We start from the raw sequence: 60,948 nt of genomic DNA on the forward strand, positions 1-60,948 counted from the left end.
ACAGGTGCAGCTATGGAAACGATGCAAATTCACAAACACAAACAAGGTACAAATAGACGATTGTGGTGCAAAGGAAAAAAAACGCACTGCAAGACATAGAAACGTATTTGAATCACCAAATGCACTGCAAACAGAGAAGCGATGCAAAACAGGCAGAGTTGAGTAGTTTTAAAGTGATTCTCCGGGAGGGTTGAAGGTTTTTTCGGCTTGATTTGTATCTGATTCCACTGCCGTTGAGATATATATATATATATCTATATATATACATACACACATACACATACACACACACATATATATATATATATAGAGAGAGAGACAGAGAGAGAGACAGAGAGAGAGAGAGAGAGAGAGATGTGTGTATTTTGTTTTGACAAGATTGCCACAACAGAGTGCGGATACAATTGCAACCCCACTCAATTCCATCAAGGCTTCAACTCAGCGACCAATCACCAAGACTTGCTCAGAAGGACTTTAATCAGACTCCAGCAATGGCAACGCCCGCTAATTAGGCCCTTCACTCCACAGCACTCATGTTACAGTGCTATGGCAGTTTGCAAAGGTAGATACATATCATTAAACTGCCCTCATTATTGTTGAAGGGCTCAGCGTGACACAGTAGCTTGGGGCCAAGGCCGAAATGCCTGCGCACGCTTTGGCCGACTCAGCACCTGCCACCAGGACAGAAAAGCATTTACCTCTGCACATGCTGTCCCTCCAAGGAGAAGAATGAGACTCTCTTTTCCATTTGGAGCACGGTGACTGGAAAAGGGAACTGCCGTGTGATGCCATTTATCCAATTTAATAGCAATGCTTTCTGTGAGCAGACAAAAGGACCAAAGGTTAAACACACTGACAAAAAGAAATACCAAGACAACATGACGCAGTTTGTAAGTGCGGAAAAACAATTTGGTACAAATAATCAGACACACACACACACACACACACACACAGGGTTTGTTTACATTTTGACGCTTTTATGGTTCATAATGGCAATAAAAAGCAGCAGACCTGAAGGGGAAACAGTTCATGCTTAATTATGCATCAGTCACTAACTACTAACAACTAATAAGAACGCCTGCTCCCACACTCCTGGTACACCTTCAGTGGCGGCTGGGGACTCGGTTGTAATGAGTGCATCAGTTGGACAACAGGGACGGTAGCCTGTAAAGAGCCCAGCGTCCATCTGCACTGCTGCTTGGGGGGAAAATAAAAAGGTAATTTTGTGCGCCGACTCGTCAATTGCTAACTCAGTTTGTGTTGCTGGTTTGTCCTTGATGTGTTTCCTCTTTGGCAGTAGAGAACAATAAACAAAGGAGGGGTGTCAGTCAGTACACACCTGTTTTTGAAAAAATAAAAAAAGGTTTCGGTGTTGTGCAAATCTCACTTCACCAGTGTTTTCTAACAACTGCGTATCTCCAATCTGCTTCTCTGCTTTGGTTCCGCTGAAATTCTCGTTTTCTTGGCTTCACCTTCCAGAGCACGTTGTGCCGCATCAAACTATTTTTGGTAGCCGCAGCCCACAAAATATATACACACATATATAGAGATAAATAAATCTACCTTTTCCAGTGGCAACACATGCTGCAAGCACAATTTGGTTTACCAAAATACAATCTCATGTTTGCACTTGTGATAGAAGGGCATCAAAGCGTGAAGTCATTATAAGTCCGTCTCCACAGACTCCAGCATATATTCTCGCCGAGCTGTCTCATCCAGGAAGACTTCAAATTAGCATCTCTGCCCACAAGGCAACGCTAGGGAAAAAAAAAAAAAGAAAAAAAAAACACGCACACACACACATACACACACAAAAACGCTGGACTGTCTGTAACGTGGGAGCCAGGAGCTGACTGACAAAGCCCAGAGGACCAGAGCAGCCCTCACTGCCTTTGGTTTGAGATTTTTAAAGCGAGTGGGAGAGGAAGACAAGAGTAGGAGGACAGCTTCATCTCCTTGAAGAAAGAGCGAAAAACAAGGTGCTCTCCCAAACAGTGCTGGAGGTCGGCTGGAACAATTAAACGAGAGCAGAGTTTGGTTGATTGCCTAACGTGAGAACAAGTGCGCCTTAATATCCCAGCAGCCAGCCAAACCCACGCGCAAACGTCTGTGCAACCAGAAAAAAACAAAACACAACAAAAAACAAACCGTACAGACAGACAGTGGGCGAGAAACGGTAAAATTAGCACAGAAGCTAATCACAGCCGGCGAACATGCAGCAGGCCCCTTCGACTACTAGGCAAGAGGAGCTTTCTAATTATGAATACGCTCGTAAACATCATCAGTTATGCACATGAATTATTCACATTATTAAAGAGTCTGAGCAGAAATATGAAGGATTTGGCTGTGGATCGAACGCAGCCGAGTACGACAGGAAGGGATTTCCACAGGCTCCTCTGCTCACAGTGATTTTCAATCCACACCAATTAAGCTAAATACGCATTCCTCATTCTATTATTAGGCCCTTTGTTTTCAGTCACTCTGCTCTCCAAGTCAAAGGGAAATTTTGGTAGGATTTTCTGTCAATTTATTTCTACTTGCATCTTTCTTTGTAGCTACTGGCAACATAGTTGCGTCACTCAATGAAACTCATCAAACCGATGCAGGCATGTCCTCAGCAGCCTCCAGTGTACCTTTGACTGAACCAACACTTAGCGAAGGAAGACAGTGATCACCTTGTGCGTGATGCATATGTTCCATGTAGGAAACTCAAAGGCATATGCCGCATCCTTCAGTGGGACTGTCACCCTTAACCTCTGTGCCATGTTCTTGTGGCCTTTGGAGCAAAATAATGTGAGTGTTAAAACTGGAAGCAACTAATCAAATCACTGTTTGTGTGCATATAATCACTGCGTGTGAGATTTCCGTTAATTAATGGAGGGTGGGAATAAAAAAATCTGCAAACACAATGTCATCCTTTCACTTAGGATAACAGGATGTTTTAAGAAGTTCACAATAACAGTAAAATGAGACAACTGATGTCTGCACACGGTGACCAGCCCTTTTCTGCACTGAGGATCATTACAATATCACACTTGACCAAGTCCTATCTAACTGAGAGGCCTGTAAAATATATTCAAGAGTGCTTGAAGCAGCCGTGAAGACGATACGGTTTAGAAGACGCGATCTGGGACGTTCAAGAACCTGCGCGGCTACACAGGAGAAATGTCCGCCATTGTGTTTTCTCATTAACTGAGTTAACGGGGTGTGGGTGTCATGCGAGGTGGCGGAGGAGGAGGAGGTGGTTGTAATTAGGTTTTGCAGGAAGTGCCGTTGTTAGCGCTGCGCTGTAGCCTTTACTGACAATAGCATGCCATGTATGTTTTTGCACACACAGTGAAACAGCTGTATCCTCCGGGGGGCGCCATGAGAAGACCTGTATAATTAACATCTTTGACCAGTTGCCATGAAGCCAATTAAAATGGCATTCATCCCCTGCGTCTGGCCTTGCTCATATACAAAAGACACGCACACGCACGTACATGCACATGCACGTACATGCACACGCACACACACGCACAGCCAATTCTCCTGATAGCAAACAGGTCGCGACAGCGCAGAGCGCTACACTTTTAATGCAGGTCAGCCACAGTTCTTACATTAGTGTATACACAGTATGTGCAGTGTGCATCTGGACTGTTGTCACTTGGGCAGATGCCACTTGTGACCAATTAGAATTTACATGTAAAAACTTTCCAGAAAGGTGCCTTTGTGCCCACAAAGTGAAACAGCAGTCTCGTCAGCATGCAGCTCTGCCCAGGCCGAGTCGCACCTGGTCAATGTGGCACTTTGTCACTTTATTATTGGTCACTTTATCGGCAACTTTTGACACTTTGTTCTGCAATGGCGCAATTTCTTTAATACCACCAACAGTATTCTCTTGCCTTGTACTGCTGTGACTCCAATTTTCCCATTGGAGATCAATAAAGTATAATCTTCTCTGAACTTCTCTTCAGTCCTGCGCTCAGCCTCAGTGTTTCCCCACTTCCAATAAATGTTACCGTCTGCATTGTTTGGCACTGTTTCCTTAAGTGAACCTGGCTTCAGCAAATTCAAGCATCCTTCAATCTTAGTTCTAATATCCTTTGCGTAATAAGATGCTTCCTTTAAAAAGCTGCAAAATGTATTTGAATTTGTAATTGTGTTTGCCGCTGGCCTGATATCTTAGAAAGCCTGCGCCGCCTCCTCGGCCAAGAAACCTTCCACTTTCATCTTGCATCTTCTATTTTGGGATGCGCTCTGTGTTGTCCAGCGCGGCCGTTTCCTTCCAGAGGCTTGTTACTTAGAGCTGGTGGGATCTGGGCACATGTGTCCCTATTTGTTTCCCGTGTACAATCTGAGAGGTTAATACGCGCTGACATCACATAAGTGTCCTCCCGTCCAACTGAAAACATGCCAGGCGTGCTGCTAGAAAGGCAACCGCGCCCGAGCATGCATGCACGCACACACACACCTAAGTCAATGTAGCTTCTTACAACTCACACATCTTTGTCCCACCGATTCATTACCGTCTTGGTCCATGTGAGCAAGCACCTCCCACCAGGATGTGTTTTTATCTGGAAAAGTGCCACAAGCTGCGAGTTCCCCACGTCCCTTTATTGCAGTCGTCGCTGGCGCACTTTAGCAACCTCAGCCTATCACGTGAAGGACTGCGGGTAGAAAATAATTTCGCAGAGGGAGAGTGTGCGTCTCATTTTTACACATCAAAGTGAGTCTGTACGTAATCAGGCGAGTGCGTTCAGACCAGGCAGCTCGACAGAGGAATAATAGAGGCTCTGTTGGATTGAGGTTCCAGCGCTGCCGTGATCGTTGAGGCATTTGTTTAAGTAGATTTTACAGGTTTAATGTGTACGAAATATATGTTTGTATTTTCTTAAAAATGTCCCCAGATTTTTTTTCTGAGACCTTAAAACAATCTTTGATTGTTCATCAAGGTTTCTGGCGTCCAGAGTGCTCAACTCTTAATTGATCGAACCAAAAATAGAAACAGAGACATCAAGTGGCTTCTCTTAGTTTAACTTTGGGAGGAAGTGTGTACAATTTATTCAAGGAATGCTACCATGGTGATGTCTTGCGTCTCCAAACTGCTTCTGGATGGCGATGTTGACGGTGAACCCGATGCTGCCCTCTCTCTCTCTCTCTCTCTCTCTCCATTTACATGCACAACCGCAGACCAACAGCTAAACTGCCTCAGGGAGGAGATTTTAATTAGTAGGTCAATGTCTGGCGTATAGATCTGTTAAATGATCTATCTTCACTGTTTACACAGTTGAGAAAAATGATCAACTTGTACGGTGTGGGGAATAGTCTGAGAAGTTTATCCAAAACATTTCTATTAAACGTTGGAAAAATGCATTTCGAAAATTTTTAAATGAAAGGCTTGGGACTAACGGAACTACACTTGATGGTATTTCTTTTAAATCAAGTCATCTAGGCAGACAAACAAATACAGTGTACTTTGAGGATATAGTTTTCTCCATTCTCCACTGCAGCAAGGCTGCAGAAGGCCAGAAATAAGCCTCAGACTTTTCACCTTTCACAAAGCATTGTATAAGAGTATTGTGGCCGTTCCATCTCTCCTGCTACGTATTGAGTGCAAAGAGACTTTCTGCCTTCTGCAAGGTACTCGTAAGGACAACGTGCACAGAAGGACGGTGGGATATATAACACAACAGAGGAGGCGAGTATCTTTTCTCCTCTCTGAGGAAATTCACTACAACAGTGGTTGGGTGTGTATGAAACAAACAACAGAAAAAAGAAACCAGAACTAATCTTTACACTCTGCACGCCCAGGATTGCTTGACCTTGCGCAAACCATTTGACAAGACACGGTCGTTGGGATCCCAACGCACCGCGCACGGTTTATTACAGTTTTAAGAAATACAAAAATGATAGAACTCGGGATTGACGACGCAGGGCAGCCTCTTTGTCTCAACAGAGTGACAGTGAAGGCCACATAAGCAGCGCCGATCATTTGTTACCGCTTTCTAAGACACGTACAGTAGAGCGCACAACACGTGGAGCAGAACACACTGACCTTTGGAGCGTCTCCAATCACAGCGGGACGCTGCCGGCCGGACATGCCAACATAAGGGAGGGGGGGCAGGGGGAAAATAGAAAAATACCAAAAAGAAAAAAACTGGGACGTGTTCCCTTCCAAGAGGAGACATATGTCCTGAACAACACAGTTCATTAACCCCATATGTTAGCCTGCAGAACAAAACACTACACCACCACCAGCTAACAGCACGCTGGCATCAGAGCCAAACAAGCTGCGTCAATGTGACTTTTTAAAAAATGGATTATGCAGCAATTTTAATAAAAACAACTCTAAATCACCGTCAAGGTGACCATTTGAGGAAAGAAGAGGAGATTGCAAGCACATGAGCAGCTGGATAGATCCCTGACACTTTGTAGAATCTTCAAGACTCATCACAATCTCATCAACATACTCAACATTTTTAAGGTTTCCTCACATAGCTCCAGGCTCAAAGAGCAGAGGGTGTTCATACCATAAAGACTGTAATGCATTTTAATGAACCACGTCTATTATTTGTGTTTTTTCACTGTTCACGGGTACTCCAAGAATTGAACCCATGCAAATTGCGGGGTTGGATTGTATTACCTTGCACTTTGGGAGCACTTTTGGGAACACCAGGAAGAAAAAGTAACCATTCCAGCTTCAGACTGAGATGGAGACAGCCCAGGCCAACACCTGGAGCCTACATTTCATTTTGTTACTCAGGGCTACAGCACTCGAGTTAACCTGCAAAAAGCCCAGAACCAACTCTGAAGTGAGATGAGACAATGAATCTGCTGCACGGTGAACACACTTCAGGACAGGATCAATGGAATGTGATAGGAAGGAAGTACTGCTCCTGCCTTGGGGGAAGTCACACAATCATCAAGACACGGCTGTCCCAACACATCCAAGGCACGGAACGACAAACGTGTAAATTTAGTCATTGTAAAATAGTGTAAATCGATGTGGCTGCGAAAGAAGAGGATGCAGGGCAGGGTTGGATGGAAACAGATGATTCACGATGGCTGCCCCTGAATGGATCAACCCAGTCCCAGGAGGAGGAAGCTGTTTAAGTATGAGATTTTTTTCCCTGATCTGAAGCTGGGAATCACAATACCATCACGCTAGTGTGATGACGTAAAGATTCCTATTCAGGCTCTGGGGGTTTCTGACGTTTCTCCTCCAACCTGCAGGGAGGCCAGCCTGTGATATCACATATCCAGTTCTATAAGCAGAGCAACACATTTGCACAAACATCTGCAACTCTGCAGCCATGTACAACACAGACACGAGAGCACACATGCGGGGGCGGCCCTTCTGTGCCAACAGTTAATACGTGCAGCTTTAAAGTCTGGGCCGTTGTTGTTTCTGCGCACAAAGTAACACATTTCAAGCGTGTGACTGTGTTGGCTGACGAGATGCCTTTCAAACGTACAGACGCAGCAGGTTCCCCTTAGGACGGATTAGGAACCCAACTCCTGTCCTGCAAACAGCCCACATCAGCTGATGGTTCAGCTGATTCATTTCCCATCAGCAAACAATGCTATTTAAAAAACAGCTGGCTGCTCATTCTGCAAGCTGTTGTGCAACCCGCGTTGCCCTTTTCACACCTGAGTGACCGTGTCATTGCTGTTGTGTCTTCGGAATAGTTCTGTACGGGTTCCACCCCCTGACCCGCCCTCAGGCCAAGCACACTGTCAAACTTAAAGGCCGGGAGACGCCCTCTGCAGACCACCGTCTATCCATAAAGTTGGTCCAAGGGCTTGAAAGAGAAGCACAGCATTCAATCAACCTCATCGTGGATGATTGTATCTGCAAGCAATGCAGGCACCATTTACATAATGAGCAAACAACAACGCTGATGGGTGAACCTTAAGCAGGTCCACCTATGTGAACGTGTGTGTGTCATATGCAGAGGACAACATCTACTTGTGGCTCCACACAGTTACAAAACAACTAATGTTGAAAAGTTTGGGATCACTATGCTCATTTCTGCAGTGAGCTCTGTTGTAACCAGTTTTAGGAAATTATAATCTTGAATGCCTTGCAATTATTATGAGTGCACAAAAATCAGTTAAGGTGTGCTTAATAACAAGTATGAGAACATTTTAGTGTTAAATGAAAACTATTTCCATTGTCCAATTAAATGTGATTGAGACAATTGTGCAAGTTTAGTGTGAACACACTAAAAGTAGGCTGTTTTAAAGAGAATAAAATGTAAACCATGATGGTTAAGTGCACACAGTGTGTGATTATAATACAAGTCAGTGACCCTAAACTTTTGAACGGTAGTGTATTAATCATACATTTCCTATACAAGCTCACCACTGATCAAAACCATTTATTGCAGCAAATCCACTTCTACTCTCGGCACCGACGACTAAAATCATCTGGGACTCGCGTGCAGCATCTGACCCAAGGGGCAGAGCAGAGACCTCCTCCTCCTAGATGACAACAGAGCCGCGTCCCACTCTGACAACGCAGGTGGAAGCTGAGAGCCGTGGTGGCAAACCTCTGCTGGCAGCACGTTAGCGAGAGCAACGCACAATGGGGTCGCACACTGCCGTCATGTGCCGGGCCGTCAGCTGACTGCAAGCTGGGGCCTGTGACCTGCTTGTCCAGCATGAACTTTGCCGATGATTCATTCTCTTCTTTTTCCTGTTTCATGAACGTAAAAGGTAAGAGCACGGTAGAAAATAAAAAGGGCCGCCATTCAGCTACAAACCCCCAAATCCATCCAGCAAATCATAGAATTTGTACGAACAATCACAAAGCATTTTAATGTCTGTTAAATTGGACAGACAAAGGTGTTTTGTGAAGAACTGCTGGGTTGGGAAGCTGCCTCAAAGATCTTCACTGCCCCCTTTTCTTTGCAAACAGTAGTATTACGCTACCAGTTTTACAACATGAAAGTGCCAATGACTGGTTTTGTTTAGATTCTTGTTTCAACTCTGCACAGAACCTTTATCGCTCAGAGAAGATTGATCTTTGCAGATGACCTGCTGTGCACGAGTTCTCTTGTGCACTCTGTTTTCTTTGCTTTGTTAAGAGACGCTTAAAAGTGGAAGAGAAAACCCAGATAGCCAATAAGAACAATCTTAGAATTCAAAATGTGTAATAAGAGAAGAAGTGCCTGCTGGCCAGAACTTCACAGTGCATTAGCCAACCTTAAGCCCTGTTGGCACCAACACTGGCACTCGCAGATGATATCTCTAAGCCACGATACCTCTTTTAGGGTGGGTGGGCACAGCGATAGATGTTGAACAGAGTGGCAGAGAATAATTCTCTCCTTGAGCGTGACTGATAATTGGGCGGCAGTTTGAGCGCTTGACGCAGCAGCAAGGCGTTGGAGAAGTCCTGTCACAAAGTAGTGCAAGACATCACATCCAGCCAAGTTGAGACAAGGTGACTTTGGATTTGGCAGCTCCATTTGGTACTCCGGCCCCCCCTGAGAAAAGCCTCCATGTGCGAGTGTGTGCGGCGCTCGAGCCGGGCCAGGGAGATTCGCTCGTGTTTGTTTCCTCGTCTTCCGTTTCGAACAGATGCGCCGCCATTTGTTGGCAACTAGCGTGCTGCGTGTCTTTACTTAATTGTCGCATAATTGATTGACAGTGAATCGTGCGGCACGCGGCCCCATGGGCAACTGCCTAGAGGTCACACAGACGGAACAAAAAAATACATTTAAAAAAATAAAAACTTTAATGGCACAAAAAGTGATGTAGTTAAAAGTGATTTAATGTGAAACAGCTGCTCACATCACTTTCTGATGAAAATAAAACACACACACACACACACACACACACACACACACACACACACAAAGTATCCAATAGACTGACTGGGCAAGCAGGTTTGCAAGCGCTTCTTCTGCTGCTGAACTATTGTAAGCTACCAACAGTTGCTCATAATTCTGAAGGGACTATTAAAACTGTGACACCAGATGTTTTCTTCTGTTTTTCTTTTCCTTTTCAATAGGCTTTGCGCAGCAAAGATAATAAACATAGCATCTCTGTCAAGTGTCTTCACTTAAAGAATCCATCGCAGTTCCGAACTTCAGGTCTGCTCTGGGCTGGAAACCATTAAAACAAATAAAATAAAACAAACATGGATACAATGGCAGTCAAATTTAAATTATAACATGATGAACCACACAAAAAGAGGTTTGAATGGAAGCAGCGAATACTTCCCTGCTCAGCACCTGGTTTTAGGAAGGAAGGTGGCAACAGAGGCTGGATTTACAGTACAGGTATTGCTGCTAGCTTCCAATATTTACCTGCAATAATAAAAGCAGGTAAATATTGTGCTTAGGTGCTGCTTTGGAAAAAGCACAATGTGGAGTAAACGACATTTGACCAAAGACAACATTATCCAGCCGCAGCAGCAGAGCTGGTTGCTACACTGACAGGAGCGCCTAACTTGACCAAATCCAACCTCAGGAAGGTTTGTGAAAGAAAGGCATCAAAGATCCTCAAATTAAAAAATGACTAGAATAATCATATGATTCCCAATGCTGTGTGTCAGGACCAAATTTGGTGACTCATTTGTATTTTAACGTATGTTGGACTGTGTCAGGACTGTGCCATTGGTGAATTTACGTCACTGCCTAATTAGCAGAATTTTGCCTTGTGCAGTTGTCAGTTACAGGTGTAGTTACTCCAGTTAAAGGGAACCGGAAATGTGTCATTTGTTTTATTTTAATTAAATCATTCGTTTGAACCATAATCTATAAGACCAGCAACTCTCCTTTTGCATTGTGAGAACAAACAAGCTGTAGGCAGGAACAGCTGAGCATCCCAGTGACTGATGAGGTTGAGCAGAGACTAGAAGGTCTGGTCACACAGAGAAATTTACCAGGTTTAGCAGGGTTTTAACAGCAGGATATGGAAATTCTCCATGATTTTTAGATTACCTCACCACACAAATAAACAGATAAACTAATTTAAGCAGCTGTAACCAACAGATTCACAAAGAAGTGGAAGAGACTGGAGAGGAGGGCGGGGCTTAAATAAGGTAGCTGCAATCAGTGTAGATGCTCAGCAGGTATAATGGGTTCAGCTGTTGAGTTGATTAAGGTCAGACAACACACACACACACACAAACTTCTTTTTAACAAGGGCATGATCCACATGTGTGTCTATATTATATATGGTCATTAAAAATGCTTCTAATATTCAGAAAAGTTAAAAAACCATAGAACAAGAAAAATAGAGACGGCAAAAAAAAACATTTTTAATTTTATTTATTAATAAATAAAACCTTGTTAATGATCTGATTTCTGCCTGCATGTAAACAGGCTCAGTGGAGACGCAATGACTTAAAGCGCATTTGTTAATTCTAGTAAGCCACGCTTGCCGGCTTATTACGACCAATCGCCGGCCGCCACAGCGAGTTCCAACGCCGGCAGGCGAAAAGGTGATGGAAAATCCCACACATCAAAATGGCAGGTTTGCGGGGTGCACATACAGCATGAATATATGTATGGGCACGCGGAGGCTGCACAAAAGAAGGTAAGAGCCGCGCTTTTGCCATCAAAGACGTATATCCTCCCGCAGCTAGCCCCGTTATCGCCTCTAATGGCTTCCCAGCATGTCCATAAGCCGTCTTGGTTCCTCATTAGCAGAGAGAGTGTCACTGCCTGGACCTCTGCTTAAAGCGACCCCACGCTGCGCGGCGAAACGCGGAGCTCGCCGCCATCCGCCGGGGCTCGCCCTTGAGCGCCCCCCTCCCCCACCCTCCTCACCCCGCCCCCCTCCCTGTCATTGTCTGCGGGCTCTCTTTCTTTCTTTGTCTCTAAAGCAATCCATCATGGCATTCCTGGCTTTATCCAGGACCCGAGGAGGACTTCTTAATTAGTGCAGTCATTAAAAGTTATTAAAAAAAAAAAAAAAAAAAAGGACGCTGCGCAGGCGACGGGCCGATTTCACGTTCAAGAAGCCATCAGCCCGCCGCCGTCTAAGGAGGAGATTGGACTGTCTGTATGTGGCGCCTTGTTGCAAAGAGCTAAAAATAACGATCCACTAAATTTTTATATGGCGATTTATCCGTTTGAAAAGCCATCAAGGCCTCCTTAATTCTCTGTCAGACGACGTTGCATTAGCGGGAGGAGAAAGACTTGTGCCAAGTGTTTCCAGCGCACTTGATTTTGCTAATGCGCAACCCAAAAAAATTATTTAGAATAAAGGCTGGGGGTTGTTCGCCGAGTTCTCCTAGTGTGTTCACAGCTGCGGTCATAATGACTTCACCGCTGTCAGGGATGACCGGAAACCAGAGCGACATCAGGGGGCTGCAATCAAGCAACTCGGCGGAGGAGCAGAGGCCACTGAGTACCGAGCCCTGAAAAAACATCCGTCCACCGAGTTCATTTACAAGCGAGACAACGTCCAGTCACGTGACGGAGCAAAGACCCTCCGACAGCGAGCGACTCTGGCACGCTGCACATCAGCCGCGGCCACTGGCAGGACCAGAGTGAGGGATGACCACAGACTGCTGGTGGAATCGTAAAAGGCGGGATTGAATCACCGCTACTCCTGCACGCCGGGCTGCCGGGAGACTTCTTAACATACCAGAACCGCTTTGATCCGGACTAGACCTGGGGAGAAAACGTCTCGCTGGAGATAAGGCCGGTGTAGGGCTCAGTGTATCCAGCTGACTGCTCCTGTCAGAGACCTTAAGGTGGAGGAATGTTGAGGTGGAAATAGTTGATCTCGGTAACATCTCGGTACGGTACGGGTCGGTATTGACGCATTTCCACGGGCCCCAGCACGGTCCCAGGGGTTACGATTTTGGTACCTGCCTCCTTGGGGTTCGAAGCGGCCGGTGGACGACGAGAGAATAGTCGGCCACGACGATATTTGAAAACATGCTTGAGGACTGTAAATGTGTTTTGTAACATCAAGCAATTTTAGTTTGAAGGCTATTTGCGAAGTAGAGCCGTTGAATCGTGTCGATAAACCGCTAGCCACCACCGCTAACTCCGAGCTCTGCTTGTGTTGTGTTCGCTAGCATCGAAACTTACGAGGCGGCGATTTTGGCTCGCAAGTTTTGTAAGTTTCATTCCCTATAGCGATTTTAACTGCTAGCTTGTTAACGCCGGTCGAATAGACTTGTTGCTGTTTTGTGCTTTGTGTGGACTTCAGTTGTGCGGATATTCTTGTCTAATAATAAACGACTGTGAGACTCAAGGTGATCGTTTCAGCGTCTACATTTTCTCTTCTAGGATAGTGTTTTGATACAAGTCAACAGTATGAAACAAAATAATTCTCAGCCCTATGAAAATGTCTCGCACAAAACAAAACAAAACAAAACCACGGTTAATACAAAAAGTGAATCCTATGGTTTCCGGGACACGGGAGGCACAAAAAAACCTTTGGTTCGCCTTGCAACCGTGACTCCGCCCACGCTCAGGTACTAGTCGGGCTTATGGAAATACCTTTCAACCGAGCTGTCCCGTACCATGAAGGGCTGGCACTAGCCGCACAGGGCTAGTGGGTAAACGCCCTTAGTTGTTAAGCCGAGCGGGAAAGCTGCCACTGCTGCAAAAACACAGTGTTGCCCATTTCATTTACACCCCAGTGTGGTGCAGTGTGTTTTGTTTTTTTGTTTTTTGCAACTGGGACTCTGGGAGGTCTTGGTTGGCGTCTGCCTTCAGCCGCTACTCAGCTCTACCTGCGATCAGGAGCAAATCACACAATGACATGTCACGTGACGGGACCCGCTCTTTTACATATGTGATGGTTTTGATGAAGTGCCAGTGGGATTTTGGTGTGAACGCCTGCGTGGCGCAGTAATATATAAAGTCAGTCCCATCGCTGTATTTCAGCACCGCCTGGTGTCCAATCAAAATGCAAAGTTGGATCAATCTGTTGTGAATTATCATAACAGATGCTCCGTTGGCTTACAATGGTCAGGGAACAAGCGGCCGCCCATCAATCAAAAACCCACCTGGAATCAGCTTATTTGCAAAAATCTCCATCCCGACGACTCGGCAGCCTCGCAATCAAACTATCAGTGTGTAAAATTTGGCATCATTTATGATTTTTAAATTGGTAAAAGCTTAACGTATACTTAAAAGTGTTTACCCACAATAAAAGTAATTTGGTTATCCTATCCTCAGAATGGATCTCTCTCTCTCTCTCTTTGGACAATCCAGCTGCCTGACAGTGCGGTTCGTATTTAGGGTGAACGCTAGCGGTGGAAGAGGTATCCAGGTTTGTTCTCGCAGGCCACCGTAGTTCACTGGCAACCTCGAGAAGGGATGTTATGGAGTCGCCAAGGGGACATAAGTGTTGCAATCGAAGATGTGACAAGTTGATGCCACCGTTTCTTCTTAAAAATCTCCACATATTACACATTTAAGCGAAGGCAAAAGATTCTTGGAATTCCGCGCTGACAGTAGCGGTAGCCATGTTCCGTGAATACAAGCCAAGCTACTCTTGACTGTACGAGTGGTGCCTCATACTTGAGCTGGCCAATCACGATGATTTTTCCTACTCCAGTTATGAAATCTGCCTACTTTTCAAGAAAACAGCGGAGTCCCCCAGCAGGGGGCTCCACCTGCTCCGAGGTTGCGAGGAAACAATGCAGCTAAACAGAGCAACTAAGTGTTGGCACTTTGCAGCATCCATTTCAATCTGTGTTTGTTTTCCCGCAGCTGCTCGCTCGCTCGCAGAGTCTGAATTAGAAACGTGACTAATTTGGTAATGGCAGGTCTGCTGAAGGATCCAGAGGCTTAATATAAGTGCAGTGATTCCCGCTGGATAATTGAAGGCCTGTTTGCATAAGTAGACCATCTATACAACTCGCCGTGATTATTAAAGATGTATGAGGCGTAATGAATTTCTGCGGCTGTGTGAATTACCAGCATCAAAGCAAAACGGATGCGGCGAAATCAAATATGCCGGATTTTACGCAAATAGTGAGGGACTTTTTTTTTCATCTCCACATGAGTAGAGGGACTATAGAAAGAGAAGAATAAACCCTGCCCACCGATACGTGAATTAAACAACACAAATACGAATGGGAATGCAACTCAGGCTCCCATTAAAAACTCTGTGTTTAACAACCGGCCGCTATTTTTAGTTCAACATTACACAACATCGCATTACCCCAAAATGCTAAAATGTTCACTTAAAGCGGAGTCCTGCGTGAGAGTCACACAACATTAAAGTCACATGAGAGCTTCGCCCTGGGACCAAACACTGCATGATTATCATATTTTTATTCCTCAGCGGCAGTTTTGAGTGTGTGTGTGTGTGTGTGTGTGTTTGTTGTTTTTTTGTCTCTATTTGCTTGTTTCTAAATAGCTCGTTTCATTCCGGCTCAATGACCCTCTTATGATCTAATAGCACTAATTGAGTTTTTGGCATCAGCGCCCTGGTGACCTTTTCTGTTCGGCTGGCTCCAAGGTCCACACTGGCTCCGTGTGGCTGTAATTTTAATATTGTGAAAACATCTCCGACAACAACGTGGGGGAAATAGAGAGGCCTCGTTCTGGGTGCTTTTGAAAGAGGGAAATGACGAGGGGATGAAAGAGAAGTGCTGCCCAACAGGAGCAGCTGCGATACGTTGCAGTACGTTGTACGTTGGGTTGTCGACAACCCAAACTACTTACTGTCATTGAGTAAAGGTGAACACAAAAATATTTGGGGGTTGAATTGGTCCCTTTGAGTTTTCTCCATGCATTTTGCATTTTTGCTTCCATGCAAAAATATGCCCGGCCCTAAAACAGTATAATGATACTTTTTTTTTTAATCTTTTGTTAAGACAAATGAGGTATGGGCTGCAGCTGTTACATTTGTGAAGGTTCTCAGTCGTCATCTTAACTATTAAACTTAAAGCAGCTCTAGGTAACTTTTCGACCATAAAATTATGATTCCAAACTCAGTAAAGCGGTAGCTAAACGATTAATAGGATCAATGGTGCCGCCTCGGCAGCAAGAGGGGGGTTGTGCCGGCTGGAACTGCACTGCGGACGAACCACTTTACGGCGACGTTACATGTTTATTTACAGGCAGTCTTGCATACCATTACTATTACACATACATAAGATTGTAAAATGACGGAATGGAACCCAATAAGTAACCTCGATGAAAGACAAAGTAATAAAAGTGTTGAATGTTTGCTACGACAAACTTGTAACAAGCTCAAGTTACCTAGAGCTGCTTTAAACCCCAAGATAGCAAAACCAATCCAGTCGCCCCGACTTAACCCTTCTACACCTACACTCATTTGTTTGAACAAAAGAAAATAAACATAATTATATTAGATAAAATGAACATCATCATCACTAAAACTACATGCCGCATTAAGGCCGCATCCAGTCACACACAAAACAAACAAAATAAACAAACAAACAAAAGCAAAAGTCACCACCAGCTGCACAGAATGAGGTTAAGAGTATCTCAACATGTGTCCCTCAACCTGGGGCCCTCGCAGCGCTGCAGCAGCCAATCACGTCTTCTGCTGATTGAGCACAAGCAGGCACACAACGACAACGTTGACGACACGAGTCGGGCTCCTGCTCTGCCACCGTCACGGCACCCCGGGGGCCTTCCGTCGCAGCGCCAGCGTGAACTCGGCTGAATAGCCAACAGACCAGTGGAGGCATCAGCGGCCATAAAGATTGTTTCACCCTGAAACACAGCAGGTCCTTTTTACATCCGTTCTGTTTTCGTGTTTTTTTGTAAAAAGTAAAAAGAAAAAAAAAATAGCAGACCACGTGAACAGCTCCTCAGACGTAGCAGCATGTCCACTATGTGCGATTTAATTCAGGGTTAACTTTGCAAACACAAATCCATGAAACATTTTAATATTATTTTATTCACTCTGTAAACGCCTCAAGTAAGTGCACAATCAGAGGAAATTGTTTCCGTTCTTGCTCTCACCATCAAAGACCTAATGCAATATTTGTTAAAAAAAAAAAAAAAGTCTTTTGTTAGTTAAATCAAATTTTATTATTTAAAAAAAAAATCTGACAATTCACCTGCAAAATGTGCAGCGTTCAGATTGTTCCACTCGTTGCTTTGTGTGGGTGTGTGTGTATGTATTGACAGAAGAGGCAGAAGGACACACACACACAAGCATGCACGCACAAACGCACACGTGACCTAGATACCCTTTCGTGCCTGCTCTTTACTCACAGCTCTAAAAATAGCTGCCAACATCAAATGAAATATGACTGTACTTCAATGTAAATAATGCAGTGCGTGGTTAAACACGAGGATATCGACCCTAAAGAGCGGTTTGTGCGTTCAGACACATAATGACGTGTTATTTCATCAATGACTGTGTTTACATGCATGCTAATATGTGCATTTTTGCCCCGCCTTCTTCTCAGAAAGACGATATTCCGATGAAACAACTTCCCTGAGCCAATATTCTGTCATTGCTGCGTGCAGATTGTGATCACTGCAACCCGTCAATTTTTCTCCTTTTTTGTCACTTCTGTCTCTTACAATATTTTTTGCATAAAAATGATCATGTTCGTGCGACTCTGCTTTTTAATAAAATGCAGGGGGAAAAAAATGTGCGTTCGATCCATCTAATTGAAATATTTGTTTGCCTGATCTAGAATACTGCCACATTAGGAATAATGACAAGATAGCTGATCGCCGATTTGAACTGGCTGCTACGACTCAACGGTATTGTCAGCTTCTCGGCATCGCAGTGACAAAAGTGCCTCCATGTCATCGAGGCCACGTGACGCTTTCACAAGGACGAGCTTCTAGTTTTTATCGGCTGCTGTAAAGCAGAGTGGAGGCAAGTGGGAGTTACGCCGGCCGACGAGGGCCCATCATCATCATCATCATCATCATCATCATCATCATCATCTTTGCACTCTCACGCGAGATGTGAGAGGAGTGAACTGAACTAAAACACACCTGCAGCGTTTTGTTGCACATATTCTGACGTTGTCTGCACTTCACCCCGAGTCTTTGCTGATTTTTAAAGTATCAATAAATAATCAAGTGCTAGGGAAGTTGTCAGTGAGGTCGTGGCCTGGCTGCAGTGGGTCCGAAATCCATCTGGTGCAATGCCACTGCGAGTCTCATATCAGACCTGGGCAGGACTTCCTCAGATTTAGCACCGTGTTTAACACCCCTCCAACACTGGGTGTCCCATTAAATCTGTTCCCTTAATGTAATTGGGCACTAGGACAGAAAAGAACATTTAAAATGATGAGTAGCTTGTTTTAAAAAATCGAGGGGGAAAAAACTGGTGAAGTTTAACAGCATTTTTTTTTTATTTGCAGGTATTTTACTGTATATGTGTGTGTGTGTGTGTGTGTGTGTGTGTGTCCGTGTGCTGGGACTTGTGACTCGTGACAGAAGCTGCAGAGTAACTTAAATAAAACCCAATTACCCCACTGTGTAAAAGTAGAATGATGCTAATTAAAGTGCAGACATTTCACCTCAATCTATTAGGATACCAGCCTCGGCCATGTGCACATGCACGTGCATATTCGCACGGCTGGAGCCGTAAATCCGCGGGCAATGAAGCGACACGCATGTGCTCACGTGCACTACGGAGGATCTCTAAAATCTCAAAGTAATAAAAAGGATGAGGTTCTGAAAAATGGTATTGTCTGAGAGCCACCTGAAAACCCTATTTCTCAAATATGAGTCATCATCGAGCCTTTCCCGGCAATATCCTGTGATGAAATAATCCAGAGCTTGCTCGCTCGCTCGCTCGCTCTCCCTCTCTCTAATACACACACACACACACACACACACACACACACACACACACACACACACACACAGTATTGAACAACCCTCGTGCCAATAAAAAAAAGATTATACTTGCTTAATGCCCTTTACCAGCAGCGGCTGCTGGAAGGGGCTCTGGCGCTAGTTTACTTGCGGAACTTTGTTTGCTATTTAATCTCCGCTACACAAAAACAGAAATGCAAACGTATAACGTGAAGAATTTGTTTGACAGATGAGCAGTCGCGCCAGAGTGCCTGTTTTTAATGGAAGTGTAATCACTGCCCGCTCACTGCATGAGTGGGAACAGACTGTGACTTCACATGACAAACAGGACATTCAGCAGTGCACTATGTTGGGTCTGTGCAATTGCAGATATTGCGGGGTGATATGTGTCAGAAACAGAAAATATGAAGTCCTGTCCGGACTTCCAGAATGGAAGATGAAAAAGCCTTGAGGTTGGTTTCTGATTGGTGCTGATTTTTTTTTTTCCACGAGCGAGTTACAGCAACAAAAAATGTTGAACCAGTTTTTAATGGTATGAATGTCATTTTCAGTCTTTTTGCAACCATTTTTGGCGGTACCTGCTGGCCAAACTATAGAATGCAGGTTTTGGGCACTTCTGTGTTGGTCTCCTTATGGGAAACCGGAGGCTCGGTCCATCTTTATCTACAGCCATTGGTCCTGACAGGTTATTATAATCATAATTGCAGCCAAGACAAGCACAACGACCACCATTCAGAACCGTAGTTGGAGAAAAGAAGACACACAGATGACGTGAAACTCAGAGTCGTTAATAAATGCTGGCAGAGCAGCATAATTAGCCTCTTCATTGACTCACCACTGTCACTGACTGAGAGAGACTCGCCGTGATTGACTGCATTGACTGGTTGTGTCTATACACCGATTGACTAACCCAATGACCGACTGACCACTGAAATCATACTGAAGCACTGATTAGCGAGCGACTCCTTGCAGTTTCAACACTTACTTGTCTCAAGTGACTTGTTACGCAGTTATTAATAAAATAAAAGCATCAATAAATGGGGGTGAAAATAGCTTTCCTGCATTTTTGCAGTATCCGTCAGGCATTAATCTTTCGAAAAGAATAAAAAGTTTAGGTATGATTTCAAAGGGAACAAAATACTCACAAGACGCTCTCTTGATATTGAACACATCTCTTTAAGTTATTAAAGCCAGCTGGTGTACTTTAGGTGAGAGAGACACAAAGTGTGCACCGACTTCGGTAGGTCATGTGCTTCTCAGTAATACTATTTTTACCATCATGAAATGAAAAAACTTTGATTGTTCCTCCATCCACTTCACACTCTTTTTTTTTCAAATCCAACAGTCAGGGTGGTAGAGGCTTGCCGTTGATCCTGCAGTCTTGTGATTTGTCACTGAATTAGGGGGGGGAATTAACCAAAAAAAAAAAAATCTCAAGTTTGTCTCTGGACCCGCGGAAGCCCCATGTGGAACGGCTTGGCAGCGGTGTTATGAAAGAAAAGAAATATTCTGCCTTTAAACAGGCGGAATATTTGAGCAGCTCCTGGCTCCTGGTGGGCGACCATCTGCTGCGACCACGTCGGCATGTGCAGCCCGACGAGGTGGTCAGAAAACCACACACACACACACACACACACACACACACACACACACACACACACAAACACAAAAAAGGCAACCAGACAAACGCAATCTCTACCTTGCGCTCGGTTTGGAGGTTGCTCATAGTGCAGCTGGAGCGCTGCTCCAAACTTCCTGTTTGGCAGAGCTGACATTTTCGTGGCCAGCCGACAGTATGAAGGCTCCCTGCAGTCCCGCTGCCTTGTGCGCACGAATTCAAGCTTTTTCTCCTGATGTAGCTTTTTATTTTGTGCTTTGGCCTTTCCAGCCACTCACGGATAAATCGGTCATGAAACTTTCTGAACCTTCCACGGTGAAGACTTTCACAAAAGTCTGCTTTCCCTTCGCCATAGTTACAGAAAAACTGTTTCATCTTTTTCCTTGACTCCTTTGTCTGACGTCATCACTGTTGTGTGACTTTTTGTTACCACGCAGCGGCAAATAAAAGGCAGAAAGAGCCAAGGTAGCGCTGCCGCTAACCCCTCTAGCAGGGCCCGTCCACTTAACCCCGCTGCAGCGAGGGTGAAAGTCTTCAGAGTTTCCACTGTAAGAGGTCACCTGACGCACCGCTGTTGTCGTCGGGACTTTTCTTTCTTTATCATTTTTTTGTCCGGACTGAATTTTTTGTATTTGTATTTTTTTTGTATTTCCGCTCTGAGGTCAATTCACCCCCTGTTGTTCTGGCATGCACTTGTCTTTGCCCGGCAGTTGGTGAATGTGTTTGGACGTAGATGAGAAAAAAGAGAAGAAGAACAATTAATTGCTAAATAAAATATCCATGTAGGTGCGGAAAAGGTTCTGACAAGGAGACACAACAAACAGCAATGTGCCCAGAGCAGACCCACTCTTTCCTGAGAAGTCACAAGAGACGCTACTTTCCCATTTTCTGGAAGTAGTTTAAAATGACAGCCTCTCTTCAGCAGGCAGGCACCTTCCCAGCGGCTCTGCAGAGACAAAAAAGGAGGCGAACACGCTCCGTGCACACTTACCACAAACATTTGACCATGCATGTAATTCAACGGACCCTTTTTACAGCCATTCAAGGCAGTGGCTGCCATTCAACCTCTATTCTAGCTGTGGATTAAGCTGAGGAGCAGACCACATTTAGAATTGCCTCAGCAAATGTGTGCGGTGTTCAGCTTGAATAGGATTGGCAACTAGAACACAACAATTTGTCAAAAAAAGAAAAGAAATTAGAATAACAACTTTATGAAGCAAAAGTTTAATTTTACCTGTGAGCCTGTATCTGCAGTTATAGACTGTTCAACTTTACACATCTTGTACTTCCATGCTACATTTGAATACGTTGGAAAGGTCACGGTGAAGATGCTCACACTTCATGGTCCAACTGTCACAAGATCGTAAGTGTGGAAAAAATGCTGCTGCTGCTGCCTAGCTTGGCTATTGACAGTTATCAAGGCTGCTCCGACCACCTCAAGTCGGGTTCCTTTGCTAGCAACCGCGCTAACAAGGCAGATCCGGTTTGAGCGGCGCCATATGCCGGGACTGACACACACGGACTGGCTGACGACTTTGTAAGGGATTGGCTGCGTGGCTCGTCTGTTCTAGGAGGAGAATCAGAGATAAACTCACTGCTGTTAGCTAGCACCGTCTATGCTTCAGTTAGCTGTTATGCAGCTGTCACTGTGGTGCTTTCATGCCCTGTCTGCCGTTTGGCACAGAAGTAGTGAGAGAAAAAGTCCCTGTTGTTGGATGATGATGATTTTGGCTTCTGTGAGAAAAGGTGAGTCGGACAACAAAAATGTCTCACGCATTAGAAATTCAGCCAAGCTCCTGTTAGCGGGTCTCCACTAATTAGTCTCATAACCGTAAGATGAACCTTGAGCCAGTCCATTCCAAGATTTCTGACCTGTGAAGGAAAAGAGTTTTGATTTTTGACAGAAGTTCTTTACGGTGGCCTACAAGGGCCAAACACAATACAACTGCCTAATGCGCCTTAGTTGGGGAAAACAGCTGCAGGTATGGAAACGATGCAAATTCACAAACACAAACACAAGTCTAAACAAGGTGCAAAATGAGGATCGTGGCTCAAATAAAAAAAAAAAAAAAAACCTGTGTGTCTCTCCATCGAGCTGTTTGCTGTTAGTTGTTAGCGGTTAGGCATTTGGCCCTTATCAGCCACCGTAGTTCTTTGCTTGAAAATATTTTTTGTAGACTAATAACCAATAATATTTATGATGTCTATGGAAAAAACTTGAAGAAGTCAGGAGCCCTGTTGATGGAGTTGGTCAGTATCAGCTGGAGTCTCAACAGTCTGAGAAATCACAGTTTTAAGCCAACTTATTTGATCAATCAGCAGAGTAGAAGGCTGAAGGACTGAAGATAAATGGGCCCCAAAATCTGTTTGTGCACAGTTTCTTATTTAAACAAATTCATTTCGAGTAAAAAATGGTTGCAGCGCCGGCTCTACTGTGCTGTGGGAACACGGCCCAAATGGAAATTCTAATAAACTCATTATTCTCTTTCCCAAACGTATAACCATGAGAAGTTCTCTGCAGCACATTGGAAACCACGGTTAATAATTTTCAAGCGAGGAAGCAGGAGGGGAGAAGTCAAACAACAGTAAAAGTGCGCAACCGGAGCGATAAAAGTGAGAGGGACACGACGAGTGAAGGAAGAAAAAGTGAAACCTTGGAAAGAAGATGTCATTCAGAATTATTGTCACTTAGAGAGATAAAGTTTTTACCGGCCAGTTTCCAAAGTGCCTTTAAAACTCCACATCAGGCAGAAAGAGCGAGCGAGCGTGTGTGTGTGTGTGTGTGTGTGTGTGTGTGTGTGTGCCTGTCAGCGAGGTGTTGGAGGGGAAGTTGAATGAAATGTGAATAATAACCCTCTGCTGCCGGCGTCCCACCTCCTTAAATGGAAGCCATAACCTGGGATGTTTCTCAGTCCATCTGCCGCTGCTCCAGATTGACAAATAATATTCCAGCAGTCATTCGTCTTCCCCCTCTTTCTCTCGCAGTATTGCTCCTCTGCTTTTGTTCAATTTCTCAGCCCTCTTCCGTGCCCTGCATAGGCTCCATATCATCCCTGCGCGGTCCAAAAAAAAAAGAAACTAGACCCCACGTGCTTAAGTGGGAAATGTGGTAAGTGATAAAAAAATATAATAGTCAAAGAAACAACTGTTCTGTTATTGCATGGAAGCAGTGTGAGCCGCAGGAGAAGTGTGAGCTGATTGGCTGAGGAGTGGCGGCGGTCTGTTGATTTCTGCATGTTTTGTCGAATTTTGCAAACAAACTCGGACCCCCTGGCCGTGACTCTGACCTTGAGAAAACAGAACTGAAGCTCGACGGTACGCTACCTTGCGTACGCAGAACCGCTGACAAGTCTTGTCAAGATCTGACCGTGGGACGCGGACAAACAGATGTAAAGAGATGAGACTATAGCTTCTGTTTCTTCCTTCTCTTTCCTTCCTTCCTCCACGTCAGGGAGGGAGAGCGGGGACGGGCTGTGTCACATAGGTCACATTGGTCGTCGTCACTCAGCTCCAAAGTATCACATTGAAGGTTGAGCAGAAGCAGAGTCTCTCTCTCTCTCTCTCTCTCTCTCTCTCTCTCTCTCTCTCTCCCTCTCTCTCTCTCACTCTCTCTCTCTCACTCTCTCTCTCTCTCTCTCTCTCTAGTGGCTTCAGCCAGTCAGAGCCCCGGGTGGCAGCGTTCAATCCCTGGTGGATTACGTCTCTGGGAGTGAAAAATGGGAGGACAGAGCCGCTTTATCCGGAATCTTAGCGACTTAGCTCATCTTTTCAATGAGACTCGGGCGGGGCGGCGAGAGCGTACAGCTTTTTGTGCGACGGCCGTCACTCGTCAGTTTACAGATTTTTGTATTTTATTTATTTTTTGGTGGTGTGTGGGGGAGGCTGGAGGGGCAAACAAAACGAAGCAAAACTGACGCCGCATTCAAAACATCAGCGATGCCTAAATTGTGAAACGACTGAGTTTTGTGTCGAGTGATCCTGTGAGAGGAGGAGGTCGCCACTCTCTCACTCTTGCTACTTTTGCAGAGGTTCCTTCCGTCCAGCAGGTCCATCAGTTTGGGAGTCCTCAACGCAGCTGCACGCCAGCTGCGGCCTTCGAGTGGAGTCGCTTTTAAAAGACTCCTTCCATCCACAGATGCTGCGCTTGTCGCGTGACCTTGACGTGTTACCGTTCAGCTTGTTTTTTTCCATTTGAAATGTCAGCATCTCAAGGTCAACAGGGGACTCGCCCATTGTTTTCCGGATGACCGATCTGCTCTGTGAATTAAAGCAGCGACACAAAGAGACGAGAGCGGCTCCAACGGCAGCTTCACAAAAGGACTCGGCGAGGAACAGGAGGAGAGTCCGGCAGTGGTAGTTTCTTTTCAATTCCTGGCTTGTAATGTCAGCAGACATACAAAAATACAGAATGAGCCACATTTTCAATCAATCTGATCAAAGTGCCTGACAAGAACCATAAAAGTGCATTTCCGGAGTTAAATCACATTTTTGGAACAAAAATAAAAATACAGCATTGAAACAATGCCTGAGACAATAAAACATGATTGGGAGATGATGTTCTCTCTTCTTTTTTTCTGTTTACACAAACTGACATATTTTATGGTTTTCTTCTCCACCCTCAAAAAAAACCAACCCAAAAACTTAGTCACTTAATTTAGTTCAAAGATTGAAGGGGTTTCTGTTTTTAATAAGATTTGTTTTCATGCACACTTTGTACGTAATTCCCAGCTCATTTTTCAAGAACGGATGTGGAAGGGAAAATTCCCTTGGGGACAATAAAGTCTTTACATTTTCTAAGGACATCCCTTCACACAGAGGAAGTAAACTGCAGCTGAAGGATGGGACCAGTGAACCACCAATTTCAACCAGAGGCCTGACGATGGTGTTGCATGGGAGACAATGGAGCCGGTGAGCAATGTGCTGGCGGTGGTCAGAACCGGACTCGTCCAGGTGCAGGTGGATAATTAAAGTGAATAATTCACATCAATTGCACTTGACTTGCAATAATGAGCCTTGTATCTGCAATGGCATGAAGTAGTGAAGCCTGCACTTCTGGCAGCCTGGAGTGAAAACACTGGTGTTACTGGAAAATGAATAAAGCAAAAAAATATCCACTCACCTGATGAATAAACCTGCTTTTCTTTTAGTGCAAAGATTTCAAGGGAAAAACATGTAAGTGACAGTCTGATAACGCTACCATCTTTCTTTCTTACACACTGCAGTAAGAAATCACAAACGTCGTTGGTAAAAAAGCATTCCAGCTCATGGCCTCGTGCGACTATCCCTTTGGCACACATTCTGACATTTATTTATGTATTGAACCCAACGTGGAGCCTTTACACCTGCGAGGTCGAGGTGCAAAACAGCCTTTCAAACACGTTGTCCGCAGGTGGGCAAAAACAGGTGAGCAAAAACAATTAAACCCCTGGTAATTACGACTGGCAAAATGACACAGTAAGTGGCTAAGTAGGAAAATTGTTTTTCTCTGCCTGTGTCCCTCAAGGATGTTTTAATTGCGGAGAGGAAATTAATTTAGAGGGATAATTGAAAAGAGCTTTACAGGAGAAAGGTGGTGCCAGTGGCTGCAGGTTGTAAAACGTTTGGAATTTTTCTCATTTTTATATTCTAATTGGTCATTTCGGTTTAAATGTGCATGTTAAAAAAGTTAATTCCATTTTTGTATGTATTTTTTCCCCAATTTTTTTGTTACCAATGGCAATTGTGTCTTTTCTATAACAGCCTGTTGAGGGACAACATATTAAAAAGTAATCAGGGATAGCAAGTAAGTAGGTAGCTAGCCGGGTTGTGAGTTCTAGCGGGACCTTTCTGTGTGGAGTTTGCCTGTTCCTCCTGTGCTTGGATGGGTTCTCCATGGGTATTCCCTTCCTCAGCCCAGACTTTACAAGTGATATGAATTGGAAACTAATATCTGCATGTATATGAGTAAATAACCTGAAGACTTGTCTGGGGTCGGGGGTGCAGGAGGGGGGGTAAACCTGCAGTCATTCTCACCCTGAGACAGTTAAGATTGGCTCCAGCAACCCCACAACTCATTGTGCAGGTGTTAGACAAACTCCAGGTTGCATGAAAAAGGTTGTTTGATTCTCAAAAAAAGAAATCCAAGAAGTAAATGTGGCAAAGGAAAATCACTGGAGACTGACATGGACAATAGAAGACTTCCCTTTGCTGAAGATTGTGACAAAGCTGTGACAATGACCTGACACAGACAAAGGGAGACACGGACTATTTATACAAGAGGGCAGATGAACGCAGGTGAGAACAATCAGGGACAGGACCGACAACGAGACAGAGGTGAAAATCATGAAACAAAAAAGGTGACAAGAAAAAAAAAAAACAGTAACAAGAAGTAAACTACCGAAAACTCAACGGAAGACCACACAATCAGAATAAAAGAGGAAATGACAAGACACAATGACTGCAGGAGAAGCAGAGCTTAAAAAGGTGGCACTGACTGAAAAGACAGGATATTTGTTTTCCGCATTTAACCAAGCCCCGAGCAGCAACAGTGCTGTTCTGGCAAATCACTAATCACTAACCCTTCCAATTCCAACATGCTGGGTGCCAAGCAGGGAGGCAATGGAACCGTTTTTAGAGTCTTTGGTATGACCTGGTCAGGGGTGAAACCCATGACCTCCCAGCCACAGGGCGAATATTCTACCACCTGACCACTAAGCTGGTGGGAAAAATATCCCCCCCAAAAATCTCAGTGATTCATAAAATGGATGTAGGATGGATGAAGTTCTTACCTCTTCTTCAGATAAATCTTCATTGGCTTAGAATTCATGTAATTCACCAAGGACTGTTGCACTTTACCTTGGCAGTGGTCGACTCTGTGGAATCAGTGTGTCCCAGCGATGGGACCACTGGTCATGAGACATCTGACATTCACCCCCTGTTCCCTTGTGCATCGGCTATATCGAAAAGAAAAAAACCCGTTGGATTACATTCTAACTCTGTTTGGGGGGCTGTGCAAATCCCTGGGATTTTCACATTTGCTCACTCCCAACCCATTCAGTCTTTTCCAACCACGCCGAGCTCTCGGGATTAAACAAATAGAGCAGGGGGCAGGGAGTCGGCTCTTTCAGCGCTTGCTTTGAGGATGATGGTCAGCGGACGTTACGTAAGCCAAGTGGATTTCAGTTGCATCGCTGAGCCTTTTTCCCTCTTTGATGCGTGATTCCTTTGTCTGCATTCCACCAACTAGGCCGCCCGGGCATGCTTTAGTAAATGCATGGCGGCGGCAGCGGTGATCAGCTGACTGCGTCCTCCGTTTGCACAGCGGCGTTCTTCGCGTTGCATTGTGGCGCGCGGCTGTGCCCACCTATGTTCACCTTGAAATCTGTTTACAGACAGAAACCGATAACTTGTGTAAGCAACCTGGCGCGCACATCCGGACAAAGAAAAACGCCTGGCGTACAGCAGGAGGCTGCGCAGTATTGATTTGTTGCGACGCGCTTTGGATAATATCACGTTACTCAGTCAGTCTGGCTGCAGCGCTTGCAAAAACGCGTTCAGCACATTTCGGCAAGATAAGGCACCTCTCGGTTTATTAAAGCGACTGTTTCATCGGCCCTGCCACACATTCGTTATTAATGAAGGGAAATAATTTCCCGTGTGGGACTTCGGCGTCGGCAGACAGCTCAGACACACTCTTCAAAAACAGAGACAAAAACCTCGAAAATAGAGAGACGGTTCTCTCCCAGTGCGCCTCAGTCGCATTCTCAGTTGTTGTTTTTCTCCAAGCATCTGGTCCTTGGTTCCACTAGCCTGGAACTCAGCTCTCCTCCAACGGTAGACTTCACTTTGAAATTTTTTTGAATACTGTTTAAAGAATAGTTTAGAAATATCATCGTATAACCATATTATTTATTTAAAAAAAAAAAATACATATTCAATGTAGCACCCTACATTTCACTTCTAAAATAACACATCAAGAGTTGTGAAAGCTAAATTAGCTTGTTTTGTTATTTTGATTTAGCTGGCCTCTCATTGAGTACTCAAATTATTTCTGTCTGTGCAGGATAACAGAAGAATAATATCTTCAACTTACATCTACTCAACAGAACACAGGTTCCTCCACCTAGCAGGCCATATTTACCTTAGTTGATGAGGGAGGGAAAATGAGGGGCGCTCCAGGTTAGTGCGACTGCCGCGCTGTAAGTCACGCAGGACTCTCGGGGAACTTTGTGTTCCAAGCACCTCTCTGGGATTATAACATCTAAATCCGCCTCATGTTTACTGAGACGTGTCAAACAAACTGGCAGCTGAGTGTGCACATTGTGGCATTTGCGCAAATCCTTGATGACATTTTGATAACACCCACATTGATTCCAAAAAAAGGGGGGGGGAAAAATGTTTTTGGCATAGCCATTACCCTCTCTTCCCTCTATTATAAAACGTTTTCATTATTATCATGTCTTCCTTTTTTCCACATTTCTTTAATAAAATTACTGAAAGGTTTGCTTCCATTGCAAAGTGGAAGCAAGACTGGAACAGCCATTACACACCATTAATATCAGATTTTATTTTGCATATGAACAATTCCTGATATCCATGCATACAGTATAATGAGCTCACAAGGCGAGAGAGAGAGAGAGATTAAAATAGATACTCCACCAAATGTATTGCAGGGCATAATTAGACAGCAGCAACCCACATTGCTTGCACTCAATTGGTGTGACGGTGATGAGATTATTAAAACTGGTTAACTTTGCAATAATAATAAACTTCTGGTAATATTTTCAACCAAGTATGACAGAATTTGTTCAACGGCCTGATAGAAACTTGTCCTAATCTTACTGGAACCTGATATATTTTTATTTTTTTTTACTATAGAACTACATGACATTTCATACAAAATAAATACTCATTAAATGCATGATACATTTATATAATCACTGTAAACATGAAAACAAATAGATAGACATCATATATTTACTGTACTACTGTAGAGTCAAACCAAAGTGCTTGATAAAAGACAAAGATAATATGCACCCCTTTTGTTTTGAATTTTTTTTTACTGTGATTGTTCAGAGGTCAGAAAGCACCATATGACAGTCGGCACAGCTCAGAGGACAGAAGCTGCTTTATATTTATATTTGGTATTTTCTCACTCGGCTATGTTCAATTTTTTTTTTCTGAAGTCTTTTTTATTCCTCCCCTGTAACAGCATCGTCTGGCGGCGCCCAGCCGTGTTCTCCCCAACCCACCACCACCTCCTGCGTGGTGGGCCTCAGACGGAGTCCACCTTGACCTGGTTGTTGTTGGTCATCAGCGGCGACGGCTTGCTTTTCAGCCGCTCGCCCGCGTCGTTGGAGCTGTCCTGGAAGAAGATGCGCGCCGTGCACACCGACACCACGATGCGCTTGTACTCGCGGCGGAAGTTCTGGTTGAGCACACCGTAGACGATGGCGTTAAGGCAGCTGTTGAAGTAGGCCATGAAGTAGCTGGCCACGAAGAGCCACTCGGGGATGAGCGGCACCACCACCTCGGGCCGGATGGCCACGGCCAGGCCGATGAAGTTGAGCGGCGCCCAGCACACGGCGAAGAGCACAAAGACCACGAACATGGTGACAAAGTTCCGCACGTCGTGCGGCGTGATCTTGGGCCGATTGTCCGGCTTGACCCGCCTCCTCACCTGGATGACCAGTATCCAGATGCGCAGGTAGCAGTAGGTGACAATCATGATGGGCAGGATGAAGTGGAAGAAGACCACGGCGATGGTGTACGCTGAGCTCGCCGACTGCTCGAAGGTGCACGAGTAGATGCGCGGGTCGTACTGCAGCGAGCCCACGAAGAGGTTTGGCACGATGGCCACCACCGTCAGCACCCAGATCAGCAGCACGTAGCACACTGAGTTCTTGTCACTGTACAGCTTGTCGTACTTGAGGCTGTGGCAGATGTAGCAGTAGCGGTTGATGGCGATACCGGTGATGTTGAAGATGGAGCCGATGACGCTGACGCCCATGAGGAAGCCGCTGATCTGGCAGTGGACGTAGCCCAGGTTCCAGCCATTGTGGAAGATGGAAGTGAGGACCAGCGGGTACGGGTAGATGGCCACCACCAGGTCGGCCACCGCCAGGCTCACCACGAAGATGTTCCCTGCAGGCGGACACACACACACACACACACACACGAGCAAGGACACGTGAGTGACTGTCGACCAAGGCCAATGGAACAGATGAAGGAAACAAAGAGTGCGGATGATCAGTTCCGTTCGGTTTGGCAATTTTATTGAACATGTTAAAAGTAATAAAATAGAATCGAGCCAGAGTGAGGAATGACCCTAACACACAAACAAAGCAACGTCAGCGAAAAAGAACAAACAAACACAAACAAATGGTAAAAAAAAAATAATACTTCTGCTGGAAGTCACTTGATGATTAAATTTTATGTTCAAAAGGGAAGGAAGAGGTTGTGAAGCAACTGTTCTTGTCCTGCCCCCTTTTTTTCCATCTGCTTTTAGTATTCAGCGCAAAAACTAAAAGAGCTAAATAAACCTTGCACCAAAAGCACGACATGATTTACAAGTCCATAGGGGTTTCGGTCAAAATCAAATCGGTCCATACATCTGTTCAGAGTAGCGCAAAAAAAAAGACAAAACGAAAAAGTATTTTCATTTTGTACAGTCTCTTCAATTTATATACATCATTACACGTTTTGTCTTATCTCATCACTACACCGTTTCCAAAGGGTAACTCCCCTACCTAATGACGACAGTAAGGTGCCAACAATGGCTTGTGAAAGACATTTTTGCCTCTATGGCAGACATTTGTTTCGGGACACTGGATTCTATGCAAGGAGAAACTTCACAGAGGCCGTATGGAATGTCACCGAGGTGCTTTTCACTCTTGAACTGGGGGCAGGAGTTCCCTGGCCACACCCACACCTACCCTCCCTGGAAGCCCCTTCATCAGGCGAGGAGGGAGCGTTCCTACCGAAGCAGAACTGCAACTGCCATCAAGGTCACATGGCATGATTCTAATGTCGAAGGATCTTTGGCTTTACAGCAGTTAAAACAAAAATGGTTCCTAGCACAAAGTGAGGACAACCCATTCAGAAAACCCAGGGAAACTGCTGCGCTGTTGTAAAATAATGAAAGAAAACATTACGTGTATGTGATGTGTAAATATGCTAAAACATGCAAGAGGCGTCGGTGCAATGCTTTAAAAGCATGCTCATTTGTTTTGTGCCGCTGCTTCGTTGCATAAGCCAAAGGGAACAGGGGCCTCCAGGCTACGTGTTGAGCAGAAGGAAATGCATCCTCAGCACTTCCGCGGCTCGTGTGTTTGTGCGTGTGGGCACGCGCCCGTGCAAACGCATTCAGTCGCTTCCCCGATGATTCAACACGTGTTGCCTTCCAGAGGCATTCAGCCGTCCTCGTTTTTTTTTTTTTTGTCGCCGAATAATGAACGGGAGGGAGTCCCCATCGCGAAAAAAAATAACGCATATTTTAACGGCCGGCATCGTGCATTCACAATGTAGCGGCCAGGAGGTAATGAGGGGCCTACGAGGGTTGTCTTTGTCTTCAAAATAAAAATCGGTCATGCCTTGTCAGGAAAAACAATGCAGGGGGGAGATGCGCAATGGCTGTTACCATCAAACTCCCTTAAGTGAAATACATGACTTGCACTTGAAAGAGACAAAGAGCAAATATCCTTATCAGACTTGGTGGGAACAGGCTGACTTGACTAAACAGGCATATATAAATATACATATATAAACAGTATATATATACATATATATATGAACATATGAATATATATATATATATATTAATTATTTTTTTTGCAGGGGATCATATAATCTAAGTCGCACTGGCTTTTTCACAGCTGCCACTCACACGCGGCATTAGTGAAATGTGTTACAGGTACGGCGGCGGACCGCGTCGAGTTGCAATGCATAATGACAAGTCCAGATCCAGTCCGGCCCGTGACAACACCCTGTCACAGGTGATAAGATGCATTAATATCAGATAGGAGCCCAGCGTGTCCTATATCTCCTGCAATCGCGGCACTTGCGAAAGGCAATTTCATTTCTGCACTGATGGTTCAGTCTGTCAGTATCAGACACACTCCTTCGACCCGCGGGGTAGACCTGTCAGTCTTACCTGGGCATTAGAGGCCCGCTACTGATCCGCCCGGTGGCCTGTTATCGCCCATAAAACATACCGACCATTCTACAACGAGGGGATCGTATGTGGCTATTAATTTTGTCCTTTCATATCTGTCATTCAGCTGCCCTCTGTTGGGAATTAGGGACACCTGCTGGTGTCACAAGATCTCAGAGCTGCTGTATGGCTTTACCCTATGCATGTGTGTGGGTGTGCGTGCGCGCATGTGATTTCATACATTTATCTTTGAGAGGACCTTGAGAGAGGAGTGCTTTTTTTTCACTCTGCCACTTTGTCACTCTGCTTTGTGTCCTTATAAAGGACACAAAGCTTCCAAAGAAAATAGGCCTAATTGACAAACAATTAAAAAGGATATTAACGTTAATATCCCAGCAGTAACCACGTTGTGCCAAGAGGGGGAGTCGACTCTTGGCCACACATATAAACACACTCTAGAAGACCATTAAATTTGACGGTCGAGGTTCGGCTGTGGGCACATACCCTGCGTCGCTGGCCATGTAGTGATTACAGCTATAGGTCAAAGGTCCCCGCGCAATTAGTGTACGACAACGCAGTCCCTGTAAGTGTGAAAAACTAGAAAGTGTGTGTGTGTGTGTGCGTGCGAACATGGTTAGCGGAGATTCATGCATACTGTTAAGTGAGAACTTGTTGTTGGTGCTGTTGAAAACAATATGGAGACAATCGGCGAAACAGTCCCCTCCCCCACGGCTACGGTTCACTGTAACAACCTTGTTAGGGGATTTTTTAAAACTCCAGTGGCTGAGTATTATAACAGCCTTGACCTTGGCAAGGTCATGCGGTAAGAGGCCCACGGGCCATTGTAGTCTTGCTCGCTGTCTCTGTCACTTGAGTTTGACGCATCGCCCCGAGTTTGCATCTGTCTCACGGCGGCGCTGGACGTCTTTTACGCTGGTACTGTCACACAATTATTTCTTTCTGTTAAGGTTAAGATCAAGGTTCAACTGAAGCTCAGATGAGCCTTTTCGCTAATCTACCCCATGACTTATTCATTATATAACAGCTCTCTGTATATTGTGCCTCAGACAGTAAACTGGACTTCTTCACTGCTATGCATCATTTTGGGATAATCTTCCAAGCTTATCACAAAAAAAAAATATATATATATATATATGTATATATATATATATATATATATATATATATATATATGTATATATATATATATATATATATATATATATATATATATATATATATATATATATATATATATATATATATATTTATACATATATATATATATATGTCCTTTCCAAAGCAGTTCTGACCACCCCAGTCAGTACCTTGAAAAGCAATGATGACATCTCTGATTCTTCAAACGCCTTAAAGATCTGAATGAGATATTTCTGCCCATTTTCCAGCGGAGCTACTCCGGGTCGGTCAGGCAAAAACCAGAGCATGCGAGAGCAGCTTTACTGAGGTCTTTCCACTGATTTCCAAAGGGATTTAAGACCCCGCTTTTACTGGGTCATCCCAGGACTGACACTAGTAGTCCTGAGGCCACTCTGTGAAATGGAAGCGCTGCGATTTGATATGCAGCTTAGTGTTATTGCAGTAGACCGTTTTGAGTGTTTCGCTTCAGGTATGTATAATTGTTTGTGATTTTTTTCCGACAATTGAATTAAGATTTAAATGAAAAGAGCTGGACAATTTGAGACCATACACGACTATTCACTCAACTGGCATAAAACCCATTCAGACTACAGTTTTTTAGAGGTGGGTGGGCAGGATTTGAGACTTGAAATCTCAGCTGTTCAGCTGCCCAACACACGAACAATCTCTATACTGACACTCTGATTTTCCCAAGTGTAGCACGAGTGTGATTTATAGTACAGAGGACGTAAAACGTAACTAGGCAATGTGCCAGGAAAAGTAAATAAAATGCAACTTGGATGTGAATGTGTACACACTACGCAAATCGGACTCATAAATAAAGCTTGCGAGTTTCTCAACCAACGACGTCATGAATCAAACGCTCATAGTTTGTTCCTATTGAATCATGTGTCCATACTTTGACTGATGGAGAAAATTCTGAGTTGAACCAGCTCAGGCAAATTATAATCTGCAGCTCAAATCACTTTAAACCCACAAAACCAGATACTGATGTCACATGAAAATGTGGAACTTGTCGAAGGCTGACGTTTCAAACTTCCTGTATGTTAGTGGCAAGAACGGGAGCGTATCAATCACGCCAGACATTTTTGAGCATTATTAAGTCAATCTGACCCTGGATTGACTTATTGTGTGTATGAAGGCACTACATAAAGAATTTACTCCTAGGTCAGTATTCTACGTGCTTTCAATCCAGCTACAGCAAAATCCATCTCACAACGTTGACTTTCTCTCAGAGACACAATCGTCAATCACACAGCTTAGCATTTACACTGCTTCATCCCCGTGATTGGACATTAGTTCCCAGTAAGTCAACTTAAAGGATTTCTGGATTTATAGGCGCACAGACTGTGTAATACCACGGAGCTTCGCATTTGGCTGTATTCCTGCTGAAACTTCACAAGTTCCCCTTTTCCCCGTGAGCTGAAAGAGCGGCCTCAGCGTGAGACGGCCGCCTTCACAGGGCAGCGGGGATGCAGCGATTGCTGGTGAGCTACCTCGTCCTTCACACTGCTTTGAATTGCAATTTCTTTTTTTCCCGGGCATCAGATTTGTTCTTTGAGTCATGCTGGTTTTATGGCAGTAAAATATCATGTGGCTTTCTGATATGTCTTCCTGCAGGTCATGTACCTGACAATTGTTGTAGAAGATGTACTTTATTTGCAAACATCACTGCTTTGTTGCTCCTCCCCTTGTCCTGTCTCGCCATAATGACAGGCAGAAGTGTCTCTGAATATCTATGATGGCTGACAGATTTTATTCTCAGAGATAGATCTTGAGAGTGTGAGCCACACGGGTCATTTCAGGAGCTACCTCTTGAGTGGTTTTATTAAATTCTTGTGGAAAGGTGCCATTCTGGCAAACACCACTGCTTTGTTGCTCCTTTAAAGGCAGCTGGTCATCTGTTTTCTTCCAAAGGTCCCTCCATACCAGATGTTAATTTTGTTCTTGTCACTAACCGTTGTTCCTTGCACAAAGGATTGGATCATGACATTTGCGTCGTTCGGACCAATGCGGACCTAGCTGACATGTGGATACAGAAAGTATGAACCTGTGTTTAGAGCTGCCACATTGTTTGATTTGATTTGATTTGATTGTTCAATTATGTCAAGACTTAATTGAAAAATAAAAAAGACTTAGTGGCCATGTTAATGGTCAGACTGCCTCACTGTTTAACTGTATATGTCACTTAAGCTGAGTTGTTTAGGAACTCTACATATATGTCTCCTAATCACATCTTTCCCATCGTTAGTTGCCCCAAGTGTGCCAACGGAACTTCAAACTTCACTTTTGTTGCATTTCTTCTGGCACAGTACTTCAAGATGTCCACCTACTGCCAGTCTGTGCAGACAGCTGTCTACCAACTGTTGCTGGCTTTTTCTTAAAACAGAGAAAAGGAGTTCAGATCCCTGTGCAGCGAAGTTTGACTGCGGATTGGATGTCTCTTTTTTACTTGCTGTACAAGACCGAGGTCAAATATCCTTCACGCAAGCGCGGCCATCTGGTGCTGGTGACTTCATTCCAACCAAAGCCTGTACTCCAGAGAGGAGGATTCAGCAGTCAGATGGGCTGTTTGATCCTGTTCCTAGAACAAAAAGACTTCCAACAACGACACACAATATAATTTAGCAGAGGTGTGCTTTGAAGTTTTCAGACTGGACCATACCCAACTTGTCGGACAAGGAGCAGCACTGCACCAACCATCAGGGGACTGTTGGGGATATTTTTGGACAGTTGCACCTTGTGTCTCTTTTTATATACAGTCCAAGGCTTAGCACACTAGCATTGTGTCCCCAATGCCCCCATGAGCTGCTGTAGGCATTTCATTAACCACAGCTAAATATCAGGTCTGACTGTGTACCATGCCATGGGAGGTGACTGAGGTCAGCGTGAATGTGTAGAAAAAGCAAAGGCATGTGAAGGCACTTAGTCGAGGCAGAGCACAGTGCATGGCCCTCACTGAATGTATGAAAAAATGTTGTGGGGTGGGAGGGTGGCACAGGGCACTTAATGCGTTCATCAATGTATTTGCTTCTGTTGTGCGTTAGCAATGTTCTCACGGCAAAGCAAAGACGTGAGGATGTCCCCTTGATCTTGGGGTAATGTGTGCAACATGCCACAGTGGTGGACCCACTATAAAACACTGGGTGTTTCGTGCACATCAAAATGAAAAGTATAACATTCATTCATTCATCTTCTTTACCCGCTTATTCCTATTCAGGGTCACTGGGGTCTGCTGGAGCCTATCCCAGCTGTCTTAGGGCGAAGGCAGGGTGACACCCTGGACAAGTCGCCAGTTCATCGCAGGGCCACATCGAGACAAACAACCATTCACACTCACATGCACACCTACGGACAATTTAGAATGTTCAATTGACCTCACATGCATGTTTTTGGAGTGTGGGAGGAAGCCGGAGAACCCGGAGAGAACCCACGCAGACACAGGGAGAACATGCAAACTCCACACAGAAAGGTCCCAGGCCTGGGCCCCGGAATCGAACCCACGACCTTCTTGCTGTGAGGCGGCAGCGCTAACCACTTCGCCACCGTGTCGCAAAAGTATAACATGTTACTTTCAAAAGTAATCCATGACCATGATCCATTTTCATCCGTGAAAAGAATTGCCAAGGTAAGGTATGTACTAGCCTGAGATATTCCTCAGCCTGAAGTCTGACAGTTAATGTAAGAGAGCGTTCAGAATTTATCACCCTTGTCTGTTCTACTATCAGCCTGCTACTGCCACTACCACCACCGTCATGCATCAAACCTGATTTTGCACAAATGTTCTCCTTTCCCATTTCCACATGTTGAGCCATCATGTTTCTGTCACGGCGGTTTGACGGATGTACCTGGGATGCAATAATGAAGCGCTGCACTGTCACTGAGTGACACCGTGCTGGACTGTCCTTAATGAATCTCTCGGCACCTTTTTTGTCCGAGTGTTTTTATTTTGTTTGGTGTCTTTTTCATAAGGGAGCTTAGTCAGCTAAACATACAAAGACGAATGTGTCTTTGTATGTATGTGTGTGTGCGAATGTGTGCTGGGGCCATTTAACAAGGTCTTGTGGAATTTACTCCAAATACCTCCAGGCTACCACTGTGATAGTGGAGAGGAAGAGAGCGAGAGAGAGCGAGAGAGAGAAAAGTGATTATCATAGCACTCTGGCAGGCAGAACTGAGGTGACAGCTCCCAGTGTGCACACAAATATGTGACAAAATGCAACCAAAACTACAACTGTGATGATGGAACCTTGCTGGAACTGCATTAATAATAAGAGAAAGAGGAACAGCGGCAGAGAGTGGAGGGTGAATAAAGAAGCAAAGTGAGAGGAAAACAGAGCGAGAGAGAGAGAGAGAGCGATGAAGAGTGATTATGTCCCTGGGTCAATATTGGATTTGCGGATATTGTGTTTATGAATGGAGCCACTGACAAGTGTGGATGATGAGACTCTCAGTTTAATCTCTTCACTTCGCTTTCAAAAGCTATTTTGAGGGTCCGGGATGAGAAGGAAAACACACAAATCGCAGGTACATTAATAATAAAAATGCGGATGCTGCACGACAGTGTCTGTCCACAGCCATTCCTTGTTGCTTTATGGAGAATTTGTTTCCTGCCGCTGAAAAACCATGAAAAACCAGAGTGCTCTTGACATGGATTTAGGGAGAGGTGTGTTTTTTTCTTTTTCTTATCCTGGTGTGGCAAAAGGAAAAGAAGGGATTTTCAGAGTGACCTCAAGTGCTCTCTCTGCGAGGTAAGTAGCTGGCAGAAACAGAGGAGTGGAGAGCGGCATTAAGCGCTGTCAACCCGATTCTGTTTTGCATCCGCCCGACTGACTGTTTTCATGAAACAGCTTGGCGCAACACGGCCCAGAGACTATTTAAATGTCAAAATGAAATTTTGATCACAGCAGCAAACACAAACAGAGGCGGCTGATTAAGTGCATGAATTGCCGAGATGATGCAAAGCTTCTTTTTTTCCATTCCCCCTTTGCCGTAGTTTTTGCATCCTAACTTATGACATCTGAGAATGTTAATCACTATCGGCACTATTTTCAATCTTGTCGGAAAGATAAATGTTTCCGACAGGAATGAATATGTCCTGTCTTCACCTTTAAATGAGGGCACTGTCTGTTGGGCGCCAGGACACAAAGAGTGTTGCTAACTGTTCCGCATTTCTGACTACCCTCTGTGCTAGGGGCAAAGTCTTTCAAACTCCCACCCTACTTACTGGTCCGAGGCCGTCCTCCGGAACGGTATCCCTTAGGTAGATTTTGACAACGGCAGAGCCCCGGCGGGGTTTAACTGCCTGCAAACCTGAATAAGCCGCAGTCCTACTTGGAAATTGCCGGGGCCTCTTTTTTTAACAGCCAGCGTTGCAATTTTGAGGATCATGTGTTGTGAAAATACCTGTCCGCCGCGCTTACTCTCCCTGCTTAGGGAGCAGAGATGACAAAACACCACGGGTGGTGTCACACTGGATGTCAGCCAGGGCCCCACAGCTGGTGGCCTGACAGTGTGTGACAGGTCCAGTCACGTCTTCCAGATAAAGCCCCCCAGACAAGTTGTCCAATGTCATGTTGTCAATCTGATTACGCGGTCTCAGCGTGTCACAGACTTGTGACAAAGCATGATGTAAAAAAATTAACCCCTTTATCTGACCGAGCGTGGCTAACGTGAGAGATTGCTAATTTTAACGTACGCTATAAACAAACCTTTTGCTTTCCATCACACTGGTCCTGATGAACATTGGGTCAGTGCGGGGTGAATACTGTACTTTGAGATCCCCCGGGGCTCGGCGGGCTGAGTGAACCATGTGTCCGTGGCTCTTGTAGCTGCTGGTGCTGCAAAGACTTACACTATTCCAGCTGCTCCCTGCTGTGACTCAGTTTCAGCTAAAGCATCAGAAAATATATATGTGCAATTTGCATTTTGTATGTCATATAGAATCTTCCTTTACCACCCAAGAATATGTTAATTGAGAGGTTTTAATTTTGTCTTGGCAAAATTAACCTCTTTCGCCTTCCAATTCACAATGGACTGAGACCACAGCTGCTGTTAGAAAGATGTGGGATCACGTTGCACGTTACAAAATAGAGATTAACAGTAAATTCTGTGCAATATGCTTCACTATCAAGACTGGTTGGTGGCAACAAACAAGGTATTTAAAATGAACAGGTTGATTGCAAACTGCTGTTGTTGTTGCTGTTGTTTGCTGCAAGCCACCGTCATGAGAACAAAATGGGACAAAAGCCAAAAATACGAACAAGCACAGAAACAAGAAGCCGCTAAAAAAAAAAGAAACCAACAATTGCACATAAGATGTTTTCTTTGTGCAAATAAATCCAGGTAGAAATATGATGCATTTTAATACAATGCAGACATATCAGTTGGTAACAAAAATATGTGAAGAATTCTGTTCCTGATCTACTTGCCAACAATGCACCTTTAATCCGCCCTTTGTTTACGACCCAGTGTACGACAGGTGACCGTAACAGATAGCTGTGGCTATGATTCGTCCCAGAAAGGCCAAATTTAGCTTCTCCCTGGACACTCTAAACTCACAGTTCATACAGCAACACACCATACAGCTGAAGATTGGGCTATTTTCCTGCTTGTCTGCCATGGGAATAGTTAATACAAAGCTGCTGACGCAATATACGATTTCCCCATTTGTTGACGTAATGAAAGACCTAAAACAGACACAAACAAAAGACTTTGATTTTTTACGACAACTGAATAACTGGAGATCACACATTCACAGAACAACTCCATCAACTCAAACTCTAGCAAGGGTGACATTTTTAAGACACAATGGCTTTCCCCAACTGGTGCAGCCAAGACCCAACTGTGATGAGTGGGCAAAATTGGACAAAGAATCCTTTCGTGGGGTCTCCACCTTAAAATGCACTTGGTCTGTGCACGACTCATTATGCGACCAGAGCAAAACAGATTCAATCTTCACCTCGATGGCTAGAAGAAAAGTATGTGAACCACATCTATGCATTCATCTTCTCGTGTAATTGTAGGACCTGAAGTCAAAAGTGGAAAAAATAGCGATGGAAGACAGAGTAAGTAGGTTATATAAGTGCATACATCTTCTCCACAGAGACCTATTGTTTGCATGAACAGAGAAGCTGTCTCTAGATGGTCACATGAAGAGTACCGAAACACTGGCTTGTAGTGCTGGATGTGATTTGTTCGGCAGGTTGGTGGATGATAATAAAGTGCCTAAAGTCTATTAGCACTAGACGGAGTCACATTTGATAGCCAGAAGGGATAAAATCAAGAGCCGCTCGTGGCTGTGCGACACAATCACATAGACTGAAGTGAACTTCCAAAACGGGGGTTGCTGGAATTATAACTCCATTTGCGACAACAAAGTCTGAGAGAACCTTTGAGGAAGCTTTTGAAATTTTAACCATGTGCCTCTGTCTTTGCTTGAAAATGTAAACTCAGTAACAGATTAGAGCAAGTTTAAATGAGCAATCGTACGAACCAGGATCTTAGGTCATGTTAGCTGGTTGCAGGACTAGAAAATGTATCTTATCGGTAGGCTAGCCTTTCATAACCTGACACAACTGATGGAATGCTTAACATATCTTTGTTATTTACGTCACAAAGTCACAAGGGAACAATCAACATCGTCATCTTCATCTTTGAAGGAACCCGGCTGGCTCAATCTTATTCTGAATCCGATTCAGATTGGAGCTTCTTCTGATGGATCAGCGATGTCAACACAATGTCAACACAATGTCAACACAATGTCAACAATCCAGTTGCCTTGAAATGTCAAAACTACTTAGACAGTGGCAAAAATGATGTTGCATAGATTAGTCTTTCAGACCTTCCAGCCAGGAGGAAAAACTTTGAAAATACCTCTACGTTCACATGATTCTGCACCACATTTTGCAATGAGGCCATTTTCTCACACTGCCACCTCAACAGTCGATTATTGTTTCAACATATTCCTCGTAATAATTTGGGTCACAAAATTTTGGTTGATGCACACAACCTGAGACAAACAAAATGGACAGTAACTTGTCAATTCCTGAAAATCAATTTGTTCTAAATGTATATTTTTAAATGTGCTCTTGATTATTTGTTGGAAATTAACCATTTTAAAGTGAATTTATTTAAACATACAGACAAAAAAAAAGGTCACCTCATCTATGCAGATGCGAACTACATCCCATTTGTATTGAAAAGCCGTAACTGTTAACAATTTTTAATTCATCAATCTCGTATCAGCTTAAAAGTGGTCATTATGTGTAAAGGTACACTGAACTGAGGCAAAAGAGTGGTAGTTCATTGTTTGTAAAATCCAGTTAAAGTGGAATTTTCTTGGATGTGATTTCTAGTCAGTATTATGCTATTTAGGTTTATTACAAGGTCACAGCGAAATCAAAATATTTAATACCATCATGATGGAATAAAAGGTATACTTTTGGGGAACTATTCACCAAAGGGCAAAGCTATTGGCATAAAGTTTTGTTATGGATGAAAACTATAATATGCCAAGTCCACATTGGCACACTGCCCAACCAAACCCGGTGTACATAGATGCACACTTACACAAACACACGCTCACTTAGCAACCGATTACAGGGCGGCTTGGATTCCCATTAGCAATTACCAGGCAGCTTGATCCTGTCAGAAGATTGGATTGATCCCATTTATGTCATTTCGGTCCCTGGAAAGCAAGTATTTAATGAGGAGTCGCTGCCACTCATTACCAAATGAGCACACTCATCATGCTTGAAGGTTATGTTACAATAAAAACACAAGCGAAGCCATAAATATGCTATACATTTAGTTTTAATAAAGGTCATTGTTGTGACACCAGAAAAGTGAAAGGATCATTTCAGATCACCTCAGGGGACAACTTTGACTTTTTTTTTATTTTGTTTTTTTTATGAAGCACCAGGTATTTCAGAGACATCTGTGTGAAACAAGTGCCCAGACAGACGGAGGTGCTAATAGGTTTGTAAATCTCTGTTACAGACACAATCAACGTGTGCATGACCATCACGGCATGGAATACTACGCTGGTGAAGAACCCCCGCCTGAACAAAATATTGCTGTTTTGTTGACATTGCAACACAACAGAAGGTGTTTACTGTAGCGTTTCTCTTTAAGATACAATTCCTAAAGTGAGCAGCCTACTTCCATGACAAGAACCAAAACAAAGACTTTTTTTTATGACCACACATAAGGCAAAACTATTCAGGGGGCAGTGGTCGTCAAACTGTACTGCTTTTACCCTCAAGGGTACTTTTTGCAGTAGGGTTGGTATCCTTCTAGATCTACCAGTCTAAACAATGGAAGCCATGCATCACATCAGTGGTGATAAGGAATGCTAACTCATTAAGCTATACCGCTCAAAATGATGCCCGACCTCTAGGAAACTAGAGGCTCACTTTTGGAATGTTGTCCATGTCTGCGTGTTAATCTTTCGAGCTAGAAAGGAGAATGAAAAGTCTCTTCATGGCTATTTGACCTTTAACGTGTCACATAAATTGAGGACATGAAGACTATTGGTCTTTTCCTCCCTCCCTCACACTAAAAAAAAACATACAGACCAGAGGCTGTAAGTTCTTTTCTTTAATACAGAGTAAATGCAACTGTTTTATAAAGATGCACATTTTTCACGATTACAATGTTATTTTTTAATGGCAATACTGAAACTGATAGGAACTATGTGGGTTTGATTGAAAGACCAACAACACAGAATTCTCAATAGCATGGGGGAATGGGCTCTCCCCTCTTGGAAAAATGGTAGTCTGGTTGTAATTTATTGCTGGTCAGAAACAGGAAAAGAATGTGTGTGAAATCAAAGGCCAAAAGTTTGTACAGTTTACAGACACCCATTAACCTCATGGACCTCTGCACCCTCATTGTTCACAGTGCTCCGAAACTTCACATTACTTCCTGAACTGCTGGTGAACTTGGTTATATAATGGAAAACTCTGATACAGTGTTATTCTATGGGCTGTAGCATACACACACACACACACACACACATACACAGACACACATTATATATGGCGATATACTTCCGATAGGGGATTAATGATATTGAGTTTGTCATCACTTCTACTTCCTTAACTGATTTAAATAAAAGAGTGAGCGTACTGCGATAGCAAAAGTGCCTGCAGTGAGGGAGCTGCAGCGGTTGTAGAAGCAGCCTAATACATGGTGGAAGCTCAGTGCTTATTGCTTTGCACAGCTGATGCAGCGCGCGCGTGTGTGTGTGTGTGTGTGTGTGTGTGTGTGTGTGTGCGCGCGCGCGCGCGTGAGCCCGTATGATGTTTGTTTCAATTTCTCACGACAGCTGCTGCGTAATTTCAGCATCTTGTTTTGGGTGAAATATTTGCGGTTTTAGAAACTGTTAATCTGGTGTCTCTGCCAGTACCTTGGGGGCAAGTGTAGAGTTTCTGGAAGAGTATGCGTTTGAGGACGTATGGATTTTACTCACGACGTGCGTTCGCATTGGGAAGCACACTAAAATGCAGAAGGCTAAATACACTCTACGCGGTTCTAAAAAAAAAAAAAATCTGCGACATAATGGCATGAGCATGCAAGCCAAATGTAATGAACACTTGCTTGCTAATGCACTTGCTTGGGATGGCGGCACAGTTTAATCAGGCATTAATGTGGCGTTGTGCGTTGAGTTTAGGCGCTATGAAAGGTGGTGTTTGCCATCTTCAGCAGTAGCAGACAAAGGTGGTTAAACAACTGCTCTCCCAAATTGTCTTTTCAGACTTATTGATTATCAGAGTGCAACGCAAAATACATGTGCAGCATTCAAGTCAACAAATGCAAGTAAGAGACTTGAGGCACAATCTGAGAACAACCCCGACAAAGGTCACCAACTCACCCTTATAATCCAATCCTCACCCAAGACGAGTTGGATAACATGTTTTTTGATGTCTTATTTGCTGTGAAAATGTTTATGGGACAGTTAAAGCACCAGTGAATTAGAAAAAAAAACAAAACATGGAGTGTATCTTGAGCATTCCGCAGCCTGTGACGGGACCATATGACACTTTGAGGCATTGGATCAGCGATGAAATGAGCATCAGCGACTCTCCAAAGCCAACAAACCTTTGTATATGTTGTTCTGTTGCGGCTGTTCCCGTGGGAAATTGAGGTCACAGTCAAGCTCGAGCATCTGTTCAGCTTTTATTATATATGATTAATTTGTGAAGAAGTTATTTTCATCATCCTATCTGACCCCACTTGACCTTTAAGCGCTCTGTGTAATCTCCTTATCCCATAGTCAGGCTTCTTTCTGCCATTTCTGAATGTCATCCTTTCACTGCTCCCAGACTTACATACGATAAATTTGAGGGCTTTACACAGATGAGCCATATTTTATTGCCATGGTTAATAGCTTATCTTACTCCTTTTTTCTCTCTCTCTCTCTCTGAATGTCACTCTGAGCATAAGCTTTGGACACAGTCTCTAATTTCCTTTTTTGCGGCATGTAACAGCTCTGCCTCAAAGTCACATACCGAGCAGGCAAAATGTCATATTCTCGCTAATCCCCATATAAAAAAAAGACTCTTTTTTTTGCACCACTGGTATTTTCCACATCCGCTCATCTCGCAATCTCACATCCCGAGCAGCCCGGCCGTCCCATATCTTAATTGGAATGAGATCAAAAGTTCAGTAAAACATACAGCTGCGTGCGTGTTTAGTAACATAATCATATGCACATAGGAACTCGATCTACGTGTGGAACGGAGCTCTGTGGAGCGGCAAATAAATAGTCGGGGGGGAAAAATAAGCATTGTATGTAAACAAGCTGAGCAGCAGCTGCTGGGATACCGACATCAATCATCCGCCCACGCTGGTCGCGCAAAACCATCTCACTTCCAGCCTGTGACGGCTCAACAAAAAAAAAAAAGACCACATGATATTCTGCGACAATGGCATTAACGAGGTGGGGGGTAGAGAGGGGAACACGACCGGACCAATGGGAACGCTTCACCTTTCAAAGGAGATTTCTCATATTTTTGCCGTGGAACAAATGTACCGGGGAGCTGATTCATTCCTCTAGGTTTGAATTCTTCTGTATAAATCAATATTTGCATAAGAAGAAGCAATGAAAAAAAAAAATCTCAATAGAATTTGAAGATTTTACTATTTGCATATTTGCACTTTGGTCTAATAAATGTCATTAAAACTTGAAAATGATGTCTTTGCACTCACACAGTGAGCCCTGCGGTGCACGATGATCACCGTCAGTCTGTCCTTTGTCATCAGAGTGACTCACTGGTCTTCTCACCAGCTATTAGTTTGCAAACATAAGACTTAAACAGCCAAATGAAGCTCAATGTGCCAAGAATCAAAAGCACATTGGACGGCTGACCAGAAGAAAAAAAAAATACAGTGTAGCAACCACGGAATAAGAATTAGCATGAGCAAAGTGATCGCTGGACATCATCCATACATACTCAAAGCTCCTTGATACTGACAGAATCCCTCATGGTGTGACGGCGATATTCATTATGTCTGAAGATCAAACCTCGTTTCTGACCTTAAGACAACTTTCCGAAAGTCACTTTTTGATCTTGTATTATTTAAATGACCTCATTTTACGAGGATGTCCTCAGTCTGATTATCAGGTTGATTCTCACCGGAACTCACACACACACACACACACACACACACACACACACACAGTCCTAACTTGCCTAAAATTACACTGCCGGCCACTAATGTGGGACTCTTGACAGGATGATTTAGCATACCTGGGATTAATGGGCACGGATGATAAATGAAAGATCAATTACTCATGATGGCTCTCATGTTACTGTAAAGAAGAATCTGCAGAACAGCATCTTCCTCCGTCCCTTCCCGACGGACAGAGGAAGGGCAGGAGACTCTCTCCGCGATAACTTAATGCGCAACTTGGACATCTTTTTTTTTTTTTCACGCTCAGCAGGAGGCGACACCATCAGCGTCTCCCTTTGATGAGCACTGCTGTGTGTGTATCTCTCAGCAGCGGCGTGTCATGTTACTCTGCCATCTCAACTTAAGGCTGCTGCGATAAAACCGTCTCGTGTAAAAATCTCAGTAACATCAAAGGTGCAAAATAAAAGGTTTATTTGATGTTCTTGTCCCAGTCTTACGACTGCTGTCATGTTGTGACGTATGCTTTTAAAATCATTCAGACCCAAATTCTTCTTCTTCTCCAAATTATTATTATCATTATTATTATTATTATTATTATTATTATTATTATTATTATTATTATTATTATTATTATCATTTTAAGACATGGATATAACTTTAGTTGAAATCTATCTCAGATACTTTTCTACAACAAACTACTCTAACACGGTATTATTATTTCTCATGAGCCCTCCAGATGTTGCTGAGAGTCATGAGACTCCTTTGATACACTTCATTTCCTATTTATTCTCTCCCCTCCTCCCCTCATCACTCTCTTTCCACTCTGTTCGGTATGAATGCCACAAACCCTTCTTTCATAATAATAATAACAAGAATTAAAAAAAATAGTTGCTCTATTTCAGGAATTCCAACCTATTCTGGTCAATTTTATTTAAAGCCTGCAATTCCTCTGTCGGGGCTGATTTTCTGGTATTTGCACCATCAACTAATCCTAATTTGGAGCCACTGGAAACTTTATTGCATAATTTCAGCGCAGCTGTGGTTGGGTTGCAGTAGAATGGTCACAATGGCCGAGTGACAACTGTAACGTGTATGATCTGATCTAGTTTTCCTTTTTAAGTGAGAAGCTAGATCCGAATGATCATCTCCTTTTGTTTCTGTGCTCTACCTCTCTCGTTTAGGAGTGTTGTGAATTTGTATATGCTCTTTAAAGGAATAGTTAATCCACCCAAGTGTCCTGGAGTTTCAAGGATGTGAAGAATTCCAGTGGACACTTACAGTGGCTAACGACAAACACTAAAAGTCCCCATACTGTTTACTTATCGCTTATGATCGATAACTGTAGATAGACTACCGATAGACCATAGATATATAGACTAACTACAGATAGATATTTATGGCCCTTTGCCATAAGACTCGACTCCACTTGGTTTTTGACCATTTTCCATAACAGTTCATTACCACCTCAATGTGGACAGAGTCATCAGAGCAAGGCGGCCCAAAAGTCCCTTGACATTGTTATTGTATGGTACCACAATATGAATGTCAGTTTTCAATTTTTTAAGCCCTGCTTGACAGTTTTAATGCCCGCTGGTCCCTTTGAGTGTCCATCAGCTTTGAGACCCGACTTCCTTCTTGTTGCTAGTCGCTCCACCTCGGCCTCACCCTCTGAATCTTTTCGCCCCTCACCAAGCACTGAAATGTCTGCACTTTGTTGTTTTATCACGCCACTGGTTTACTCGCCATTTTCCTCATCTACTTCACTGAAGACAAAAGCTTACTCTTGTGAATCCGCACGCACTGTCACATGGATTGGAAAATGTCACAGGAGCTTCCAATCCAGGGAGTAGATGAGTGAGATATCGTTTTTGGCACTACTCCTCGCGGACAAGGATGTCAGTTTTTTGGGAAATGTACACTCGATAGAGAAGGAGATTTCAGTAAACCATCCAATCCTGCAGCAGCTCTGGAGACGAAAGCTCGCTGCCGAAGAACAGGTGCGTCTCTGTATCTGCCTACTGAAGGCCGCGCTCACAGGCATACAGAAGAGAACGCATGCTCCGGCACATCGGCACACACTTCTCACATGTGACCTCCTCACGCCAGACTCGCTTCTGCTGAAGTCGGTGAAGAGCCACCGCAGCAAAACAAAAGTCTGTCGCCGGTCACGGTGAATCACACGCAGGCTTCGAGTTAAAAAAAAAAAGGATTTTTCAAAGATGTTTGGTGGAGCGTGGCAGCAGAGTCAGCTTAATAAATCCCCCAACTCTCCCCTCCAGCAGAACTCATATCATGCATATCTTTGCACGTCCACAGTTTTATAAGGGTGTAATATCTTCTCAAAAAAAGCCTCCTTTTTTTTAAATATTGTCCACCACATTAGGGCAGCCTGATATTCTGTGAGAGGAGCGCGGCTTCGCTGGGTGACTGAGCGCCGAGCAGCAGGAGCAGCTAGCCTCCCGCCGCACGATTCCCAATTACTTTTGGGCCGCGTCCAAAGAGCGCTGAAGGGAACCCAAGTGAGTGTTTTTTGAACGTGTGACAAAATACACTCATTTAGACAATAATCGTGGGGGGAGGGGAGGGAGGGGCGTGTTTATGGGTCATTAAAGGAGGAGAGCTCGCTAGCCCGCTAAGCTCCAGCTCAGAGGAGCGGCGCGCAGGACCCGATTAATTGCTCGGGAGATGTTAAGGGCCGAGGGGGGGCCGCGTCATAATCTGCCCCCGGAGGGTTGGTGCACACCTCCGGACCGCCACCTGTGACTTGAATACGGTGGACGTTGTTTTCAAGGAGCGGTTTCTAAAAAGTGGGAAAGGGGAGGTGGAGGTTGGGGTCATTGTTCGTCTCGCTGCCACTCAGTATCTGCCTCTCACGACAGCTTAGTAAGTGGCCTTTTATGATTCGCTCAGTTAGCGTGGACGTGGAGCTAAGTGATCTTAAGTGATGCAAAGCAGAGACAAAGAGGAACTTAATGAACTGAGGCCGCGCTATAATTACAGAGAGCTAATAATGGAAATAGTCTTAATGATTAGACTGAATTAGATGCTTGACTGACTGTTTTCACCGAAAGCACTTCATAATATTACATTGGCTTTATATAACAATAATTTATTGCGAAGTAAGCATATGATGCTAATTGGGAGGAAACAAATTCTGAGAGTGTTTCTGCTCAGAATTCATTCATACTGTATAGCTGCAAGAGTATGGCCGCCTTTAAGGGTGCTGTGAAATTTGTATGTTTTTGTTTTGTTTCAAACTAAACTGCTGTTTTCCTTTCCAGTTTTAATTTACTTGGTTTTGCATTGCGAGTGGTCTTGGAACATTTGTGTTTGTTGAAACTGAAATAAATCACTGCAAGTATTTGTTGACAAACGTGATTCTCAAACCATATATTTACATATAGTACAAATGTATATACACACACACACACACGCACACACGCACACAAGCACACAAGCACACAAGCACACAAGCACACACAAAGTTTAACGAACTAACAGAACAATGTCAAGTTGTTAGAGTCCGTGTATCCTTGGGACCCTCTCAAGGACAACTTGGGGTCCTTGAGCTAATCAGAGAATTTTATATGGAAAGCTAAACATTCACAAAGGTTGGTAGTTGGTAGTTGAGGAAGTCTGCACCGAGGGTCACTCAACGTCATTCATTTTAGTTTATCCGAAGCCCCTGTAATTAAAAACTAGTGCAAACAATTCAAGGAAGTTTCTTTGTTTATGAATTATTTCTTTAAGAAAGTGCAGCAGATTGCTTTATGTTCCTTTGACTTAAAAACAAGTAACATCTTAGGGACTTTGTGTGCGCTGATTAAAGAATCCCTTTGAGAAACGGGCTTTGATACCTCGTTTCAGCCTGTTCCACAGCAGATCTGACAGAAAATATTTCTCTCTGCTGATTACTAAATAATGCAAAATTTCACAGACTGTTTCAGAGGAAGTTCAGGATGAATCGAGCCTTGTGTGCAGGCGAGAGCCTCCATACATTTCCTGGGAAATGCAGAATTTAGTGGCTGCAGCCTTCACCGTGACGCACATCGCGCATGTTCCCCAAGGTGAGACACCTCAGCGCCAAAATTAGAAGACAATATCAAAGAACACAGCTATCCTTGTTTTCCTATTTTAGACTGGTTGTAGTTTTTCCCAGGCACCCAGCCTCCTTCTAACCTCCAGACTATAATTAGAATATGTTGCCGTGCACGTCTTGTTCTGTAGTTCGCAAAAGTGTGAGCTGTGAAAGTGCGCACGTTGCCAGATCGGATGTGCTGCTGGTTTTGCCGCAGCAGAACCGAGCGAGGTTCATGAGGTTGCATGGAGTGGCATTTAGCCCGAGTCTGCTGCGATAATCATCATCACACGCCAGTCAAACTGCCCGCTCCCCCTCCATCTCTCCCCCCGCCCGCTCACACACAGACAGGCAGAGCTTCCTGTTTGCTTGTTAGCACCGCGGCTTCAGACCCATTAGGGGCCAGAGAAACCAGAAAAGAACAAGGAGAAGGGGGTGACGGTGGAGATTAGTTTAGAGCGAGAAAAAGAAAAAAAAAATCTCAATCTTCAGAATATTGGCTGACTCTGCCGATGTTTCCCCGGGTCTGTTAACAGTCATCCAGTGTGACGCCTTTACAGCTGGAAGCTGCCGAGTCCCTCCGCCGCCGTCTCCCACCGACTCGGCCAAAGGGCACCTGAAGCGAAGCTCTCGTCCTTCTCAAAACTGGCAACCCAACCCCGTCACCAGTCGCATCGAGCATCTTCGGCGTCTGAGCCCCACCCACCCCACGCCGGCCCCCTCCCCCTTCCTCTGTGTACACGCGTGCGTGCGTGTGCATGCGTAATCAAAAAGGCCAGGGTCCCGCTCTGCGGTACAGTATGCATGTGTTATGCACAGTTCCCCTCGGATGAGCATTAGCTTTTACTTGATCTCACTGCCTTAAGCCTCCCATGTGCGTCATCCCGGGCCTCCTCTCAAGCAGAAACGACTTTTCACTGTATAATATTGTAAATGATTAAAAATAGCGGTTGGGGGGATGGGTGGGTGGGTGGGTTGGCGGGAGGGAGGGGGGGGGGGGCGCATGGAGTGAGTAGTACGGCGTGATCGTGGGAGGATCGGCTGTAAATTACACGAGCGTTTACAGACACATGAAGTGAAACACAAGAGCGAGAGAGAGATAGAGAGAGAGAGGCGGGCGGGGCCAGAATGGAAGCGAGTGGGGGGTGTGGGGGGGTGGTTGGGTAGGGTGGGGTGGGGGAGGTCCAGTCGCCACAGACTGGACCAGATGCCAGACGACTGTTTGTGTTAAAGCCCGGCGTGTCAGGGGCCGGCCATTGTTTCACACTTGTCAAAATAACAAGCTTCATTTATTTTACCCACTTACGCCCGTTACGCAACGATGCCACCGCGATAAGTGTCTTATCGGGCCCTGACTGGCCGGACCGCTACTGGCAGAGTTTCTAGCACAGGTATGCGGCCCGGCAACAACCCCCCCCCCCACCCCCCCGCCCTCCTCGGAGAACAGCGGGGTGTCAGATCAGAGCGATGCGAGCAGACAGGGTGTCGCGGAAAATGAGGCCCGAAAGGTCAAATTTAAGTAAAAACAATAAAAAAGATGGCGTGGGTGTGTTTGTGAGAGGGAAGAGGAGGGAGAGGAAGAGGAGGAGGAGAAGTAGAAGTAAGATGAGGAGAGGTAGGAGGAAGAGGGGGGGAGTAGGAGAAGAAGGAGGGGAGGGGGAGGAAGAGCAGGAGGAGGAGGAGGAAGAGAAGAAGTAGGAGTAGGAGGCTCTTCAAACTTGGAGGTGGGCAGACAACAGAGAGCTGCCCACCTCCAAGACAGACAACAGAGAGCGAGAGAGGGAGAGAGAGAGAGAGAGAGAGGGAGAGCGAGAGGGAGAGAGAGCGGGAGAGAGAGCGAGAGGGAGAGAGAGAGAGAGAGGGAGAAAGAGGGAGAAAGAGAGAGAGAGAGCGGGAGAGAGAGAGAGAGGGAGAGAGGGAGAGAGTGAGAGAGAGAGAGAGGGAGAAAGAGGGAGCGAGAGAGAGAGAGAGGGAGAGAGAGAGGGAGAGAGAGCGAGAGGGAGAGAGTGAGAGAGTGAGAGAGAGAGAGAGAGAGGGAGAGAGAGCGAGAGGGAGAGGGAGAGAGAGGGAGAGAGAGAGGGAGAGAGAGAGAGAGAGAGAGAGAGAGAGAGAGAGAGAGAGAGAGAGGTGTTTTCTCAGAGGAGAAATCTGCAAAAACAGCCTCGCTACGGTTTGATGCCAGCAGGCTTCTTTGGTTCTCTTGCAGGCGCCAAATTTTCTCAGAAAAAAGAAGAAAAAAAAAGAGAAAAGAATGCAGTTGTCCAGTTGTGGGTCTGCGGCACCTTGTGAAGAGAACATGCAGTGTAATGAGCACTTGCTGAGCTTCCTCTCTCAGATGACCCTGGACCGAGGCCTGAGCCCAGCGGGACCAGGCGGCACCTGCCAAGACTCCAGACAGTCAGGCAGAGTTGAACTCACTCATGTTTTGGGGGGTTATTCTGTTGTTGTTGTTGTTGTTGTTGTTGTTGTTGTTGTTGTTGTTGCACTCGTCTCATGTTTGTCGCTATTAATCCGACAAAAAAAAAGACACACACACACACAACTCCCCACCCCGGCCAGGACAACCAACACGGAAGTTGAGCGTCTTCCTCGCTGAATAATTTTTTCTTTTTCTTTGACTGGTCGCTACGGTGCCTCGCGCCAACGTGCCAATCTTTATCTCCGCCGCCGCCGCTGCTGCGAAACCTTTTATCTCCTCTCGGCCCCACCAAGCCGGACGAGGCAAAGCAACACAAACACGGCGATAGCGATCGGCGGCCTCCTCGTTAGACGTGCGTGTCGTCTCGCGTTTTCATTTTCAAAAAAGAAAAAACAAACAACCTGCACAGTGAGTGACAACAGCACAAAAGTCCCCTTTTTAACGCCTGTGAGGACGACGTGGTGGAAGAGATGATTCCCGCGGACTGAGAGTCACCAGGTGCCAAGCGGCCCGAGGGGGGGGACACAACCCTCCCCCTTCTTCCCCCAACACACACACACACACACACACACACACACACACACACACACACACACACACACACACACACCCCACGCCGCCACGTGTTCTGGCTGACAGCGGCGGCATTAACTAATCTATAGCAGCGAGTTAAGTGCCTCATGAGTAAAATAGGAAGATCCTTATCCTCCTTCCACTCAATGTTCATTTATTCAGCCGGGGCCAAACTATAAATTAATTGCAGAGTCGTGACCTGCCGGCTGTTCCCGGGCCCCAATTAGTCCCTGTTTTTCAGCCACCAGCCGCCCCTCAGACCCCCCCCATCACCCACTGCCTCTCTTCAACCCTCCTCCTCCTCCTTCTCTTCCTCCTCAGGCCCCTGATGCTACGCTAAGCTGTGCTTCCGCACACCTTCTGACCCGCTGAGATCGGCGAAGCTACGGGCTCATGCTGCAGCTTTCTTCAAGATTCAGGAACTTTATTTGTCTCATAATTGTTAGTTGATTAACCTTATCGATTGAATAACGATTAATTGATAAGCAGCAATTTTTCCGGAAAACCTAAATTTCACAATGAAAAATGTCTAAGGAACGCATGATATAACCCTTAAATAATCTTGATCAGATTAGATCAGATTAGGGAACAGAAAAAACACCCTCAACATTTATCTTCTGACTTTTAGTGTGACTTCTAATGGGTCACATTTCAACTTTTCAACTTCAACTTTAAAAAATAAAATAAAATAAAAGCTGTGTAAAAGTAACTTGTTGTAGGCATACAGGTATACACCACGCCATTTAACAAAAAAAAAAAAAAAAAATCAGTGCAAAAAAAATTCAATTCATTGTGACTAATTTAATGTAATCGATTAAATTCTTAATCGACAATTAATCCATAATCAATTAGTTGTTAACATTCCTAGTGTGGACGTGTATTGTCGACCCGTTCAGGACCGCAGGGTCTCTTTTTCAGAACTTTCAGCTGCTCCAGTTGCCACTCCACACTTTCGGGGACGCACGCAACGCTTTGACAGGCGCAAGCTACAGACTTCCTCTTCACGAGGCGAAACCAATAAACAAGAGGTTCTTATCTGGAACCCGTTCTGCTGTGAAGTGGATGCTGACAGCCTATTTCTTTAATGTTTTTTTTGCGGTTGTAATAGTCACGCAACTCATGTTTATTTTTTGCTTTTATTATCATCTTAGACATAGTTGACAAGGAAGCAGGACGAGAGAGTCACATGACACACACACACACACACACACACACACACACACACACACACACACACACACGCACACACACACAAACCTCGTGGTTCCACTGTACACTCCCTATAAAACGCTCAGATGTTTCCTGTTGCCCTGTTTGACGCTGTGCCGGATCTGCTCCTGGTTTGAATTCCGGAAAGATGCATGACTCAATCCGTCTGGACTTGTCTGGAACTGGCATGACAAAGTAAACCAGGAGAGAGAAGTCTTCCCAGAACACGAGCGGGACGCGACAGTTCAGCCTTGCTGTCATTGCCGTCTGTTGACGAGTCCCGTCTCCGCCGCTGGGCGGGCGGCTGCGGCGGGTGGCAGAGGGCGGCGCCGCCCAAGTTCACAACGGGATGTTTTTTGTGGTTTGGAGAGCAGGGAAACGATCGGCAGCCCGGTGCAATGAGTAGTTAACGCAGGAGTTCAAGCGTGCCGGAGTCCTGGTGGGTTTTTCTGAGCACAGCGTGAAGGCTGCTGATCGAAAACTGCTTTTTAATCGATGGGTGTGGAAGATCTGAAGGAGGGGAGAAAAAAACATTGCAGCTGTACAGACTGGCAGAGGCCGTGTCTGAGAACGCCCCCTACTGGCTGTATAGTTTATACCGTTTCAGGGCTTCGGCATTTTGTAGGAGAGTGAACTTCGGTACGATATAGTCCACTCAATGTATCCCACAATGCATCACTAAAAGTAGAGTGCATCCATGGATGTATTATGACAACTGGATTCTTTCCCGGTGGCCACTCAAGGTACTGCAGCCAAACTCTCAAGCGGCCCAAAAAGCATTTTTCTCATGGATGGCAATACAGAAATAAACAGCAATAAAATGATTGACAGACTGCAACCTGAAATGTAGTTCATAATTAATCTTTCTATTGTAGGTCTTTAAGTCTCAGATCTTTTCAAAACATTTCTAAAGGCCATAAAAGAGAAAGAGCTTATTCCCAGTGTGACATCACGGCATGGTAAGTGCTGCTCGTTCTGATTGGCTGATACGCCACGTGAGTTACAGAGGCATCATTGGAAGTGAAACTACTGCGCAGCCTGTAGGGGGCCGCATAATGCCAAAGTAACCCCGAAGCCAAAGATTTGGTTGCCGTATGCACCGTGTGAGCAACTCCATTGAAATGAAAAGGAGGTAATATTGGGCGCTGGGGAGCTGAGTACAACCGATGGTCATTAACAAGGCAATATATCCCAGAATGCATTGCACTCACGCTGACCGAAAGGTTGAAAATGTGAGAGGAGCCGAGTTATTAGTTACTTTATATACAATATGTACTTGTCACAAAAATGCATGCACATATATATGTGTGAAACAATTTCTTATATGTATCTATTAATCTATTTATAACCACCTGCCAAATTTTAATAATGGAATTGCACGAGTAGTGTGCAAAAGTTTTTTTTCCATTTGTCGAATGAGTGAACAATATAGTTTGCAACATACTGAGCAAGTAGGGAAAGAGTGGATGATTTCAGACACAGCCATAGTTGGCTTTATGCCGTATCTGTGAGAACACTGGCGCCTCTGTTTTGTAACTAATGTAACCTTGTTGAATCTTGACAACAGCCTCCCTGATAAAGTCCAGAGGCTCACCGTCTCTTTGCAAAAACTAACGGTTCCGCACGCCAACAACTCAAACAGGATGCGGAGGAATCAACATCTACGGCACCAACTTCTACAAGGAGGAGGATTTGTTTTCTTTTTCACAGCCGTCTCTCCATTAAGCCCCACGGTGCCAAGCTCATTTCCGTTCTGAATCTTCAAACAAAGCTCGGGATATTTAGGAAAAAACCCTCCACCCGCCCCGAAACGTCATTTTTTTTTTTTTTTTTTTTATCTTTTTTTGTTCAAAAGGAGAGACGTGCAAATACCACTTAATTCTGCATTGACGGCTGAAAGATATTCATTAGCCTCGCAGGGACGGGAGCTGCTGTGGATGCCGGAGGTGCGGCGAACAATCGCACACGTCAGTCAAGGTGGCGCGCGGCCAAGTCACGCAGGGGCTGAAAAAAGGGATAAACTCTGTGTCACACTCGGGGAGCAGACAGCCCCCGCTGCAACGCTGCGCCGCGCGGCGCTCCGCTCGCTTTATTTGGCGACGCCGAGATTTCAGGCTGTCACCTCGCACTGTGAGGGGGAGCAGCAGGTAAGTCAGAATTTAGAACCTTCCAGTGCTGCTGAATGCGGCCGGGATCTCCGCCGGCGACACAAAAGGAGGGCTTCTCAGATTTTCCCAGGGACAAAAAGACGTCTCCGTCCCTCCGCCGTTCCCATTCACGCAGACTCGGGCCGGAACAGAGGAGAAGAGAACCAAACGGACCGGTTTTGATTTTCAGAATGAGCATTCAGGCCCAATCAGTCCGCCGAATCGGGTTTTACACTCATCGGGGAGGAATTGTCTGAGGATTTCAGAAGAAAAAAAAAAAAAGCAACTGCAAGTATTCACACTGAGCAGCTTCACTATTTTCTCGCACAGCAAAATCCTGCTGCTTTCTTCCCCAAATGACAGCCAGCCAAAAAAAACAAACATCAGCTGTGACTCTTCTTCTCTCTCTTGTGTTATTTTGTGTTCGCCGGGGAAACCGGAAAAAGAAACACGCTCGCGCACGCACACACACACACACACACACACACGCGTCCTTATCTCCAACGGAACAGGTATGTTTAGGATGATTCATTGGCACTAAGCTGGGCTCACAGCGCTGAGTCTGTATCCAGCCATGCAGCTCAAACTGCTCACCATGTGTCGCTGGCTGCGAGCTGCACTCACTCGCTCACTCACTCACTCACTGGCCATTTTCATGCACTGAAGGAGGGTTTGGCCGCACGCACACACACACACACATACAGTGCGATATGTGGCCACGGCGCCTGCCAGCCAATCCACTGAGTGCATCTCATTCCTCATTATTTAATTTGCCTTGATGACAGACCACAGCGCAGTCAGTTCACGGGCAAGGATTTTTTTTTTTCTTTTGCCATTTATTTATTTGGTTGAGGCCCCCCCCCTCCCCCCGGACTAGGGGTCGGCTCAATCAATGCTACGACAGGGGCTTAAATCGATCGCGGACTGAGACATCGGCAGTTAAAAGCCACTCCTGGGAGTTTTGACTGGCGCTCAGTCCGAGTTCCATCTGGCAGCAGCTGGATTTCCGACAGTCGTCCAAGCCATCAAAATCCCGCCATTTGCCACCAGCCATTCTGCCATTCTGCCGTTCTGCCATTCTGCCGTTCCGCCGACACATTCCCTCCCCGCAGTGAAGGGTTTGGTTGGGGACCAAAGTATGAATGGGAAAAGTTTCTCCGATCGATACGCCCGCTGCTTTGCATAGAATTTGCCAATGGATTTTTCTTTTTTCTTTTTTTCCGGAAGAGATTGGAGAGGCCTCGAGTTAGGCATGCCGCGCTTCCAGAACATGAATGGGAAAATAGCAGACGCGCTTCAAAGGCATGAGCGCGAGGAAGAACCACGTCATCGGACGTTAGATGTATTCAGAAGCAGATTTTTTTTATTCCTCTCTCGCTTTCTCTCCGCGTTTCTGAACGCAATTAGGCCGAGGGTTTTTTTCCCCCCCTCACAAGTCCGTCTCAAATCCTCGAGCTCTTGGGGGGTGGGGGGGTCAGCGGAGAGGTGGGGTGGGGGTCGGCCTCTCTCTCTCTCTACGGGTGCCCGAGTGGGAGCTCGTCGTCGCGGAGGGGGAAAGCGCATCCGGTCGATTTGAATAAATAAATGGTGTTTAGCGGTCATGTATACAACATGAATGTTGCATGTGTCGACAACATAAGTACACGCTTGACTCGATTCCTTCCCCGCCGCTGCTTTATCGTGACCTCCTTGCATGTGATTAGGCGCAATTAAAAAGGGGAGCAACTTCAAAAGACGCGGCCGTCTAAATTTATCTTTCCCGCTCTCGCACTTTGTTTCCGAGCTCGGACCGACCCAGACAGCAGCGCACACATTTTCTTTTCTCTCGCTCCCCCTCTCTCTGTCTGTATTTTTTATTTTCGGGAGTTTCACAGCAGACAGCTTGGCTTCAGCAGCAGCAGCAGCAGAAGCAGCAGCAGCTCCAGCGAAGCGCCCACTCCATCTGCACGGCTGCACGCACCCTTTATCAAATGTTTATTATCATAAAGTAATGAGAGGTTCCCCCGGTAAGAGGCGATCGCATCCCTGCACAGCCAAAATAATGCTGGAGATTTCTCCCAAGGCGAGTGGGTTTTCTCCTTCTAGTTTCTGTTGTGTTTTTTTTTTTTTTTTTTTTCAAACCCATGACAGAAATCTTCGGGTGACCCCTCACGTTTTTGCGCCCAGCCAAACGCTAATGTCAGCAGTGTGTTTAGCCAATCGCAAAGGCAAAGCAGTCTGTGATATGTGGACCTGACACTTATAGCCTGTAATAGGATGTGTGTGCCTTTCGCCAAGCAAGGCACACCGGCGGTTTTGAACCCGCAACCCTGTGTCATCTTTTAAAATTCACAGGGACTTGTGTTCGTGCATGTCTGTAAATTGCTGCGATTGCAGGAGCTGTTTTCTGCCATTTGAAAAAAAGAAAAAAAAAAACATGGTCGCATTAAAGCTGCGTGATGGGGGCTTTCCTCATGCCTTTACATTGTGACTATGACTGCGAGTGTTTGTCGCTGCCTCGGTGTAGGTCAGCGAAATTATGTCTGCTTCAAAAAGTGGGTTATGGCAAGTCGAGGTCGATTGGAGCCCGAGTCAGACCGTGGCGGCGGCGGCGGCGGCAGGGACGAGCCACGCTGACCACACACGCACACATACGCACACACGCGCGCACACACACACACCAGATTAAAAACAATAACACTCGCGCGGAGATTACGGCGACGCAGAATAACGTGACATACAACCCGGCAGCCCTGTTGTTGATCCCGCTCGTTGTGCTGCTGTTTGACGAAAGTGGCGCCTTTAAACAGTACGTGACGATTATTATTTTTTTTTTTTTAACAATAAAAAAAATGATTTCATTCACAAATGAAGCGACGCCTGAACGTGAAACCGTTTCAATTCACACAAAAACGTGCCGGCATTGAGCTTCTTGCTCTTCTTCCTTGGTCTCATTTTGTGCGCGCGTTTTGGAGCGCACGCGGCTGACTTGAATCCAGCACTTAATCAAATCACTTTTACTGTTTGTTTGTTGTTTTTTTTTAATATCTCCCACCCTAAAACAGCGCGAGCGAGCGCACACACACGCACGAAGAAGAGGTTCTTTGCCTTTCGCTCACCTGCGTTCCTGAGCTTCTTGTTGCGGTAGACGGAGAAGATGACCAGCAGGTTGCCCAGGATGTCGACCACGATGGTGAAGATGAGGAAGCAGCCCAAAGTTGTGGTGACCCACGGCGGGCGGTACAGGACGGTGTCACTGGGGTCCGGCGAGGAGCTGTTCAGGAGGGACCCATTTATAACCATTGTACACGGCCGCTCAACTCTCGCCCTGTTCTCCTCCTCCCGGAGCCCTGCGCGCCTCTACAGCCCGCTGCTCGGACACGCCGGTGTCGGGATACTACAGCCACCCGCGGCTTTCATCTTCATCCTCCTCGCCCGGTGCGCGCCTCCCCCCCCCACCCCCCCTCTCCTTATTTTTCTTCTTCTTCCTCCTCCTCCTCCTCCTCCTCCTCCTCCTCTCGCACTTTCCCCTCCGCTGCTGGAATTAGGACCGAATCTCTCCAGCTGCCTCTGTGTCACTAACGCGCCCGTGTGCCATTCACTTTGTCGGTACGCGTGTGTGACATGAAGCTGCAACTTGCGAAGCCTCCCCCAGCATGTGATCCAACAGTCCGGAGGAGGCAAAAAAAAAAAAAAAAAAAAAAAAAAGGGGGGGCGACACTGCCGCCTGGTGGTCAAATGTGGGAACTGCCGCCGCTCGCTGCTCTCGGAGCGCGCCCTACTTCTTCTCTTCACGTGCCGGATTGGCCGTTCATTCACAGCCTTCGCGCTGCTTTTGCTTTATTTCGCCGGTCCCCATTCATTACGGTGCAGGAGAATCATTCATGTTTTCCCCATGTTTTTGTTTTCACGGCGGAGAAAGCCCGCTCACTTCCGGTGGATATAAAGCATATGAAACGTTGTCCTTGGTGGGCTGTCAGCTGCTGACTCCAGGTGATTGGCTCTTTTAAGAATTTAATACCTCATATTTACAGATTAGTAAGAAAACGCTGATAGTTTTGTTTGTATCGTGTCGTAGTTATATTAAACAGGATTTTATATTGATAGGCCACATTTAGATAGTTATCGCACTGTTCATGATTGACATTTGTTATAATCGAGGACGCTCATACCCACGCACAGATTCACACGCACACACTATAGAAATCATTGTTCTAAGACAATTGTTCTGAACAAGCATCACTGTGAATGGGTGGTGTTGATTAAA

The 60,948-nt window shown here is 45.1% G+C and overlaps 1 protein-coding gene across 1 annotated transcript; it reads right to left on the reverse strand.

The window, feature by feature from the left end:
- Window positions 1-28,874: 28,874 nt before the first annotated feature.
- mtnr1aa (melatonin receptor 1A a) lies at window positions 28,875-60,303 on the reverse strand. The gene is made up of 2 exons (XM_076034110.1): window positions 59,801-60,303; window positions 28,875-30,471 (listed from the first exon to the last, which is right to left on the reverse strand). Exons 1-2 carry the CDS (start codon window positions 59,982-59,984, stop codon window positions 29,603-29,605), a joined length of 1,053 nt encoding a protein of 350 aa, XP_075890225.1. The 5' UTR covers window positions 59,985-60,303; the 3' UTR covers window positions 28,875-29,602.
- Between the last annotated feature and the right edge of the window lie 645 nt (window positions 60,304-60,948).

The sequence above is a fragment of the Nelusetta ayraudi genome, unplaced genomic scaffold, assembly GCF_046127955.1.
Source record: "Nelusetta ayraudi isolate G7.1 ecotype Tasmania unplaced genomic scaffold, CSIRO-AGI_Nayr_v1 ptg000004l, whole genome shotgun sequence".
In the NCBI taxonomy this organism is placed as follows: domain Eukaryota; kingdom Metazoa; phylum Chordata; class Actinopteri; order Tetraodontiformes; family Monacanthidae; genus Nelusetta; species Nelusetta ayraudi.

What these genes read in the sequence shown, in the direction of transcription:
- mtnr1aa (XM_076034110.1), bottom strand. Translation starts at nt 59,984, where the DNA reads ATGGTTATAAATGGGTCCCTCCTGAACAGCTCCTCGCCGGACCCCAGT. An exon ending in CAAGAAGCTCAGGAACGCAG is followed by an intron (nt 30,472 to 59,800) that starts GTGAGCGAAAGG and finishes GTCCGCCTGCAG; the next exon opens with GGAACATCTTCGTGGTGAGC.